Genomic DNA, 72,089 nt, shown 5'->3' with positions numbered 1-72,089 from the left:
CTCCAATTGAAGTCTGAACCTTATTATTTAGGAACTAGGAAGGGTGTCGCTAAGAGGACTGCAATGGTGCGACTAAAACCAAAAAATAGTCAAATTTTTGGGTTATCTCATGTTCTTATTATTTTGTCCATGTGGCAAAGAACTAAAGAATGGATACAACTCTCAAATCGATTTTAAAGCCTCCTATTGTCGGAGCATAGTTATAGGATAAAACATGCTGTGCCTTTTGCTCAGTTTTGGTTTAGTTTCCTGTGTTGATTTAAGCTATGGGCAATGGATTGGCTTGTGCTCAAGAGGTCTCGATTCAAGCTATATTCAGATCTCATCAAGTATAACATCCATCTCTTCTAGTTGAGATTTTTCAAATAGTTCAAGTGTGTTATTCTACTAGCTAGGAATGTGCCTGACATCCGAACTCTTATATTCAACCAATTGTTTAGGAACCAGGAAGGGTGTCACTCATGTGCAGAGTCATTTCTTCAGCTGTCTTTCCACACTTTGCACATCACTCTAGTCAGGTCCTTGCTCCCAAGTGTATAATATTAATTAGCTACAGGGGGATCTCCAATTTTAAATGTCTTTCACCTGTTGCATCAGTTAAGAATCCAGCAGATGTGCAAACCAGAAACAAAACACACCCATTGATTATTTTTTAAGATTCGATATTCTCCTCGGTTTTATTATACCTAGTGGATCATGGATCCAACAAAATTTCTGCAAGAAAAACTAACTCGTTTTATTTTATTTTATTTAAGAGATAAGAACTCTGACTTGGTTCTTAACCCACTAACCCGGGGCGCTCTTTCCTCCCTTCAGTATTGGAGGATTCTTAACCCCGATTAGTTATTGTCTTTTTTGAATGTTATAAAAAAACTAGGCATCTTTCATTTTGTATCTCTTTCTTCTTTTTTTCTTGATTATCCTTTTTTCTTTTTTTTTTTTTAAATTTCTCAAACAGGACTATGGAAAGAGTATCCTAATTTAATACGTGCTATAGACAGTAATAATTTTGATCATTACTACAATCAAAATGGTGTATTGCAATTTCTAATTTGTATGGCCAGAACCTATGTTTCAGGTGGCAAATATATTACCATAATCAAACCGTTGTAGTCCGTCAACAACTAGTTAGTAGATATTTAACAATCTTTGATACCCATTGATATAAACGATAATAAGAATGTTCTTACCTTTTGTTGATATCCAATAGTCTTCAGTACCCATTGATGTTTTTTAAGCATTCAATACCCATTGATAGACAGTAACAGAGTTGTTCTTCCCTTGGTTGATTTATAATCAACTAGGTCTTACGGCACGGGCATAATTCTTATTTAGTTATGCATTTTTCGACGTATGAATATTAAATATAATATGTATTAATATCAAGTTTATCTTTTGTATCGTTGTAAAAGTAAAGGGAAACCTGATGGGTATTTTTAATCTTTACTTCACAAAGCCTTTCTAACATTTTCCTCCTTGACATCCTCCTATACTATGTCTCTCCTTTTTTCGAGTTGTATCTTCAAGCCAACAATGAAATTATATAGAAATTAATTTTACATATTTTGTCCCAAAAATATATTATTTGATATGTTTTTTAGTTTAAAAAGATATCTTATCGATCTTTTGAAATTTTATTATCTTTCTGCATCTTCCTTATTTTAGTGAACGGTGTTAGGATCTTCATGGACAATAGGAACCTACTATGGGCCCAACAACATAGCACATATGATGTCCCTACTTGGCCACCTTGGGATAACAGGTGTGCGGTTTTAATCTAAAAGGCCTCGGTGCTACGTAAGGAGATGCTCAAGCTTATTAATCTCCACATGTACTCCCCTTTCTTCCATGTGGGACTATCCCTATCTGTATTTAAGTGGTTTATCACACCACATACTCCACCAATCTCCACCTTGGCGATATTAAACCACTTCACCAGTCCAACCACACTTCACCATATGATTACCATCTGTATATGCTACCCATCGATCATGATTATTGTCACTATGCGCCCTACAATCCTACTCCACCTTGAGTTAATGAGAAGGCAAGCACCAACTCCAGTTTGAGCATTTACTTTCCCATATAGAACCCTGCTACTTGAGAGTTAATGTGTGAGACACTAACTCCACCTTGAGTGCCAGTTCAACCTTGAGCATTGCCTTGTCGATCTAGAACCCTGCTACACCTGACTTAATGGGTGAGAAAATAACTCCACCTTGAAAGCCAGTTCAACTTTGGGCTTTGCCTTCTTCACCTTGAGTCTGATTCCACTTGCACCATAAACCGGGTGACATCCACAACCACTTATATGTTTGGACAGTAGCCCCAACCACGGGTTCTGTTACCAATTGTTAGGATCTTCATGTACCATCAGACACTACTCAGATCCCGACCACATAACACCAAACCTCGCTTGACCACCTTGGGATAAGAGTTGTGGGGATTTTAACTAAAAAACCTCGGTGCTATGTATGGAGATTCCCAAGCTTATTCTATGTTCTTACTATTTCAATGACATAGTTAAAAGCTAATTCATTCACTTAAGATATTATATTTTAAAATGTTAAGTCATTTCCAACGGTAACCATTTTACCCACATACGATGTAATTCTAGTTTTTCAAAATTCCCGTATATATTATGTACGTAATTCAATTCGGCGGGAAGAGTTCATCGAATGGAATATAGGTAATGAATTGTCCTTTCCTATCATTGTGGCATTTTCAACATATTTGGATCCAGAGTTGGTAAAATTCACAGAATTTATGCGTTCTCGGGAGTGAGTAATCTAGGGATGGGTTACCTCCCAGAAAAACGATGATGGATAACCACATCGGTTTTAGTTAAAAATCACACACTGTCGGATAACCACAGTGACAAGTGGGGACAATATTGGCGGAGGATCAGGTCCTTACAAACGGTATTAGAGTCGACCATGGGTTACATGTCAAGGAAGAAAGAGTATGCTTGACGGATTGTGTCAGGAAAGGGTCTCATGAGTGAGAAAAAATGCCAGAGTCTACGATTGAACATTTTCCGTACCCGAGGACGGATCCAAATTAAGTTGGAATATAGGTAATGGTTTGTCCTTTCCTAATAACAATAAGCTCTACTAACAATAAACTCTGCTATCCATCATCATTGAATATGATGGTCCCCGGCAGCGGCGCCAAGAACTTGGCAGTCCCCGGAAAAGGGTATAGAAATTATCCCCGGCCAAAAACTTGGTGGGCCCGGAGATATGTATAAAAAATGAGCGCAATAAAAACGGGGGCCTACAGTAATACCGCAAGTGCACGGTCGTCAGTTGTAGCTCGTGCAAGTACGGGTCGATCCACAGAGATCGGGTGTGTTTGGAGTGTTTCTAGCTATTTTGGTTTCTAAATTTGCTATTATTGGGCTTTGAATACCCTTTGGAACTGTTGGGCTTAATGGGTTTGTTTTTAACAATGAAATACTTTAGGCCTTGGGCCTTTGAATTGAACTGAGCCTTGGACTCAGTTGGTTTGGTCTTGGGCTTTTGAGTTTAGGCTTATGGATTAAGCCCACAGGTTGGTTGAATTGGGCTTTGATTTTTAATGAACTGGGCTTCAACTTTTGGTTCAAACCTGGACTTGGTAACTGTGAACTGGGCCTTTGCTTGGAAAATGAACAATTACAGTGGGCTTTAGTAATGATTCTGGGCTTCAGCAGTCTTTGAAATTTGCACTGTGGTCTTAGCTGAGCCAAGCTCAGTTGCAGCAGCAGCAGCAGGGAAGAAAATATGGCAGCACCAGGTAGCAGTAGCAGGGCAGCTGCAAGGGAAGTGGAGTGGCAGCAACAGCTGCAGAAAGGCAGCAGCAGCAGCTGCAGGGGAAGGAAAGAAGCAGCACTGCAAGTGTAAGGGAGGCAATGCAGCAGAAGGGCAGCAGCAGCAGCTGCAGGGGAAGAAAGCAAAAGTGGAGCTGCAGCAGTGGAGCAGCACCAGGTAGCAGTACTGCACAGCAGGGAATGCAATGCAGCAGCTGCACAAGCAGTGCACAACAGCACAAGGCCAAGAAGAAGGAAAGGCAGTTAACAGGAACAGGAGTAGCAGCAGGGGAAGGCAATGCAGCAGCAGCACAAGTACTGCACAGCAGCTGCAGGGCAGTGGAATAAGAGAAGCAACAGAGTTGCAGCAGGCCAAAGGAAGTAACAAGAAAACAGCAAGCAAAGATGACAATGAAGAAAAATTACAGGACAATGACTAAACAGGCAGAGAGCAATGCAAAATAGCAAAGGGAAAGAACACAGCAACTACAAGCATAAAAAGTGCAAGATGAACCAAGGCCTAAGCCACAGAAAACAGTGCAAGCAAAGGCCTAAGCAACAGGGCAGTGAACTAAAGATGAACAAAAGCAACAGAATGCAGCAAGAATAACAAGGCAGAGGCAGTGGGTAACTAAACAGGGCAGCAACAGCAATTAAGACTGCACAGGGCAAAAACAAGGAACAAAGCAAATGAACCAAGGCCTAAGGCCAAGGGCAGGGATGTGGAAAAACTGAAATGGAGCAAAACTAAGGCAAGAATACAGGCATTCCTATAGAATGGGAAGAGAACTAGCTTGCTATGAGCACTAGTTTCTCCCAATGCTCAATCAACAGTGCAACCTAAGCATACACAAGGAATGGCAAGATAATCAGCTTGCTATGAGCACTGATTTCTTCCATTGCACAATCAAATCAAAGCTTCAAATGTATCTAGCCTAGCATTCCATCAAACTAACAGCAAATTACACATAACAGTAAACATTACATGGCAGTGAGCAACAACAGTGAACTACACATGTAAACAACATACATTAACAGGAACATTACAACATTTAACATTAACAGGAAACAAACATTAACAATGAACACAAACATTTAACAGTAAATAACACACATTAACAGGATACATTTAACAAGATATGAAAGTCTAACTTTAACAAAATTGAACTGAACATGGAAATTAGCAGAACTTGAAGGTTATGGATGCAGGCTAATCCAAGCATGTCTTTAACACAACCCAACAATACATATTTATACACACAGACCCAAATTTCTCAAAACTACAAAATTAGGGTTCTTCCCCAAAAATCAGTTGAATTAGGTTTACCTAATTTCTTTGAAATTGATCCTTGAAATCGTCGACCCATGCTTTGTAATTGCTCCCTGACCTCTTCTCATGCGCCAATTGCAACTCTAGGTTACCTAATTCATCAGTTTTTCACGCCTAGGGTTTCAGGCAGAGAAGCGTGAAAAAGTGAGAAAATAGGGAACTAGAGGGCTAGGGGGAGATGGGTTTTGGTTGTTGGGTGATAGGGTGATGATGGTGGAGGTGTGGTGGTGGCAGTGAGTTGGTGGCAGAGGTGGAGAAGGTGGTGGCGACATGGTGTCTCTGCAGAGGGAGGGGATGGAAGAGGGGCTCGACTGTTTGGGAGAAGGGGGGTGTTTGGTTAGCTGGTATAGGTTCGGTTGCTAGGGTGTTAGGCGGATCCACCGAGTCTTGATGTTCTGTGACTCTGAGCTGCGAGATGCGAAGATGGTAGGTAGATCGGATGGTTCCTCCTGATGAGGTTGGTAGCGACCGTCAGATTTTTTTATACAACGAAGTTAACGGCTCTAGATGGGGTTAGGTGTTGTAGTGTAAGGCGGAGATATCAAACGTTGATGAACAGCAAGGGAGCGACCGTTGGATTCAACTACCATCTAATCTGAAGGCTTGGAATTTCAGCGCTGTGGTGCTTGGCAGAGACTTCAGATTTTGATGCTCTATGAAGGAGCGACCGTCGGATGCTTCTGAGAACTGATCTGATGGCTGAGAACGGAGGCGTTTTTGTGTGTAGAAAATGAGGTTGTGCGCACCATTCTTCGCGGCTTCCTTGCGTGATTTCTCCCGGCTTTTCACTACTTTTCTGCTCTTTTCGCTCCGCGACTCATCCGAACTTTATTTATTACCTAAAAATGCAAAATTAATTAATAAAAATATTTATTCTTGAAAACAATGAAAATACAGAATATGGGATAAAATGTAGAATTAATGCACAAAAGATGAGTTAAATTGCCAACAAAAAGGGATAAAATATATACAATATTTGGCACTCATCAGAATAAAAATAACGTTAAACATTTATCAAGAAATACGTGAGGCGATGCGAAATTACTCACTGAGCACCAATACTTCTCACTGTCACTATGGTCCACTTATATAATTGTTAGCCAATTTAACTAAGTTTGGTGCTGCTTTTTTTCATTAAAAAAAAGTACTTTGGAAACATATTTATAGCAATATTTATTCATCTTAGTGTTTGGTAAAGATTTCATAACGTGTACACTTCCAAAATCTATCAATTTTAAAAGTGGGGGAGAATGAGCTTTTAAAAGCTTCAAAAGCAAATGCTATAGTTCACCCTAGTTTCATATTTTATTTTCCAATTCTATCCCATCTTTTTTATAACTGACAACAATTATCCTTGAATCTATACATGATCACCAATTTTTATTCGTTATATTTTATTCTGAATCAACAATGGTAAAATAATCATACAAGGATAATTATTTTTTATTCTTCAAAGATTATTATTTTTTATTTTCAAAATACATTTTATGTTATAGCGTATCACTGAAATATACTTTTATTTCAACAATAAATATTAAGAAATTATTGATTTTTAAAAATTGGTTATGAAAAATAATACCTTTTAGTAATAATACTAATTAGTCAATTTAATATTACATGTGTATGTACTCTAATATTAGAAAATTTACTTATTTTATGCACAATAAAATAGAATAAACAATTTTCAGAGATATGTCTGTCTTTGTCATTTTGTCACTAACCATAGTTGAACCTGATATTTTCAGAGATATGTCTGCTTTTTAAAATAGTTTTAGCTTTAGTTTATAATTTGCAACCATTCAATTTTTTTTTTACAAAGCTCGGGATAGTAACGTACATCGACAACCATTCAACTGCTTTTTTTTACATGGCTCTGCATAATAAGGTACATCGGAAAAGTACTTTTGTAAAGCTCGCAACAATACCAAACTAATTCTAAGTATTATATAATAAAAATATATTTATTATCATCATTAGTAGAATAATTTATATATTATCATTTTAAATTTGACATTTAACAAAACATTACCATGGCAAATTAATAGACTACTTATTATGAAGAATTATGGAACTTTAATGACATGATAACTTTTATCTATTAGATGCATTTTTAATTTCAATCACAACCATCACTTATGACAAACGATCACATCCCTAAATTTATCTCTTGTGAGGACAAATCCCAGCTGCTACTTATACATGCAAAATTATCCAAACTGTGTTTTATATTCTTGATGAATGACTCGATCATACTGTCCATAAATTAGTACAGCCTATAATATACTTGACCATATATGAAATTTGTAATTAATCACTGTTCATCATTAATTATTAGATGCGGTTAAATTTCGGTCAACAACTAGTGGTCTTCATGAGGTTCAACTAAGACCAAAATTGAACGGAGAAGGAGAGGAAAGTTTAATCGCTGAGAAAGGTTAGACAGAGACTATGGGTTGTATGACTCATTTTTTGGTTTACCGATTCCCAGTGCAATTTATAACATTAAAAATAATAAACAAGATAAATGTACTAAATCATAGGTAATAACCATGGTTAAGGATCCTCCAATGATGAAAGGAGGAATGTGCGCCCCGGGTTAGTGGGGTGCACATAGACGGACTCCTTGCACCTCCACCCTATATCTCCACGATCCAGGGGATTGGTCCACAATTGTTCCATGTTTTTGGTTTGCCATAGAAGCGTCGGTCATTCCCTACCAAGTTTCCAACAATGATTTTATATGTCGGGCACTTATATCAATACTCTCTTACAATAATTGATGCTATGGCGGTACTAGTGATACTAATTGATGCTAACTGAAACTGATTAATACTGATCGAAATGTCCGTTTTCATCTAATCAAAGAATTGTTGTTGTCTTTTGTCAACTCGAATTTGTATACAAGTGATGTTTAACTAAAGTTTCGTATGTATTGCTGTAATAAATCAGTTAGTTAAAATTCATTGATCTATCGAACCTAAAAATTATTGTAATTTAAATAAATTATCACATTAATAACGAATGAGCATATCTCAGTGTCACCACTAGTCATAATGATGACATGAATAACTAGTAGATGATTGACTTTGCTCTTTTACTTGATATTCCTTTCATGGTGAATTTATGCGTGGGTTAGATAAGGATCCTTCTTGTTTATAACAACTCGCATGAATTAGATATTGAGGCTGAAAGATTTTATGAATGATAATCAAAAAAGCTTATTGATAATTTTGACAAGATTGATTATTACAAGAGATGAAAGTGGTTATAAGGGAAAGTAAACAGTAATGATTTAGACAAAACATAAATAGACACATTTTGTTATTCCAGTTGTCAATAACTGTACAAACTAAAAGAATAAAAAGCTCTTATACTCCAATAATGTTGACACACATGTGTTTCACACAGACACACAATTACTCAATCTTACATACCCACTCAAGCTGATAATGTTGGAAACATATAAGCTTGACAGCTAAAGAAAGAAAAACAAGATGGGAAAGACCTTTTGTGAATATTTAACTACCTGATACGCATAAGGGAATATAACTGATTTTAGGATGCAGAGTTCACAATTCCATTGTGAAGTGGTAGCCAATTTTCACATACTTAATTCTTGCATGAAACACATGGTTGCAGGATAAGCTATTTGTAAAAGTGTTATATCACAATACAACATACAAGGTTCATGAATAAAATCTATCAGCAATTTGAGATCCATACGAATTCTGCAGCAGCAACACCCATTAACTTGTACGTAGCTTCAGCTGATGACTTGGAAATTGTAGGTTGTTTCTTTGATAACCAAGAAATTATAGAAGATACCAAGAAGTATAAAATCCAGATGTAGACCTTCTAGTGTAAGGGCGCCCAATCCAATCTGAGCCCGAGAAAGTAATAATAGAAGAAGTATCACATGTAATAAGAGTAACTCATGATTCAATGGTTCATCTTAAAAAATAATAAGTGCTGAGAAGTATGGGAGTGTGTAAACTGGGAAACATAATAGATTGCGAAACAGATACCTATCTGGGCTTGTCATGGTCACATATTGTAATCCTCCAACTATAGTTCTGTAACTTGTGGCATCTGTTAAAGAATTAAATACCTTTAGAAACTGCTAGTCTTAGTCCTTGAGTTAATGGATTTTTTTGATGTCTTATAGTTGACCATATCAAATTTTTGAACTATATTTAGAGTGTATTTATTTTGAGATAGAAGCAGTTGCTAAAATTCCTCTAGAAAAATTGCTTCAATTCTTTAAAAGTAATGCAACAATCCAGGATCCTTCATTGGATATACTTGTTAGAGCATTGCTCGGTCGAACTCTCAAGCATTCCTATCTCAAGCTTGTTTGTCAAGTTTAGTTGTCAAAACTATAAGTCTTGATTTCTAGTCTGCTTATACCTATGTCTTGGATTAGGATAAAATGTGTAGTTGAGCTTTAGAATTCACGATGTTCATCGATTCAAGACGAAGAAGAACTACTAAGGGGAGCTTGTGGAACTTCTTCAACAAAAGGTATGTGGAGACTTGAACTCATCTATCACTCAAAAGTCTATTCTATTCTATCTCCTATTGAGACAAAGTCTTATAAATATATAGACTTTACATTATACACATTTGATATTTCGAGCTGAGTTTAACTCGCTTATATATTTCTCGAAATATGTGTTGGAAAGCTTTTTGCTTTAACTACGTTTATCATTATTCTTGACGAAAGTCAAAATATGATGATGTGAAAATCACCTGGTAACATCTTACATGATTTGTGCGAGACAATCATTTGATGTAGACTCGGAATTTTTCGTATTGATCATTCGATCACTTAAAAATTGCTTATAAGATAATAGTTTGTGTGAGACAGCTATTGTCGTCTTATAAGAATGTTTCAATGATTGAAATGAGAGTTAAGAGATAAAACCTATGTCTGGATACATTACGGTTTATGTACTAAGTGTACGAACTGTTTTGGTGGAATTCAGGACCGAAAGTTAAGTTTGCATACCCGTTTGCAAACTTATTCAACTGTTTAATTCAGGGTACTTAAGTTTGCATACCCGTTTGCAAACTGATTTAACAGTTGAAGTCCGGGAACCAAGTTTGCGTACCCGTTCCCAAACGATTTCAACTGAGTTCGGCCCGAAGTTAAAGTTTGCGTACCGGTTTGTAAACTGTCGGCTTGTGACTAATGTTCGGAACTTAAGTTTGCGTACCCGTTTGCAAACTTAAGTGGTTCAAGTTCTAAAATCAGTTAAGTATGATTTCATACTCATGAACAAATAAATTTATATTTTAAGGAATCCAATCTTTGCAAACCGTGGCTAAAATGTTAATGAACTGATTCTTTTGAATTAATCCAATTTTGCTTCCATTGTGTCTTGTATGCTTCTATGCAAATATATACAATTGAACAACCCTATGAGTAATAAAATTAGATTCATTTGAGTATCAATTGATCAAGAAGTGTTAAGATGAACATGGTTAACACAAAAGTGTTCATGTGGCTAACTTAGGTTACCTGTTATTGAGCCAACTCAATATATATGTTTAGGTACCGTTACCTATATCAAAATGAAGGTATATTTCATTTGTGTGTAACAAGCTAAGACCATCTGACGATGGAAAGATATTAGCTTGAATCTTAAATCAGGTTTCATCCAACGATGAATATTGATTGCTTTATTCCAAAGTTATCAAACCCTGATTTGAAGACTATATAAGGGAGAACTCTAGCAACTGGGAAACATAATCCCCACACCTCCTGTGATACTTGTTGCGATTAGAGTCGATTCTCCTTTAACATAGGTTTTTCCTGAAACCATTATAGGTTAACGACTTAAAGACTTCATTGGGATTTTGAAGCCAGATCCAGCAGTTTTTTTCTGTAGTTGCATGTTCTGATCTTACTTGTTCTATCGTATTGAGTACTATCTTCTCTAAGTTTTGCTCGAGATTTATCTCCAATAGGTAAAATATCACAAAGCTCTTCCTCTCATTCTTTGTGATTCCACAATAACTTGTTCTAATACCATATAATTATGTTATTGTGAGGTGATTGATATTTCTAGGTTTTTCTTCGGGAATATAAGACCGGATTATCAATTGGTTCCTGTTCACCTTGATTTATCAAAAGATGGAACAAACTTCGTATTTCTGTGGGAGACAAATTTATCTATCAAAATAGACTTTTCTATGGGAGACGGATTTGCTTATAAATTCTCCGACTTTGGGTCGTAGCAACTCTTAGTTTCGGGTGAGAACAACTAAGGGAATCAAGTGCGTAGAGTATTTCTGGGATTCAGAGGCGTAAGGAACGCGACTGTACCTTAATCAGTGTGAGTTGGTTAGGCCTCAACTAAATTCCAGTTTGAAGTGAACTTGTAGTAGGCTAGAGTCTGTAGCGGCTTAATACAATGTGGTGTTCAAATCTGGACTAGGTCCCGGGGTTTTTCTGCATTTGCGGTTTCCTCGTTAACAAAACTTCTGGTGTCTGTGTTATTTATTTTCCGTATTATATTTTCTATATAATTGAAATATCACAGGTTGTGCATAGTTCAATCAATTGGTAAATCCAACCTTTGGTTGTTGATTGAAATTGATTGACACTTGAACATTGGTCTTTGGTACCATCCAAGTTGTTTCTCATAATAATCAGGCTCGCGGATTTCTATCTGTTTGATTTAGAAACAGAGATATAACTCTTGGATATATTTTCCTTGATTGAGTCTGACTGTCTAGTTGATTCTCTTGGAATTATATTGGAATTAATCATATAGATTGCCGAAACGAAATATTGGGTATGGTTGTTGTACCCCTTCCTTTTCAAATAGAATATAAACCCAACGTTAATTAACTAAACTCGCTGGAAAAAAATATGAGCAAGTGAGTTACGAAAAAAGAAAATTTGATCCATAGAAACCCTCAAAACTAAACTCTTGAAGCCCTTATAATAGCCTTCTAGATGAAGGGTAGGTTTTGTTTACTCATATTTAGATTATTCATAAATATTTTATTTACTTTACTGAGGGTTGTATTTAATTTAAACAAGGGTTGTATTTAGTTACTGCCTTTCCAATGCTTGCAGTCAAGGACATCATGAAATTTGAAAGAGGTTAAAACGAAAGAAAACGAAAGTGGTTGAAAATTCTTATTAGATTATGGAGGGTTTGGATGCAGAATTCTAAAGGAAGGATTCATGGGTCCAGGGGATTTAGTGGAATTTCGATTCCCTTGGTACATTTGGTTTCCCAATTCCATTGGATTCACGTTTCTCTTGGGATTTATAATTCCACCAAATCCCCCATTTTGAATACCACTTCGTCCCCTAAGATTTGCTAGGAAACTTATGAGAGATTTATGGACCTACTTTTTTTTTAACCTTTAGAAGTCATCTTTTTTTCCCCCTCTAAACTATGTCCAAACCGTACATGAGATACAAAATAAGGAAATGCTAAGGATTCCAGGAATTTTTTCTTAGCTACCAAACACTCGAAAATTTTGCATCATTTCCGGTATTTGAAACCTAATTGAGAGAGACCTAATTGAGAGAGAGACAGAGATTGAAGATGGATGGGTGCAAGTGTTTTTATTGGAATAGAAACTATGATATATGTACTCCTGAGCTAAAACCTTTTACATTACCATCACCAATTCCAGAACGGCCTCAAGTTAACGTACTATCATTAAAAAAAAATCAATCTTTTTAAGTTCTGATTGATGTTATATATTAATGGTATTTCTTCTTTCTATAGATGGATTATATTTTTTGTTCATGCGGTTGCATTCTGATAATTAAGGTTCTTATTTTGTATTCCTTCTATGTTTTGGTATGTGGGTGTCTTTGGTTTCATTTGATTTAGGTTTGCATGTTTCAACTCGTTGGATTTTTATGTTTGTTTCTCAGTAATATTGATCTTAGGAATTAGTACCTTGTGCAATTATATAGATTTAGTTGTTATGGATACTTTAAACTTTTATTACTTTTTGATTAACTGTAGACTTCTTTTGATAATAAAGATATCTCATAACATTGTTGTCAGTGAGGAAGAACACCTTCAATCGATGAAAACTAAAACACGTTTTTTGATCAAAATACTATCTATTTTCCGAGCTACATGGTGACATTTCTCCTTTGCAAACATAAATATTGCACCCTAAACTTACAAAAATAAACTTCCGGGCGGCAATGGTGACAAACAAAAGACTTACTTTTAGACTCCAAGTCTGGTGACCAAGACATCCACCCCTCACCGACATACGATCCAAAAACCAATTTCTGAAAAAAAAAAAAAGTGGCACCTATGACCTTGATTTACTTTCACCAAGATGTCATGCCAAAATCTTATGAAAAATCTCCCTAATTGTACCCCCACCATAGCAAAATTGCGTTTATTAATATCAGCCATGTTACTTAAAAGAGGTTTCCTTCACAATAGGTGACGACTCAAGACTTAAATCAAGGAAATATATATCTGTGTAGAACATGTATTTCTGGTGTGACTCGTGAATAAATGTGGATCAAGTATGTGAAAGGAAATACTAGCTCATACGAGTGGAGAAATTAAGCAACATAAAAATGTATAAAACCAATGTGAATGTGTCTAAAAATAAGCTTAAGGCCACATGTAACTGGGATGGAGAACTTCAGAAGTGACGTCTGAACCCCCAAAACTTTGACCCGAAAGACCTTGTATATTGACGTATCCGTATAGTGTGGACCACATATCATTGTCTTGCACTACGGTTTGTTGCACGGGCATGTAAGGGCCTTATGGGACATGAAAGAAATCCTGATCTGGCAAAGGATAAAGCTGCTGCATGCCTGAGACATGAAAGAACTTATGATCTGGCAAAGGAAAGAGCTGCTAATCTGGCAAAGGATAAAGCTGATCTGGCAAAGGAAAGAGCTGCTGGCCTGGCAAAGGATAAAGCTGATCTGACAAACTTTTTTCCTTCAAAACTGAGGATGAACTCGAACTCAGGTAAGACATAGTAGATGACGATGTTTGTGATCAAATCTTTTCGTCCATCAGTGGACAATTCAAAATACTTCCTCGCGGGACAACCCATGTTTGTGCACCGAAAATCATATCTTTAAGAAAAAAGAAACTTTAGTATAACATTTCATGGGAATTATTGATCTATAAGTAAAAGTTTAACATACCTAAGATTAGGATTTTGGTTCACTGGTCTCTTGACACATGGTTTGCATATGAATCCATCCTCCGTTGAACCCAATTCACGTTTTGTAACCAAAAAGGCTTTTCCTTTCGAGAACGATCTAAATCACACAAAATAATGAAGTTAGATTAATATATTAACAAATTAACTTCTAATAAGGAATATAGAGAACATACATCTTAGTTTTCGTCTTCTTTTTTGTAACATGTTCGTCAACTCTTTGTGAAAAGTTAGTAAGAAGTTCATCTAAATCCAAACATTTTGTATGAGGTTTTTGACATAATTTTTGTGGTGGTGGTAATTTGTTCACCAAACCACACATACCATGAGATGAATGTTGTGATCGGTGAACGAAGGAAGAAACAAGAAGAAGTTCATCATATCCATGGTTTGGATTTTGAGAAGAGATGGTTGAGTTAAATTTTGGTGGAAATTATTCAAATATATAATACAAAACAGAAGGGGTTTTTGAGCATCGAAGGAAAAATAACATTTTTAGAGATAAATTGATGATCCAACCATCATGGTGTTTTTAACCTCTTTCATTATGAACCTTAATTTATTGACCTTTAATTAATGTATCACACAACTCAAGATATTAATAAATGGGTAAATAACTCAAGATATTAATTAAAGTATTAAATATTGAAGAAAACAAAAAATGTACATGCCATATATATATATTACGGTTACAAACACGATGATAAGATAATTTTGGATCGGATCAGACATAAACTAGCGATTAGGATCCTAACAGTGCATTTACTCATTTCATATAAGATATTTCAGTGAAAACATATATGCATTGAATAGATTTAGTGCTTCAAAAAAATTACAACTATATTTAGTGGTTGCAAGGTGAATTTGATGGAAAGTGATATACATGTAAACTATATATTGCTTAAATAATTTGGTTGTCATATTTTGATGATATATATGGCTAATTTTATTATATATGTACAAACATTATTTTAGATTAAAGGAAAATATTGGACTCTTAAACAATTAAAACACCGGAAGATACATTAGTATGATTAAGGAAGTGCCGTTATGGCACGGGTTATCTCTAGTAAATAACACAAAAATGTATCTAAGTATATACAAAAATTATTCAAATGAGGATATTTTTGGTGTCTCATATGTGATTCATGTGATACTTTTATATGTTTAAAGATATAAAATATATGTGATTAATGTGATACTTTGTTTTAACACCTGGTTATCTCTAGTAAAGAACTTATGATCTGGCAAAGGAAAGAGCTGCTAATCTGGCAAAGGATAAAGCTGATCTGGCAAAGGAAAGAGTTGCTGGCCTGGCAAAGGATAAAGCTGATCTGACAAACTGTTTTCCTTCAAAACTGAGGATGAACTCGAACTCAGGTAAGACATAGTAGATGACGATGTTTGTGATCAAATCTTTTCGTCCATCAGTGGACAATTCAAAATACTTCCTCGCGGGACAACCCATGTTTGTGCACCGAAAATCATATCTTTAAGAAAAAAGAAACTTTAGTATAACATTTCATGGGAATTATTGATCTATAAGTAAAAGTTTAACATACCTAAGATTAGGATTTTGGTTCACTGGTCTCTTGACACATGGTTTGCATAGGAATCCATCCTCCGTTGAACCCAATTCACGTTTTGTAACCAAAAAGGCTTTTCCTTTCGAGAACGATCTAAATCACACAAAATAATGAAGTTAGATTAATATATTAACAAATTAACTTCTAATAAGGAATATAGAGAACATACATCTTAGTTTTCGTCTTCTTTTTTGTAACATGTTCGTCAACTCTTTGTGAAAAGTTAGTAAGAAGTTCATCTAAATCCAAACATTTTGTATGAGGTTTTTGACATAATTTTTGTGGTGGTGGTAATTTGTTCACCAAACCACACATACCATGAGATGAATGTTGTGATCGGTGAACGAAGGAAGAAACAAGAAGAAGTTCATCATATCCATGGTTTGGATTTTGAGAAGAGATGGTTGAGTTAAATTTTGGTGGAAATTATTTAAATATATAATACAAAACAGAAGGGGTTTTTGAGCATCGAAGGAAAAATAACATTTTTAGAGATAAATTGATGATCCAACCATCATGGTGTTTTTAACCTCTTTCATTATGAACCTTAATTTATTGAGATTTAATTAATGTATCACACAACTCAAGATATTAATAAATGGGTAAATAACTCAAGATATTAATTAAAGTATTAAATATTGAAGAAAACAAAAAATGTACATGCCATATATATATATTACGGTTACAAACACGATGATAAGATAATTTTGGATCGGATCAGACATAAACTAGCGATTAGGATCCTAACAGTGCATTTACTCATTTCATATAAGATATTTCAGTGAAAACATATATGCATTGAATAGATTTAGTGCTTCAAAAAAATTACAACTATATTTAGTGGTTGCAAGGTGAATTTGATGGAAAGTGATATACATGTAAACTATATATTGCTTAAATAATTTGGTTGTCATATTTTGATGATATATATGGCTAATTTTATTATATATGTACAAACATTATTTTAGATTAAAGGAAAATATTGGACTCTTAAACAATTAAAACACCGGAAGAAAAAATACATTAGTAGGATTAAGGAAGTGCCGTTATGGCACGGGTTATCTCTAGTAAATAACACAAAAATGTATCTAAGTATATACAAAAATTATTCAAATGAGGATATTTTTGGTGTCTCATATGTGATTCATGTGATACTTTTATATGTTTAAAGATATAAAATATATGTGATTAATGTGATACTTTGTTTTAACACCTGGTTATCTCTAGTAAAGAACTTATGATCTGGCAAAGGAAAGAGCTGCTAATCTGGCAAAGGATAAAGCTGATCTGGCAAAGGAAAGAGTTGCTGGCCTGGCAAAGGATAAAGCTGATCTGACAAACTGTTTTCCTTCAAAACTGAGGATGAACTCGAACTCAGGTAAGACATAGTAGATGACGATGTTTGTGATCAAATCTTTTCGTCCATCAGTGGACAATTCAAAATACTTCCTCGCGGGACAACCCATGTTTGTGCACCGAAAATCATATCTTTAAGAAAAAAGAAACTTTAGTATAACATTTCATGGGAATTATTGATCTATAGGTAAAAGTTTAACATACCTAAGATTAGGATTTTGGTTCACTGGTCTCTTGACACATGGTTTGCATAAGAATCCATCCTCCGTTGAACCCAATTCACGTTTTGTAACCAAAAAGGCTTTTCCTTTCGAGAACGATCTAAATCACACAAAATAATGAAGTTAGATTAATATATTAACAAATTAACTTCTAATAAGGAATATAGAGAACATACATCTTAGTTTTCGTCTTCTTTTTTGTAACATGTTCGTCAACTCTTTGTGAAAAGTTAGTAAGAAGTTCATCTAAATCCAAACATTTTGTATGAGGTTTTTGACATAATTTTTGTGGTGGTGGTAATTTGTTCACCAAACCACACATACATGAGATGAATGTTGTGAACGGTGAACAAAGGAAGAAACAAGAAGAAGTTCATCGTATCCATGGTTTGGATTTTGGGGAGAGATGGTTGAGTTAAATTTTGGTGGAAATTATTCAAATATATAATACAAAACAGAAGGGGTTTTTGAGCATCGAAGGAAAAATAACATTTTTAGAGATAAATTGATGATCCAACCATCATGGTGTTTTTAACCTCTTTCATTATGAACCTTAATTTATTGACCTTTAATTAATGTATCACACAACTCAAGATATTAATAAATGGGTAAATAACTCAAGATATTAATTGAAGTATTAAATATTGAAGAAAACAAAAAATGTACATGACATATATATATATATATATATATTACGGTTACAAACACGATGATAAGATAATTTTGGATCGGATCAGACATAAACTAGCGATTAGGATCCTAACAGTGCATTTACTCATTTCGTATAAGATATTTCAGTGAAAACATATATGCATTGAATAGATTTAGTGCTTCAAAAAATTTACAACTATATTTAGTGGTTGCAAGGTGAATTTGATGGAAAGTGATATACATATGTAAACTATATATTGCTTAAATAATTTGGTTGTCATATTGATGATATATATGGCTAATTTTATTATATATGTACAAACATTATTTTAGATTAAAGGAAAATATTGGACTCTTAAACAATTAAAACACCGGAAGAAAAAATACATTAGTAGGATTAAGGTAGTGCCGTTATGGCACGGGTTATCTCTAGTAAATAACACAAAAATGTATCTAAGTATATACAAAAATTATTCAAATGAGGATATTTTTGGTGTCTCATATGTGATTCATGTGATACTTTTATATGTTTAAAGATATAAAATATATGTGATTAATGTGATACTTTGTTTTAACACCTGGTTATCTCTAGTAAAGAACTTATAATATGGCAAAGGAAAGAGCTGCTAATCTGGCAAAGGATAAAGCTGATCTGGCAAAGGAAAGAGCTGCTGGTCTGGCAAAGGAAAGAGCTGCTGGTCTGGCAAACTGTTTTCCTTCAAAACTGAGGATGAACTCGAACTCAGGTAAGACATAGTAGATGACGATGTTTGTGATCAAATCTTTTCGTCCATCAGTGGACAATTCAAAATACTTCCTCGCGGGACAACCCATGTTTGTGCACCGAAAATCATATCTTTAAGAAAAAAGAAACTTTAGTATAACATTTCATGGGAATTATTGATCTATAAGTAAAAGTTTAACATACCTAAGATTAGGATTTTGGTTCACTGGTCTCTTGACACATGGTTTGCATAAGAATCCATCCTCCGTTGAACCCAATTCACGTTTTGTAACCAAAAAGGCTTTTCCTTTCGAGAACGATCTAAATCACACAAAATAATGAAGTTAGATTAATATATTAACAAAATAACTTCTAATAAGGAATATAGAGAACATACATCTTAGTTGTCGTCTTCTTTGTTGTAACATGTTCGTCAACTCTTTGTGAAAAGTTAGTAAGAAGTTCATCTAAATCCAAACATTTTGTATGAGGTTTTTGACATAATTTTTGTGGTGGTGGTAATTTGTTCACCAAACCACACATACATGAGATGAATGTTGTGAACGGTGAACGAAGGAAGAAACAAGAAGAAGTTCATCATATCCATGGTTTGGATTTTGAGAAGAGATGGTTGAGTTAAATTTTGGTGGAAATTATTCAAATATATAATACAAAACAGAAGGGGTTTTTGAGCATCGAAGGAAAAATAACATTTTTAGAGATAAATTGATGATCCAACCATCATGGTGTTTTTAACCTCTTTCATTATGAACCTTAATTTATTGACCTTTAATTTATGTATCACACAACTCAAGATATTAATAAATGGGTAAATAACTCAAGATATTAATTAAAGTATTAAATATTGAAGAAAACAAAAAATGTACATGCCATATATATATATATATATATATATATATATATATATATATATATATATATTACGGTTACAAACACGATGATAAGATAATTTTGGATCGGATCAGACATAAACTAGCGATTAGGATCCTAACAGTGCATTTACTCATTTCGTATAAGATATTTCAGTGAAAACATATATGCATTGAATAGATTTAGTGCTTCAAAAAAATTACAACTATATTTAGTGGTTGCAAGGTGAATTTGATGGAAAGTGATATACATATGTAAACTATATATTGCTTAAATAATTTGGTTGTCATATTGATGATATATATGGCTAATTTTATTATATATGTACAAACATTATTTTAGATTAAAGGAAAATATTGGACTCTTAAACAATTAAAACACCGGAAGAAAAAATACATTAGTAGGATTAAGGTAGTGCCGTTATGGCACGGGTTATCTCTAGTAAGTAACACAAAAATGTATCTAAGTATATACAAAAATTATTCAAATGAGGATATTTTTGGTGTCTCATATGTGATTCATGTGATACTTTTATATGTTTAAAGATATAAAATATATGTGATTAATGTGATACTTTGTTTTAACACCTGGTTATCTCTAGTAAAGAACTTATAATCTGGCAAAGGAAAGAGCTGCTAATCTGGCAAAGGATAAAGCTGATCTGGCAAAGGAAAGAGCTGCTGGTCTGGCAAAGGAAAGAGCTGCTGGTCTGGCAAACTGTTTTCCTTCAAAACTGAGGATGAACTCGAGCTCAGGTAAGACATAGTAGATGACGATGTTTGTGATCAAATCTTTTCGTCCATCAGTGGACAATTCAAAATACTTCCTCGCGGGACAACCCATGTTTGTGCACCGAAAATCATATCTTTAAGAAAAAAGAAACTTTAGTATAACATTTCATGGGAATTATTGATCTATAAGTAAAAGTTTAACATACCTAAGATTAGGATTTTGGTTCACTGGTCTCTTGACACATGGTTTGCATAAGAATCCATCCTCCGTTGAACCCAATTCACGTTTTGTAACCAAAAAGGCTTTTCCTTTCGAGAACGATCTAAATCACACAAAATAATGAATTTAGATTAATATATTAACAAATTAACTTCTAATAAGGAATATAGAGAACATACATCTTAGTTGTCGTCTTCTTTGTTGTAACATGTTCGTCAACTCTTTGTGAAAAGTTAGTAAGAAGTTCATATAAATCCAAACATTTTGTATGAGGTTTTTGACATAATTTTTGTGGTGGTGGTAATTTGTTCACCAAACCACACATACATGAGATGAATGTTGTGAACGGTGAACGAAGGAAGAAACAAGAAGAAGTTCATCATATCCATGGTTTGGATTTTGAGAAGAGATGGTTGAGTTAAATTTTGGTGGAAATTATTCAAATATATAATACAAAACAGAAGGGGTTTTTGAGCATCGAAGGAAAAATAACATTTTTAGAGATAAATTGATGATCCAACCATCATGGTGTTTTTAACCTCTTTCATTATGAACCTTAATTTATTGACCTTTAATTAATGTATCACACAACTCAAGATATTAATAAATGGGTAATAACTCAAGATATTAATTAAAGTATTAAATATTGAAGAAAACAAAAAATGTACATGCCATATATATATTACGGTTACAAACACGATGATAAGATAATTTTGGATCGGATCAGACATAAACTAGCGATTAGGATCCTAACAGTGCATTTACTCATTTCGTATAAGATATTTCAGTGAAAACATATATGCATTGAATAGATTTAGTGCTTCAAAAAAATTACAACTATATTTAGTGGTTGCAAGGTGAATTTGATGGAAAGTGATATACATATGTAAACTATATATTGCTTAAATAATTTGGTTGTCATATTGATGATATATATGGCTAATTTTATTATATATGTACAAACATTATTTTAGATTAAAGGAAAATATTGGACTCTTAAACAATTAAAACACCGGAAGAAAAAATACATTAGTAGGATTAAGGCAGTGCCGTTATGGCACGGGTTATCTCTAGTAAATAACATAAAAATGTATCTAAGTATATACAAAAATTATTCAAATGAGGATATTTTTGGTGTCTCATATGTGATTCATGTGATACTTTTATATGTTTAAAGATATAAAATATATGTGATTAATGTGATACTTTGTTTTAACACCTGGTTATCTCTAGTAAAGAACTTATAATCTGGCAAAGGAAAGAGCTGCTAATCTGGCAAAGGATAAAGCTGATCTGGCAAAGGAAAGAGCTGCTGGTCTGGCAAAGGATAAAGCTGATCTGACAAACTGTTTTCCTTCAAAACTGAGGATGAACTCGAACTCAGGTAAGACATAGTAGATGACGATGTTTGTGATCAAATCTTTTCGTCCATCAGTGGACAATTCAAAATACTTCCTCGCGGGACAACCCATGTTTGTGCACCGAAAATCATATCTTTAAGAAAAAAGAAACTTTAGTATAACATTTCATGGGAATTATTGATCTATAAGTAAAAGTTTAACATACCTAAGATTAGGATTTTGGTTCACTGGTCTCTTGACACATGGTTTGCATAAGAATCCATCCTCCCTTGAACCCAATTCACGTTTTGTAACCAAAAAGGCTTTTCCTTTCGAGAACGATCTAAATCACACAAAATAATGAAGTTAGATTAATATATTAACAAATTAACTTCTAATAAGGAATATAGAGAACATACATCTTAGTTGTCGTCTTCTTTGTTGTAACATGTTCGTCAACTCTTTGTGAAAAGTTAGTAAGAAGTTCATCTAAATCCAAACATTTTGTATGAGGTTTTTGACATAATTTTTGTGGTGGTGGTAATTTGTTCACCAAACCACACATACCATGAGATGAATGTTGTGATCGGTGAACGAAGGAAGAAACAAGAAGAAGTTCATCATATCCATGGTTTGGATTTTGAGAAGAGATGGTTGAGTTAAATTTTGGTGGAAATTATTCAAATATATAATACAAAACAGAAGGGGTTTTTGAGCATCGAAGGAAAAATAACATTTTTAGAGATAAATTGATGATCCAACCATCATGGTGTTTTTAACCTCTTTCATTATGAACCTTAATTTATTGACCTTTAATTAATGGATCACACAACTCAAGATATTAATAAATGGGTAAATAACTCAAGATATTAATTAAAGTATTAAATATTGAAGAAAACAAAAAATGTACATGCCATATATATATATATATATATATTACGGTTACAAACACGATGATAAGATAATTTTGGATCGGATCAGACATAAACTAGCGATTAGGATCCTAACCGTGTATTTACTCATTTCGTATAAGATATTTCAGTGAAAACATATACGCATTGAATAGATTTAGTGCTTCAAAAAAATTACAACTATATTTAGTGGTTGCAAGGTGAATTTGATGGAAAGTGATATACATATGTAAACTATATATTGCTTAAATAATTTGGTTGTCATATTGATGATATATATGGCTAATTTTATTATATATGTACAAACATTATTTTAGATTAAAGGAAAATATTGGACTCTTAAACAATTAAAACACCGGAAGAAAAAATACATTAGTAGGATTAAGGCAGTGCCGTCATGGCACGGGTTATCTCTAGTAAATAACATAAAAATGTATCTAAGTATATACAAAAATTATTCAAATGAGGATATTTTTGGTGTCTCATATGTGATTCATGTGATACTTTTATATGTTTAAAGATATAAATATATGTGATTAATGTGATACTTTGTTTTAACACCTGGTTTTTAAAGTTGTAGATGGCGATATTGTACGGCTCAGAGAATACTCATTTTTGATGGTGGGTTTTGATAAATACCACATGGCCTAAATATTATATGAGGGCCTTGATAGTGAAACCTGAATGCAGGTAGAAACAATGAATGGTGGAGAATTTACCCATCATCAAACTGTTACTTCTACAATGGACGACGGTGGAAATCAATTAGAGCTTTAATCAATTTTCTTACATCAATTAATATGCTTCAACCTATAAAGTATCTTTCAATAAAAAAAGGCCCCCATCAATCAATATCAGATCTTATGATTGCCGTATTTTTCTATGCTCATCGTTTCAATGACGATACTCATTAATTTGGGGTTGTTATTTCAATGATGCAGAAAAACTAAAGAAACACGAAAGACATGGGAAACATTCTTTTTTAACGGATATGGGATGAATATTCATGTGGTACTGATCCTGGAAAATAGGGAAAGACCATAGAAGAATATAGTGTTATATTTCCCCCCCATATTGACCAAAAATCAACATATTATGACCAAAGTCAGCTTTCTCCCCAAAAAAATTGGCTTTCCCTGTAACAAAAATCTAAAAGTAACTGTCCAAAGACAGAGTTTAATGATGGTTAAATCAATGGCGGAACGAGGATTAAACATTGAATGCAGAAAGGCAAAACGAAAATGAATGTACTTTGTAAAGACAAACAACTAGTAAAATTCTTATTTTTTGATAATTAAAATAAGCATACATGAACTTTAGGATCCCATTTTCTAAGTATTCGTGAAACAAATTCAGAGTTGTAATATTCATATCTATTTAATCCGAAAGAAATTTTATTGCATCAATAATGGGTTACTTGTTTTCAGTATTAGATAATAAGTCTGATACCAACCAGTCTGGCATAGTATTTTGCCATGTCTGTAAATTATTAATGGAGAGAGCATGTTTGGCTAGTTTATCTGCCACATTATTAGCCTCTCGATGAAAGAAACTACACGTCTAAAGCAAAACATTGTTGAGCAAGTTCTGGCAATCTCTAATAATATTAGAAGTAGTCCACTTGACTGGATTATTCTTTTCATTCACTGCATTGATAACTCTCTGATTGTCCCCTTTAAGATGTAATTGGTCGATTCCTTTATATAAATCCCATTATATTCCCCGCAGCAACGCCATCGCTTTTGCTTGTCCCTATTCCAGTTGTTACTGAAGGTTCACTTCTAGATCCATTGCTTGAACCTATAGAGTTACAGATTATTAGTCCAATTATTATTGTATTGACAAAATGCATCATCAAAATTGAGTTTAAATTAAGGATTCAAAGGCTTTTTCCAAGTATGCTCAAGTCCAACGCTAGGGATACTTCCCACAACGATTTTAGTGTTTTGAACTTTATGTCAGTCTGACATATGGTACCTTATACTCCTTAGTACCCCATCTATATGCACATCATCAAAATTACATTGCATTACAGTTTTAGAAATAGCGGATCATCAAAAATTATATGCACCTGCACATCATCAAAAATTACATTGCATTACCAGCTAGGCGGCGGGTGTTCATGTATTACAAGTCAAGCCATGAGGCTTTCCGCAAGAAATAGCGCGTAACGCTTCTTAGGTCAAATAATTAAATTATTTGTGAAATCGATATTTATAAAACATTGTTTGTAATCGATGCATATAATGCATCGCTTTTAAGCAAGCGTCTTAAAATAATCGATGCTCATGAAACATCGTTGTGTAAGGCTTGTTTAAGTTGGTTGCGGAGCCTAATGTCTTAAAAGGAGCACGACCGGACATTTTTGAAAAGATGTTGGGAGCCATTTATGCGCGCCAAAGGTAGGCCAATCGATCCTTAAAGGAGAGTGACGGTTGGCGACCACGACGACATCTTATTCGTCGCCTAAGATTTGATCTAGGCCGGTCAATTCGGCTAGCGAAGTTGGACGGCCAAGATAATTTGCGGCATTTAATGTCTGCTGCTGAATTTATTAAAATACCATTGGCAGTGCGACTTGCCATTTTTGGGTGATCGTTTAGGAGCCATACGTGCAGGTCGCGGCTTGGTTGTTCCTTATGGAAGAGAGGTGGACAGTGATCACGAGGATGTCTCATTGGTCCCCTAAAATTATATCTAGGCCGGTTGATTCGGCTAGCGAAGTTGGACGTCCGGAATGTTTTGCCGCAGTTACATACTGCCGTTAGCCTTGTGCCCAACCTACTTAGGGATAACAGTTTTCGGTGTTAGCCGCATGCTGGAAGGTGTTCGATCGTCCAGCACAATAGTCGGGTCGCTGGTGAGTGTATCCGCACCTTGCCCATTGATTAAGAGTGAGTCTAGGATGTTCAATCCGGCTAGAAAAGTTGGGCGGCAAAGATCGTTTTGCGGCAGCAATATACTGCTTCTAACATGAATTAGGGTTTTGTAATTCACGCAGCCAACCCGCTTTGGGTAGTCGTTTAATGGATCCGCTTGCGAGTTGGAAGGATTCTGATTGGCCTAAGCATTAGTAGGCCCGCCAGTCTGCCTGGTGGTGCTTGTCCGACCATGTTAGGAGGTGGCTAGACTTGATAAATCGACTGGCCAAAACGTACAGCCTTGATCGTTTTAAGACTGACATGGGCATCCTATATTAGATTCCTTAAGAAATTAGATGCGGCGACCAACCAACTTCCAACTTTATTTAAAAGTGTGTGTGGCGCTTTTGGAGTAATCTGATTGGTCGGTAGGGAAAGAGGGCCCATCAAGCATTAACATGGGGAGCGGCCGCCCAGCCACGGGAAGTGCCTGCTAGGGCAAACCATCCAGCCAAGTGGTGTGGCCGCGCTTCCTTTTGTTGCTGCTTTTATTTACCGCATTTTCTCTTTTACTCTTGTTTTCTACTTTTGGTAGGATTTTTCTCCTACTAGTCCATGGCGGATCAATTTCCTAGCTTACCTAGGTTTAGTCTCGACCAATAGGGTTCGAGATATTGCGCAGGTCGCAAAAAAGACCTATTTTTTGTAAGTTAGTAAAATTAGGTTTAGAAATATTGAATTTTGTGGGCTGGCACAAAATCAATCAGTTTCTAGTGAATTTTTTGCGTTCATACAAAATCACTAATTATATTTAAGAGGGCAGCATAACTTTGCGTGCCTCTAATTGAATACCTCTATGCGTACCTCAATCCTGACATTTCGGGAAATTCATGCTACTCAGTTGCGAGCGAACACTAATTTTCATGTCATGTCAACATCAAGAGTTCGATTGGGAAACATAGAATAGAATAAATCTTCGGCAGGCTCCGGCATTAGTGAGTAATGGGGCTAGGAGCTTAAATACTCATTAGGCTCTATACTAGTGAACAATTCATTTAGGAGCTTGAGTTTCAATATAATATGAAGAGAGACGTAGACACTCATCAGATTTTGATATATTCTTCAAATTCCTTGCGGAATATAATCATATCAGGGTCTACTACTTTTGATGCCGAGTCAGGTAGATAGACTATTACAATTTTCACCCTATACTAAAAACCACCATCAACAAGTTGATCCATTTTATGGGTCTTTCAAACTCTGTTCTAGGGGATTTTTCCTTAAAATTGATGTAAGCAAACTTTATGATAAGGCTTGTAGGAATTCTATCAGTCTATGTCTGATAACTTAAGACATTCAGGGGAATACTTATGCTCTCATTATGAATTGTGTTACACGCCCTTAGTTTTTTCATAACATAGATAGCACTCCCAAGGACATCTTAATAGCGGGAGAGGTATGCGACAAGGATCTCTACTCTTCCCATATATGTTTATCCCCCGTGCTTATGAGTTATCGTGGATGATATGAAGAACTGAAATTTTATCCCTCTACAATAGCTATGGAGTTAACAAATGGGCACTCTCCGTGTCTCACCAGATGTTCGCCGATGATTTTTTTATTATTTGGTACTTTGGATGATGGAACTTTTCAAGATATACATGATATCCTCTTCTTATATGCTATGTGGTCTCATCAACAACCAATTTAGAGATATATGTTATGTATTTTATAAAGGGATGGATGTCGAAAGGAAGTTCACCCAATCGCTTAAAAACCTGCTTAAAAATTAATTCCTTTGGTTTTATAATTGAAAATTTTTGAATCTAAACTTGCTGGGTGGAAAAGAAGTTCACTCAATCATGCAGGGAAAATTTTCAATCAAACATGTTTTGGGTCTTATTCTTGCATATTACATGTCAACCACTCTGCTGCAAAAATAAGTTTTTAAGAAACTTGAAAAAAATTATCAGGAACTTTTGGTGGAGCTGCAATCACAACAATGAGTGTATATGTATATGGTATGTGGGTAATGGGGTTCAACATTAGGTGCATCAGCAGGACTTGGCGGTGAAGAAAGAGCTAGTGAGCGTGAAATGCCGAAGTTTAGTGTTAGGATTTATATTTCGAAAGACCCTTGGATTGTAAACCACCAGAATCATATCCTTGACTTTAAAGATTTTACCACTTTGGGCAGTTTAAATAAGCTTGGAGATTTAATTCTTCAGAGCCCTACAAGATGAAATATCAAGTTGATAAATGACATTTTCAAATACTCCCTCCGTTCTTTTTTAATAGGCCAGTTTTGTTTTTAGCGAAATTTAAGGAAATTAAGAGAACTAATCATTGAAAGTGGTCCTCATGACACTTGTCAATAAAAGAAGTGAAGTGAAATGGTCCCCGTGACACTTGTTAGCAAAAGAAGTAAAGTGAAGTGGTCCACATGACACTTATCATCAAAAGAAGTTAAGAGAAAAGTGGTCCCAAAAAATTAAAATAACATTTGACTTTCCCAATTCGAAAACTTGCCTATTTTTTTGAAACTTTTATTTATAGAAACTGGCCTATTAAAAAAGAACGGAGGGAAAATATCATTTTGTAGAGCACATTCTAAATACATATCTACCTAATGTTGGGATGGAGATGGGGGATAAATTGATTTGAATATCGAATCCCAATGTTATCTTCTCTTCCAAAACATTTATAAGAACTTTAAAAGCGAATCAACGTAGATCTTCAACTAGGAATGAGGATCTTTTCCTTTGGAAAATCAAGTTTTTAACCCCAAAATTCCATATATTTATATGGTGAGTATTGAATGAAGGATTATCGGTTTTTAAGAAGTTATTTATCTTTGTGCAAGGCATGGACCAAGAGTGCAACATATATAATATAACGGTCCAGAAGATCTGGAACATCCGTTCCTTCAAGAGTGCTAAATTGGGTTGTAGAACAGAAATGTATCAGGGAATATCATTGAAGCGGTGATAACAGAGTGGATGAAGGAGTAATGGAGCTTACAAGTCTTCATGAAGGGTAGTTGTGTCCTGTTAGATATTTGAAAATCTAGAAATGACAGAATGTTTAATGAGAATAACCCTTGTATATCTAGTATAATAAAGGACGCAATCTACTGGTTTAATGGCTACATGCCTCTTCCGCCAGAAGAAGAACATGTGAGGAAACAAACAAGAAAGTGACCCCTAGGGAATAAGCTCAATGTGGACGTGGCGTACAAAGATCATTATGCAGGTTGGGATGTTTGTATCTAAAGACTCTCAAGCTAATTACACGGTACTGATATTGTGATATTTTCTTTGGACGTGGCGTACAAAAATCTACTTTGATCTTCACAAATCTCGGTAGATCTGAGTAGTAGTAGTCTTAGGTTGTTGTTCTTTCAATCTTTAGTTACTTTTTCAGCAATTTTAGTTAGGGTTTAAGTAATTATAGGGTTTTTTTAGGATATTTCTTCCATGTAGTTTTGGACATGTTATATGCGCCTTAATGACGTTTCTATCTGCATCATTTTGATGTTTCTCTGTCGCTTTTTAAGCATCTTTTCTCTATGTTACAAGGGATTTAAGTACATCGAAGAAATTTTCCGGCGAATGGATTCTTCACGGACATCAAGATTTGGGGCAAAATTATCCTCTTTCAGTGGAGATCATATCTTCCTAGAAGACAAATTATCTAAATGGTCGGACCGTGATCCTAAAAAAATTAACAAAAACCGTACTCAACTCGCTAACTAGGTCTGATTCTAAATATTTTTACTATCCAGACAAAAATATCCTTACTAAATGCATATGCCTTAAAATTCTCGTGAACTTATCTTTTTCTATTGCCGCTGCTTATCCTGACTTTGATACGCGTAGAATACACCGTATTTACTATCTAGAGTTTATGTTTTCTTTGCTATTTTTTTTGGAAATCATATATTTTACGCATGTTTTGATTTTTATAGGTATTTTGGAGTCATGCGGAAGAAAAGAAGAAGAGACCATCCAAAGTTGTGCTAAAGGGCGTAATTGTCATTTCACAAGCAAGTAGTATATGGAGCCCAGCCACAGTTAAGGGATAGCCTGTGTTGTAAAGGAAGTGTTAAAAGCACCAGCTTAGGCGCTTGTGGCACCTATTAGCTAACTGGGAATGTCATTGTGAGGCCCATAATATTACCCGGATCCATATCCAGCTTTTATATCCTAACCCTAAAGAAATCAATTCTCAATCATGTGTTCCTAAAACTGAGAAGAGAAAACAAGACAGCGACTGCTGCTGTTGGTCCGAGAGCTGGAATTGAGAAAAGAAGAGAAGCAGCAACCGCTGCTGTTGATGAGAAACGATCGAGAAATTGAGAGAATTGCAGCTGAAATACAGAGAGGAGGTAAAACTGTGAGGCTGAGATAGGTTGAATAGATTGCTGCTACTTCCAGTTGAGAGATGGGTTTGATGCTGTTTCGATTTGATGAAGATTAAATAGGTTTTCGATTTGAATCTGAGATTTCAAAGATGGGTTCTGGTTGTTGGTGTTTGGTTCTGTCAAAGCTATAAGAAGAATGGGTTACAGTCAGGAGTGGTTTTGGCATTTTGAATGAGAAGATTCGAAGACTGTGTCGCTGCAATAGAAGAGATCGAGAATCTGTTGTTGAGAAGAATAAATAGAAAATGGGGTTTTGTCCTGTGAATATGATGAATCCAAATGGAGCAGAGAAGGAAGTGAATTTGTTGGATTCTTGGAAGACTTGGAAGAATAAAAGGGGATCTGAAACTAGATTGCAGAAATGTATGATGTTGCTGTCGATCTAAGAAATCAGATGAAGGTATTAATGATTTGTGGTCTTGCTGTTGCCGCTGTGAAGATAGAGTTGCAATTTGAGATGGGTCAGAAGATGATAATGTTCTACAGTCGAAGGGGATTTGAAATGGCCAAGTCTGATTCAATTGAAGAATTGATGGTTATGGTGGCTGCTGGATGACCCTGTTAATGGATTAAGGATGGATAGCTGGTGGTTGTGTAATTTATGGGTCTGAGATGGAATTTCAAGACCAAAACTCAGCTGAGAAGAAATTCTGGCGGTGAATTGAAGCAGAGATATAGCAGGAATTGGTGGTGCTGTAACTGCTTGAAGAAGAATTGCAGTTGTGAGTGAAAAAGAATTGAAGTGTGCTGCAATTGCTGAGATGAAATGCTGTAATGAAGCTACAATAGATGTATGTTAGGATTGACACAGGAGAAGACCAAATATAAGCCTGAAAAATGGCCGGAAATCAGCCAGAAACAGAGGAAACTCTGTCCATTTTTATGCTCCGGCGAATCAACTCAGTGATGCCAGCGATCCAACTCATCTGAGTAAGACCAGTTAGCCGAGTAAGATGCTGACTAGAAAGCTGAATCTCTCCTCCTTTGACTTCATTGACCGCTAGAGACTGTTAGTCTGGCCGTTAACTTTAACAGAACAGTGACAAAATAATCCGTCACGGCAACATAACTCAGGTGGCCGGCGGCGATATTTCATGCGGAATTCCGGTGATCCTGAGAACTTTTCAGGCAACCAAAAATACAGAAATTTGTGAAGAATTCTCTAGACTCATGGATTTGAGGAATTGGACTTGAATTTGGAAAGTGAAGATGGAAGATTTGAGAAAGATAAGGATTTGGAAAGAAGACTTACAAAGGGAAAGGGATTCTATTCCTAAGAGCAAGGGCTATGGAATGAGTGTTTTTAACACTCATTCACTACCTAAACGAATGAGAGACTGAGTGAAAGAGTGTGTTTCTAACCATGGGAGAGGCTAAAATACACATTAAGAGGCACATGATCAGTCTTGGAGGGAAAATTTCTTGAAGAGGTTGATTATCAGCCGCTTGAGAGAGAGAAAATCACCCAAGAGGCAGAAGATCAGCCTCCCCAACATGATTTTAGATATTTTAATTTTTTTTTTGTTTTTATCTCCAGGAGGCAGAAGATCAGCCTCCTAGGACAATTTTTTCTCCAGGAGGCAGAAGATTAGCCTCCTAACTCAAGTTTTTCTCAGGAGGCAGAAGATCAGCCTCCTAGTGAAGACTGTCGACTACTCATTCGCTTGAATGAGTATGTGAGTGATTTTTGATGAATGAGTGAGCGTTCTCACTCCATAGCAGCACCTAATTTGATCAAATCTAGTGAAACTCATTCATTTTGAATGAGAACCCTCACTCCATAGCCCTTGCTCTAAGAGGATTGCTAGGAAATTGAAGCCTATAAATAGAGAAGTTCTCTAGACATTTTTTCTACATCTTTTACACTCACAACTTTTGCTTGCTTTTCAAAATTCTTCTTTTAATTATTTGTGTGAACTTAAAAAAATTCTCCTTTTAATTATTTGTGTGAATTTCAAAAACATGAGTAGCTAATTTTCTTATTGATTGAGGATGAATTCCTAGTTCTTAAAACATGATTTGAGTTTTTGTTTTAAACCTACTTAGACGTTTTTCACATGATTATCGATTGTTTTTACTAATTGGAATGTTTATACATTCATGGTTGATTTATAGATTGTTTAGTTGGGCAACTAAATTGATTTGTTAATTGATCTAAAGCTACTGAAAGTTAGGTGATAAGTAATCGTTTCTTGACTCTTTACACAAGTAGCAAACACGAGACCTTGCAGAGGGATTCCGTGGAGTAATTGTGTGTGAAAACAACGTTAGGAAGTAGACCTTGATCTAAGAGTCTAACTACTAATATCAACCTGATAAGTTCATAAATCTTAATGCGTTTAACTAAATTACATCTTGAGTGATCTACTACTAGGTGGTTTGGTAAATAGAATCCGGTAGTCGAGGACTTCCGTATCCGGTGAAACAAGGGATTTAGGGGTTTAACACTGATCTAGCTGCTTTACCTACGGTTGGTGATAATCTGTGACTAATAAAAAAATAGAAAAGAACATAACTTGAATCATTGTTTTGCAACGAAGAAGGATTCCTTGATCTAATCTCTCTTATTGATTTCAACTTAAACTTTTAATTGCTTTATTTACTTTCTTTTGTTTTTAAAATCTAAAACCAAACCCCCTCCTTTTTGTGACAATTAAACAACTAAAACCTCTTGCTCCTCGTGGGAACGGACTTGACTTGACTATACTATATTACTTGTTAATTAGGTGGAAAAATATTAAATAATTTGTTGTGGTTACGACACGCATCACACTTGCAAGGAGGAGGTTGGATTATTGGATACGAAGTTGGATCTCTAAAGATATAAAGAGATTAACAAATCAGTGATCTTTTACAAAATTTCTGTTCAACTTACAACACTTTGATTTATTATATATCTATCTAACTATACCTAATTATTATTCAAATATCCACCGATTTGTTCATGACGAGCTTGAGAAAGTGTATGTTAATGGTGGAGATTCAGGAGGCTATTGATTTTCATTTTCCACCAAAGACCAAATGTTAGGAAGAAATTGTAAAACTAAACTTTTTAGTGATGCGAAGAATTAAAAGTTATAAAATTGATTAGGTTAGTGAGATTTATTTTGTGGGTTCGATGATTTTATTCATTTTAAGTTAAAGCATGTTCGCATGTTCTGTTTATTTTTTATTAAGAACCCTAATCTTCCAAGGTAGAAGAAGAAAGTTCGAAACAAAATCTGGTTGAATTATACGATAAATCTGATATTGGTGGGGCTAATAAAGGTATAGTAGTCCGAGTAACAATAATATATAGAGTCGGTCTTAGTTTGCGAATTGAGCGCGGCTTTTGCTTTCATCTAATCACACCCTTTAACAAAACTCATCCTAAAAACTATTCCTCTTTGATTTATCGTTTCTTTACTCACTTGTATTTAGTTTTGTTTCCGTTGTACCGACTTTTCTCTTGTCAGAATACTATGGATTGTACTAGTCTAGTGTATTCTTTCTACTCCTTTGATGATGTACTAATTCTCTATGTATTTGATTTCTTATAATAAAAGGGAGTTTATCGAAAAAACAAAAAAGTGTAAGGTCTTAGCTTTCTTTTCGTTCTATTTAACAAAAGTAAATAATAAATATATGAAAAATATTTTTTAAAACGTCATATTAAACTCCTTAAAACAGGATAGGGGGACCCTTTTTTCCCAGGGTTTGGGCCCATCCAAATTTGTTTGTATACGGTTTTAGGTGGTTCAAAAGGACGGTCTATCCAGAACTATTGATAAGTATATACATTTGTTCATGAAATTGTCTTAGAAAATTGCAATAAAGATACTTTAATTGTGTGTGAAATACGACATTTTTTGGGCTTCTTTGTAAACTTGACGTGACGTGTTCTAAACTTGATTGTGACCTCGTCTCACGATCTTAGTTGATCTTTCGATGACTGCTCTTGACAGGTGGCTAAGAATCTAAGATGCTCTCTGGGAGTCGTAAGTTCCGGATTTGTGAGGTTTACTAGCTTGTCTATTACAAAAAGATTTCCACACCTTGATTTTTGATCTAAACGGAAATCAAATTGGCTTATCTGTTTGTTAGAGGCGGATTGGTATTAAAAGTCTTCACTTCGGCTGAAGTAACTCTTGGGCTGTAAATGACGTCAGCTGAGGGAATCAAGTGCGTAGAATTTTACGAGGTTCAAGAGATGTAAGGAACAAGACTATAATTGAATAGCTTGAAGGGTGGATTCGGTCTCAGTTACGTTCCAGTATGTCATTTGGAAGCTGAATTAGAGCGGTTTCTTTGGCAATATAATTTGCTATCTTAGTAAGATAATTAGACTAGATTGGATAATCATTGAGCGTGATGCTGAAAGGGTTGTGCATCTGTTGAAGGGTGAGACTGATGTAATTTCGAGGAGGCTTAAGCACTTGTTTATCCAAATCAGAAAGACATATAGGAAGTTGGCTAAAATTAAGTTTGAATTTAACGAAAAAAAAATGGGTATGATGTCGCAATGCTCTGGATAAGAATGTGTACCGCTGAAATTGTGAGCTTAGCATTATTTTTGTTCTGTTTAGCAAAAACTAAATAAATATATACTCCATACTATATTTTTCCATGAAATTGTCCTTAAAAATTACAATAAAATCTTTATAAATTTTACGTGAAATGCAGATTACTTAAGGGGCTGCTACCATTTCATATAAAACAAAAAAAACTTATAGAAATCCCTCTCTATTGTGCTTCCTTGGAGCTTCCCAAAGCTCTTAGCTCCGTGCAATTTCCTGTAAAGTCATGCAGGATTAGTCCTATTCCAAAGTAATGACTTGAGATGTCATAGAATATGGATGTGTTTATTTTTCAGGTGAACACTCCTAGAGGCCTCCAGTTTGGTCTGAATTCTATAATTTGAGTTTCAGCCTCCTTTTTGGTGTAACCTGTGTGCATGAAATTTTTCATGTCTTTTTGCCTCAGCTGCTTCTTTTGTGTTCATGAATACCTTTCTTTCTCTTACAAGTTGTAGGATTATGGTTGTTGGTTTGTTGAAATGTATATTACATCTCTCTTTCCAGACATGCCATAGAAATGTAACACAAAGCTCAGCCCAATCTTTCTCGGTGTGATTGTGGCTCCTTCCATTCAATAGGTGAGATAGCCAACCATGGAAATCATCGTGTTGACCATAAACCTCTTCATGACTAATCCTTAGTTCCTTCCAAACTTGTATGACAATTGGACAGTGCATAAACATGTGTGTTAGGGTTTCCCTTTGGCAGTGACAGATTTTACATATGCTGTCAATGTAAGTGAGATGTCTGCCTATCCTGTCATTAGTAGGTAAGATGTTATGGGCAGCTTTCCATATGAATAGCATTTTGAGAGGCTTGTCTTTAGATTCCAGACTGCCTTCCAATTTTTAGTTCCTCCTTGATGGTTGGATTTATTTCTTGTCAATTCCTTGTATAAAGTTTTGACAGGGAAATTTCCATTTTGTGTCAGAGACCAGATTACTCTATCCTCCTGATTTGTGTTTATCCTGGTTTTTCTTATCTTCTCAGCAATGTCATTACTGAATAGATCAGAAAGAAGAGTTTCATTTTAGTGAGTGTTGTTTACAATCAGATCACTTACTTTTGTGATATTTTCTGGGCAATTGTCAGGTTTTTCAATAGTTCCTTTGTGGTTGGATATCCATTTATCAGACCATATTAGAAATTTGTCACCTTTACCAATTTCCCATTTTACAGATTTTTTATATGTGTTCAGTGCCTGATAGGACCCCTTTCCAGACCCATGAGTCAGTAGGCTTTGGTTTTGTGGACATATGCATTATGTCCCCCTCTGGGAAATATTTGGCTTGCATTATTTGAGCACCTATGGCCTAAGGTTGCTTTATCATCCTCCATCCTATGTTTGATATTATTGCACTGTTGAATTTTTCCAGGTTTACCAAACCTAGACCACCTTCTTCTTTTGTTGTGCTAACTTCCTGCCAAGCTTTAGGATATATTCCCTTACTCTTACCTTATTCCTTTTCCCATAAAAAATCTCTTTGGATATCATTCATCTCCTTTATGACAGTTTTAGGTAGCTTGAAAGTGCTCATTTGGTAGTTTGCCATAGTTGAGGTGACATGTTTTATCATAACCATTTTTCCAGCTGGATTTATTGTTTTTCCTTTTCAGCCAGCAAACCTTCCTTTCATTATCCCAATGATAGGATGGAAAGCTTTTATTTTGGATTTATTTGTGAATAGGGGAGATCCCAGATATTTATCATCTAAAGGAATAGGTGCTATTTGCATTATTCCTGGAACGACCTGCAACACATCTTTTGGGGTATTTTTACTGAAAAATATTCCAGATTTGCTGAGATTTATCATTTGCCCAGAGCCAGAGTTAAATTTTTGGAATAGATGTAGAATGGTCATAGCTTCCACTCTGTTGGCTTTGCATAAGATGATGCAATCATCTGCAAATAGCAGGTGGCTGACAGATGAAGCTTTTTTGACTATTTTTATTCCATGGATTTTCTTATGTATTTCAGCATCCATTAAAGTTCTAGATAGAACTTCCATGCAGAGAATAAAGAGGTAAGGAGATAGTGGGTCTCCTTGCGTTAGTCCTCTGGATGGTTTAAAGAAATCACATGGTACTCCATTGAGCAAAATGGCCAGATTTGTGGTAGAGATGCATTGCATTTTTAGGTTGCACCATTTTGTGGAGAATCCCATCTTCTCTAGCATAGCTAGTAGGAAGTTCCACTCCACTATGTCAAAAGCTTTTGACATGTCAATTTTCAGCCCCATCCAACCTTGGTTATCTCTTCTAGTTCTCATATTATGTATTATTTCATGGGCAACCATGGTGTTATCATTAATTTGCCTTCCTGGTATGAAAGCAGATTGATAAGGAGAGGTGATCTTGTGCAATAAAGGTTTCAGCCTTTTTGCCAAGATTTTTGAAATAATATTACAGGTCGTGTTGCAAAGAGCTATTGGTCTGAAATCAACTGGATCACATGGGAATTGCACTTTTGGAATTAAGAAGATGAAAGTAGAGTTCATCTCTTTTGGAAAGAAACCAGTGGTGAAAAAATTTTGCACCATTTTTATAAGGTCAGGCCTTATGGTTTCCTAGTTATGTTGGAAAAAATTTGGTGGGAAACCATTTGGGCCAGGAGCTTTGTTTCCTTCCATATCAAAAAGTGCATTCTTAATCTCCTGTGGTGAAGGAATATCTAGGAATTTTGTATTTTCTTCCTCAGTGACCACTTTTGGGATTAGTTTTATCAGATCATTATCCAAAGTTGGATTGGAAGTGGTTGCAATTTCCTTGAAATGATCAGTGAGACAGTTTGCTATGGAAGTTCTGTCTTTCAACCATATTCCATTTTTTCCTTTTAAGTTATCAACTATATTTCTTTTGTATCTTGTTCTAGCAGAGTTTTGGAAGTAAGAGGTGTTTCTATCCCCCAAATTTATTCTATTATTTCTGCTTTTGGTTTGCCAGTAATCCTCCTTTATGTTCTTCCATTGTTGTAGAGATTCTTCAAGTTTCTTTATAGCAATAGGACATCTATTAGTGTTTTGTGAGAGTTTCTCTATGTTCTTTTTTAATTCAGAAATTCTGTGCTTTATGTTGCCAAAGACAGTTTTATTCCACCTTTTGAGGACATTCTTAACAGTACTCAGATTTTTGGCTAAGGAGTAGCTAGAAGAACCAGATTGGTTAGAGCTACATGCTTCCATTATAATTCTTTTGCAGTCTGGATGTTCCATCCATCCTCCAAAACATTTGAATGGGTAAGCACCGTCTTTCCAATTAGGACTAGTTTTTAGGATTATAGGATTGTGATCAGATCCTCTTGCAACCAGGTGGTATAGATTTGATTGAGGGAACAAATCTATCCACTCATCATTGCAGAAAGCTCTGTCCAATCTTTCCTCAACTCTAGTATTATCACTTCTTTGGTTTCACCAGGTATAGGGGTATCCTGTGAACCCATATCTTGCACTCCCATATCTGATAAGATATCCTTGAAAATTTCAGCCTCATTTCTATCAAAATACCTTAGACCTTTCTTTTCCTCATTAGAGAGAACTATATTAAAGTCTCCCCTTATGAGCCAAGGTAAAGTGGTGTTGTTAGCCATCCTTCTTAGATGAGTTTAGGAATCAAGTTTTTTAGAGTAAGGACCACCATAGAAAGCTGTTATTAGGTAGCTTTTATCAGTAGTGTGATCTAGAAGTTCAGCATTAATGGTGTTGTGGCTGTGATCTTTAATAGTGACTTTCATATTATTTTTCCAGATTAAGGCCATCCCTCATGCTCTTCCTCTTGGAAGGACAAGCCAATAATGTTGAACATTCATTTTCTTTAGTTAGCTATGCATATTCTTATTTTGTTGTTTTGTTTCCAAGAGGCACAAGACATCAGGGTTTTCATAATCCAGGAGATCCATTAGATAATCCTGAGTATGTTTTTGTCCTAGTCCCTGGCAATTCCAGGTTAGGACAATAACAAATTCCCAGAAATAAGATATTATAGGATATTCTAGCACCTCCTTATAGTGAATGGTATTGCTTAGAGTTGAAAGGTTTTCAATGTTTCTGTGAAAAGCATCAAAAGGGACTTTAAAGCTTGAATTGGAAATTTTAGTAGGGTTTAGTGTTACCTCTCCTGTGGCAGTGTTGTACCAGATGTTGGGACTCTCAATCTTTGGATCAACATATTCTGGCTTCTTTCTGAGCTCATGTGTGTACTCAGCAACATTGTCTATCTCCATGTTGGTTCTTTTCTTCTTTAGGCTGTTAGAATTGGTTTCCCTGAGATCCTTGTCTTCAAAAGTATTGAGGAGGTTCCTTGGTTTTTGATACTTACGGTTAATGGCAGGAATATTATTATCAATATGACAGGGTACCATTTTCTCAAAACCAGGTGGGATTGATGGTGGGATGCTCTTTGGTATGGCATTGATTCCTCTAGCACTTTTTTGATTGAGTGAGCTTTGATGAATCTCCTTCCAGTTTTGGTTGTGCTTGCTGGTGCTGAAGAGCTTCCTATGTTGAACATAACTTCTTTTTCGCTTTCCTCATAATGTCTTTTGTTTGGAAAATTTAGAAAGGGGTCTGATAGATCAGCAGGTTGAAGATGTGCTAGCATTTCTCCCACTGAGCTTTCAGTGTCTGAAGCTACCTTGTCTGTGTTGTTGGGTTCTTCAGTTTCCTTAGTATTAGCCTGATTTTTTCCTGTGAATCCCACCACCTTTAGAGCTCTTGGTGTTTCATTTCTAGTTACTTGAACAGAGATCTGGTGAGAGTCAGATGATGATGAATTTGTGTCTTCCTCCTCTGGATCTTTTGCAGTTTCAGCTATCTTTTCTTTTCCTTTCAGATCTTGTTGGGCTTTTGCCTTTGCCTCATTTTCCTCACAAGTTATCAAGCTGTGTTCTGGAATTCTGCATTTTTGGCAAAGTTTTGGGGTTATGGCATATGAGTATTCAATCCTAGTTTTTGTAGCTCCTACTTTAGCCCACATTCGTGTTGCATCTTTTCTTTCAGGTTTATTAACACTATTACATCCACATTCTTCACTTCATCCTCTCTTCCATAAGGCTTCTTTGACTCTTGTAAGATCCCAGCAGGTCTGCATATTTCATACAGAGCTTCCCAAGTAGTCATTCCTGTTGGGACTCTTTTGAGGTGGATCCTCATGAAAATATGGTTGAAGTAATCCAGATTAATCTCATTTGGACCATTGTTTGGAATAGTATGTAGAAGCATGAAGCTATTCAGAGCTAGCCAAGGGCCCCTGGTTTTAAGATGTTGGTTATCATCTTCAAAATTGACCTTGATGATGTAGAAGTTAAAACCCTTGTGAAATCTTGAAAGGTTGAAGCCATATGCTAGATCCCAAGTCCTTTTGATACAGTTTGTTAAATACATTTTCAGAGGTTTTTTCGGTTAGAAAATCTACCCAAGAAAGATAGTTTCCAGTCCTTCTTCTCAGGCTTCTTGATGAAGGATGGATCAATCTCAATGCATGGTTCTTCATCATCATCAATCTTAGCTGCTTTCTCCATTTGAATTGATAGATCAGTTATGTTAATCTATTCTCCTTGTTTAGTCATCATAATGAAGATATTGACTTTGAGAAGTCTGTTTTTGTTGAGGGTGTTTTTCAGTGGAAAGAGTTTTTTTGGGATTATGGGTGTAGGTAGATTGTTTGTAGAGGTATTAGTGGTATTGAGAGTTGGATTAGGATGACCAGAGAAAATTTTTGGTTTTTCCTCTTGAGTACTCTCAGAGTTTTTGTTTGCATACAACTTTCTCAGAGGCTGTAGAGTTTGTATTTTAGTAGTATGATGAGTTACTTTTTCTAGACTCTCCTTAGTCAAGATTTTAGAGTGTGGATGTTGAACTATGTCAGAGCTATTACATATGATGTTCAACTCTCTTTGACTGAGAATGTGAGTATTGTCTCTTTTAGAGAGATGGTGTAGATTAGCAGTTTCAATTTTTGCTATTTGCCAAGAAAAAATGTTGCTTTTCCAGTGGGTTTTGTTCCTCTAGTTTCTGATTTTGGAAATGCTAGGGTGGAAACCACTCTTCAGATTTTTTATTGGGATAATATAGTAAGCATATATAGGAGGGATTCTTCCCAGAATATGATTATGGATAGCTTGTGAATCTACTGTCTTATTGTTGTTGAGAAATATGATGCCTACTGTATATCTCAATTGATTTTTTGTGTAGTAGTAGTTTTTCTAATTGCAGTAGTCTTTAATGACTTCCTTGTCATTTGAGCACTGTGTTTTTGTCAAGTACAACCAATTTGGAACCTTTTGTGTTATGTCTTTTTTTGTTTCCAGTAAGTGAAGCCAAGAGTTGTACTTCAGAGTACAATACTGGTGAGCATTGCCTGCTTTTTTTGTTTGGCTCAGACATGTTGTGGTCCCTTGCTGTTGTGTCTTTGGACACTTCACATTTTTGATATTGCCTATTAAAGGCCAATGCTCAATTTGTGTAATAAGATTTACTATGAGGCTAGTAATCCTGGTTAACTGTCTTTGAAAAGGATACATCTTCCTTCTCAGGGAGATATAAATGTGTCATTCTAGCAAATATAGAGGGCTGATGAGATAAAAGTTGTCATTCCTTCTAACTTTGGATTCCATTGTTTTGTATTTTGCATCCAATTATTGCTTAAGGAAGATAATGGTATAGTGAGCCTTGATGTCGCAACATAGTAACGTTGGTTAATGACCGTTTGGTTTCCCATACCTGTCCACTTTTTGGAAAGAGTCGTTGTGAGTTACAGAGAGTCACCAGGGCCTAGTTTTGCCGATTCAGGCAACCAAGAGTTTTGTCGATTCATGTACTGAGTTTGCCAGTCCTCCATTAATGAGGGTTGTTGATACATAAGCGTGTACCACTCAACCATTTTAATACCATTCATCATTAAAGATGGCAGGAAATGTATCTTGAGATAGGTATTGAAGCGATTGTTCTTCAATCCATTAATTGTAGTGATAATAAAAATGAGAATTAGGTTTGCCTGTTCTCTATAAAAGAAGTTCCTTAGGTTTCCATCTTTTTCATTCTCAAATTTGTAGAGATAGTGATAGTTGCAGTTATGTCTAATAACATAAGTGCTAGTAATGGTGATGTTGAAGGAAGTAATGGGAGTGTGCAGATTCTTCCTCCGCCGTCTCCACCGCCCCCAATTGAAATTAGTGATGGTGAGGAAAATGAAGAGAGAGCAGAAAGCAGTACTTACCTCATAGGAGAACCATCTACTAACCGTAATTTCTCTGGTGAGTGGATTAAACTTGTTGGTACTGTCTCTAGGGGATATCAGGTGGTTGGTGTTGGTAATGCTTTGGGGGTTTATTCTGATTTTTGGATTGGTGGATCTTCTTATCTCTATTTGACCCCTATCATCCCTAATTGTACTCCTTTTGTTGAGTCCTCTGTTGGTGTTCCTGGTAGGGTTCTTGGAGTGCTTGATCGAGTCGAGCATGGCTACTTTCAAGGTGTTCTCCCAGAAGAAAATCCCTCTTCTCCTCTTCCTCCTGCGCCTGAAGCAGTTATCAATAATAGTGTGCGGATTTTCACTGCCGAGAAGGTTGCGGAGAGTCGTGATGAAGCCGTTCTTCCAGGACTCGGAGTAAGACTGAGTCGAAGACGGTTAACCATGGCAGGAAGAGAAGGGGAAGATCAGAAAGAAAAGGCAAAGAGAAGAGAAGGGCTTAGAGAAGAAGATTGGGGGGTTCCAGTAAGAGGTTGAAGAACAATTGGTAGTCTAAGATGTTTGAATCTGTTTTCTATTTTAATTCAGTGTTGCAGTTTAAGTTTTAATGGTGTAAGAATGGTAATATTAGTGATGGTTGATTTGAATGAAATCTGTAATTTATATGAATTCTCTTTTTGTTGTTTGGTAATGTAAATGAAAGTGGATGAAAAATGATATTTGTTCAAAGAATTTTAAGATCATGAAACAGAATCAGAGAACAAAAATTAGGATCTTGAGAGCAAAAGTTCGCAACAATACATGACATTTTGCTTCAAAAATAAATAAATAAAAAAAATACATCACATTACCTATTATGTTCGATCTTTTATTTTTTTGTTCGGTGTCTCACACAAGTCACAACATTTGGTGAAGCTAGAGCGGAATCTCATAGATGGATTGAATTTAGTATCCCAGTAACGCCAAGAAGACCAACAATACTCAACAAACGAGTCAGTCCGTTCTAACCGCTTTTCCCACTGTAATCAAAGATGGTTAGAGTCTGAAAGTACTTTCCACGTGGGACAATGCAGTTTCAAATTCCAGCAAATCCAGCTAATTTCGAAAAAAATTCAAATTTCAAAATTTAAGGTAACATCTGACTGTTCGTGTTGCGAGTCCTTTCATCATCAAAGGTCATTCAAAAAAATAAAGCCGTTAAGAGATTTTTTCAAAGATAATTTAAATTTCAATTTAATTCCTCTATAATTACACTTTACCTTCTCAACTCCCGTATTCTTAACTCAATCTCTCTCTCTCTAAAAAAATCAATCAGAAAATTTCTCAAGAAATCAATCAAAATGAGAGAAATCCTTCATATCCAAGGAGGTCAGTGCGGAAATCAAATCGGTGCAAAGTTCTGGGAAGTAGTATGTGCAGAACATGGGATTGATAGTATTGGAAAGTATGAAGGAGATTCAGAACTTCAATTAGAGAGAATTAATGTTTATTACAATGAAGCAAGTGGTGGAAGATATGTACCGAGAGCTGTACTTATGGATCTTGAGCCTGGTACTATGGATTCAATCAGATCTGGTCCTTTTGGTCAGATCTTCAGACCCGATAACTTCGTTTTTGGTCAATCTGGTGCTGGTAATAACTGGGCGAAAGGTCATTATACTGAAGGTGCTGAGTTGATTGATTCCGTTCTTGATGTTGTCAGAAAAGAAGTCGAGAATTGTGATTGCTTACAAGGTACTTGGATTATTGTTTGTCTGGGTTGGATTTCTCTTTTATTTTGTTGATTTTGATTAAGTTTTGTTTCAATTTATTACTCTAGGGTTTCAAGTATTTTTCTTACTTATTTTTTTTGATTTTGATTAAGTTTTGTTTGAATTTATGTACTGTAGGGTTTCAAGTATGTCATTCTTTGGGAGGAGGAACTGGATCTGGGATGGGAACTCTATTGATTTCAAAGATCAGAGAAGAATACCCTGATAGGATGATGCTTACTTTCTCGGTTTTCCCATCACCTAAAGTGTCTGATACTGTGGTTGAGCCTTACAATGCTACTTTGTCTGTTCATCAACTTGTTGAGAACGCTGATGAGTGTATGGTTCTTGATAACGAAGCTTTGTATGATATTTGTTTCAGAACTCTCAAGCTCAGTACTCCTAGCTGTAAGTATTATATGTATATATTTGGTTTGATTCTCGCCTTTTGGCTTCGAGTTTTGATTAATACATTATTTGTTACTGATTTGTGGGAACAATTGTTGAAACAGTTGGAGATTTGAACCATTTAATATCTGCAACAATGTCTGGAGTTACTTGTTGTTTGAGGTTTCCTGGACAATTGAACTCTGATCTGCGAAAGCTTGCTGTGAATTTGATTCCGTTCCCTCGTCTACATTTTTTCATGGTGGGATTTGCTCCACTTACATCTCGTGGATCACAGCAATACAGAAACCTTACAGTTCCAGAGCTTACACAACAGATGTGGGATTCAAAGAACATGATGTGTGCCGCTGATCCGAGGCATGGACGATACCTGACTGCTTCAGCTATGTTCCGTGGGAAAATGAGTACTAAAGAAGTTGATGAACAGATGATTAATGTTCAGAACAAGAATTCGTCCTACTTCGTCGAATGGATTCCAAACAATGTTAAATCAACTGTTTGTGATATCCCACCCACTGGTCTTAAGATGGCTTCTACTTTCATTGGTAACTCAACTTCGATTCAAGAAATGTTCCGTCGTGTTAGTGAACAATTTACTGCTATGTTTAGGAGAAAGGCTTTCTTGCATTGGTACACTGGTGAAGGTATGGATGAGATGGAATTCACTGAGGCTGAGAGCAACATGAACGATTTGGTCTCCGAGTACCAGCAATACCAAGATGCAACTGCTGATGAAGAAGGTGAATATGAAGACGAGGAAGCAGAATATGAGGAATAAGTGAGCCTACTTTTGTGTAGGTTTTACACACCACAATTTCCAGTTGCCGGTGTCCTGTGATGTCTTCTTTTAGTGTTGTTTTTTAATTGCTGAACTAATAGAAATGAGAAAAAACGGTCTTGTTACTGGAAGATATTGAGTAACATATGGTTCTGAATATATTCCTTCAAGTTGTTTGCTCGGTTCAATTTGGTTTATCACTCTGATATTGAGTAATGCTCAGACTTTTCTGCAATCTTGCATGCAAATGGTGTTGTATGGATATTAATATTTGCATTTTGAATGCTGAAGGCTTGAAGCCAGAAATGCTTGTATATAATTGACAAAGAAGTTAGCATCTCCACCTGCCTTCCCAATTGCAGTGGATACAGTCACTTTCTTTGGTGGAACAGTTGGTAAATTTCCAAATAAGAAATGCTCTAAGAAGTACGGGGCCCTGTATATGTATGTTATATGTATAATCTTCTGCTTTTCATTTCTTCTTACAGTGTAATCTTCCTTCAAATTAGTATTGTAGATTAGTCTTAATTATATAATCTCTTAGTTCTTATATAAGTTCCCACATAAAAATGTCTGATTATCTGTGATGCAAGATCTTAACATTGAAGGTGTTCATGAATGAGTTCGGCGCAGTTGCTTTGGCACGAAAAGAAGGAGGTGATGAACTTTCACAAAAAATGGTTGCCAGATTGTTGGACTTGATGGATATAGTTAACAGAACTGAAGGTGTACTCTCATTGCAGCCAGTGACAGGCCTGAAATTATTGATACTTCAGTTAGACGCTCTGGAAGACTTGACCAAGAAATTGAAACAGGTAATATACAGTTAATCAATTTGAGTTTGTAGGATACATGGTGTATTATCACGCAGTATACACATTGGGATGAAGTCCTATGCATAATATGAAGTGGTCGTTTCGCAGGTGTGCTTCTTCTATACTGCTAGTGTTTTCTTCTGTTTTGGTTGTTCCTAGGAAAAATTCTTTTAATAGTAGCCTGTTATGCACATGATTACAGGTGAAAAGGTGCTGCAAAGAACCCTGGATGTGTGCTTTAACTTCAGTTTTTGTTTTAGATTCCGTCAGCCACCAAGTTAATGTTGATGTTAGGAATGTGACTGCAAATTATATTGGAGTTTCAAATAGGTCAACCAAAGCTCTATTTCATTTGTAGTTTCCTAATGCTAACTGCAACCAGATTTCCAACACCCAATTATAATTAGAAATACATCACTAAAATACAGTGTTTACAGCGAATGTTCAGATTGAATTCTTTTGGTGTCTTCGATGAGACACATTGTCTATATGCATGCAGAACATTAATTTCCCTTCACACAAATGGGTATCCATGTGATTTAATATCTGTTGGATAGAGAACTCTTATAAGCTGAATCCTGCTCACACAAGAAAACTTCAATTTCAGGATATATACTATTTGTCTTCTTAATAGGATGGACCATCCGTTGCAGAGATACAACAGAAAACCTTGCTTGGTTCAAATCTATATGAACTCTGCAATGAAGCTGCATCAGCTTGCTTAAACATTATGTTGCATTTAAGGAAGCCAGTGAGCGATCAGGAAAATACACTCCAAGGTTCCATGTTTCGGTTATGGTAGTTGCTGTGATGTTATAATCAAAGCATCACGAGACATTAGTGATACAGGGAATGTTGTGACTTCCCCAGATTAAGTGGATTCTGCATCTCAAGTCAGGTGTTCCCAGCTTTAATCCACTCGAGCTCGACTCAAAATATATGATCATTTGATTCAAGCACATCAAACAATTAAAGAAGGAACTTTGCTTGAAGTGACATTTGATAACTTTGAAAAGGGAAGGAGACCCAGTGCCAAGCGAAAGGTACACTTGGTTTCTATAGTTGGAATTCCTTTGTAGAAGTAATATTTGATATCTGAATAATAGAATGTTCCCTGACCTAAGTATGCCATGTATCAATTCATAGATGTCATGTATTGAATTTAGACCTTGTACAATCTGGAGCTGGAAGTTTAAGAATCAAAGGCTTTTTAACCCTGTTGGATTTATGCACACATTGACCTTGCAAAGCAAAAGATGATAGAAAGCTGCCGCGTAAATACAACATCACCAAATGGTTCAAGACATTACCCAGTTTGATTTGTGGCAAAGAGAATTATGGCTTATTGTGTTGTACCAGAGTCATCTTTATGGAGTTTGCAAAGGGTTTTGATCAAGCAAGGAACCAACAATATAAAGAAAATTAGTAATTTGATTGCAATTAAGAACAAAGATTACAAGACCAAAGACACCAACAACCGATTTGGTGCCCAATGGTAACAAAAACAGCAAGACGGCTTATTTTGAACAAGAACGCTAATGACAGACTGATAACACAAGATCAAAGACACAACCAATCCAGGCAACACTGATGCTAATACCATAATAAAACCACTCCACACTGAAACCATAACCAAAGGGCAGGATCACATTTTGCTGTCAGTACTGAAACTCTAACCATAAATCTGAATAGATTTCACTTCAGGGTTCTTCTCTTCAACTTTGGGAACAGTCACAGTAAGGACTCCATTCTCCATAGCAGCTTGAACATCATCCACTTTCGTGTTCTCAGGCAACCTAAATCTCCTCAAGAATTTGCCACTGCTACGTTCAACTCGATGCCATTTATCATTTTTCTCTTCACTTTCTCTGCTTCTCTCTCCACTTATCTGTAGAACTCTCCCTTCTTCAACTTCAACTTTCACTTCTTCCTTCTTAACACCAGGCAGATCAGCTCTAAAGATATGTGCTTCTGGGGTTTCCTTCCAATCAATTCTAGTGTTTGCTAATTGTGATGTTTCTTTGGATAATTCAGAACGAGGCATAGAGAGTGCAGCAGATGAGGTTGGGGATGAGAATGGGAAGTCTTGGAATGGATCCCATACGTCTAGGGAAAATGGGTCGAAGACGTTGGTTCTTCTGTTGCCAAACAAGTTTGGAATGATCGACATTTTTAATTAAAGAAAAGGTTTTGGGTGAATTGGAGAATTGGGATTCTAAATTGATGATTGCTGTTCGAGGTTGATTGGCTTGCAGGTATTTGATTAGATGTTTCTCCAAGCTAATTGCATCACATATTTATAGGGGGGAGAATCAATATCCGTTAAGATATTTTTTCCATTCTGATTTATTTCTACACCATTCTTGATGATTCGAGAACATCCAAGGAAGTCTAGAGCCTTCTTTTCCATTTTTGGGTTTGAAACGATCACGTTTAAAAAGAGATTGTAAATTGCCCTCCCTCCCCCTCTCGTGTTTTTGTACTTGGTCCATAACTTGTCATGTTTCTGAGGCCCTAATTTCCCGTATGTTACCTTTATATCCTGCTCCGGTTGTGAAATCCAGGGTACTCGTTGTTTTGGATTTTCTAACGTCTTTCAACAATGGGAGATCACTCCCTTGATCTTCCCAGGATTACTAGATATGGTGATGTTGTTATGGGGAAGATTATTCGAAGTAGGGAACCAACATCCATAGATATTGAATCCCTACCTAAACCGGTTCTTATCATCGGGAAAGGCAAAGGTATTATGCTTACACCGGGGTTAGAAGCTGAATCTATGGAGGACATGCAATTCAGTTTAATTGGCACAAAGTTTGAAGACGCGACACAAGTTCTATTATCATAGTGGAAGAAGATTAATGGTGGTTGTCCTTTTATTCCGCTTCCTAAGGGTTATTTTACCATGACGTTTGATAATGCTGCAGCTGTTAATAAGGTTTTAGAAGATGGTCCTTATATCATAGAAACTACGATCAAAGGAATCAAAGTGATTCATGCAGTTCGTGTTCAAGAATGGACTGTTGGCTTTAATCCTGATAAACAAAAAGTTACGTCGACATTAGTTGGGTTCAATATCCAGGCTTAAAACAGGAATATTGGTCGGAAAAAATTTTACTGGGTATGTCAGGAACCCTAGGAAAACCTGTTAAAGTGGATGAACCAACTTTGAAAAAAACTTTTGGTTATTATGCTTCATTTTTGGTCGAGATTGATTTTTCAAAATCAGTTGATAAAACTGTTTACGTTCAATCAAGTTGGGATCCCGAGGGTTATGAACAGGTGGTGGAAATTCCAAAACATCCTGGGTTTTGCGAGCACTGCAAGGTTTTAGGTCATTCTATTGATCAATGTAAAGCTAAATCATGGCATGTAGCTGAAAACATTGATTCTACTACGTCAAGTAATGTAGCAGATAATAAAGTAGATCCTAATAATAATTTTAGATAGAGATCGTAGAAGAGGTAACAAGAACAAAGAATATGTTCCCCCAACAACTGAAGAAGTCAACAACAACAAGAAATTGTTACAGGCTCGAAGACAATCTGTATTCGAATTAGCTAAGGGTACAAAAACTAAATTCAGTGACGATGGTGCTGCAAGTTCAGGTAACGTAACCACTGGTAAGTTTGATGTTCTTAAAAATATGGACGGAACTGAGGAAGATGAAAAGATGGGAGAGGGTGAAGCAGTGGAAAATGTTTATGATGAGTCAACTACAGATGTAGGGGATAAATCTATAACTTCTGAAGTTGATATCAGTAGTTAACTGATGTGTTTTGTAGATAATGGTAAAAAGTGATTCGATTCTCGAACTTGTGAAGGATAACTTTAGACTTAAATTCAAAACTAAACAGAAAACTCACTAATAATTATAACAAACACTGACAAAGTTGGTATCAATATTAAAAGAACATTGAGGCTAAGATTCCACTATTTTCCAAGTTTAAAGTGATTTAACCCAATCTTTGATTTCATGCAATTTTCTCGTTCAATTTGATTCTTACTATTGCAACAAGTAGATTTTCAAAAGCAATAATTGTAAATACCAAGTATGAAGCATCAAAAGTCTTAAACTAAGCATACTCCATCAAAATAGATCACAATTACTCAAATAAAAATCATATTCGATATTAGTTCAAGGCAAATAATCATAATAAAATTGCAAATAAAAAGATAAAATAGAATATACCACTTTTTTTTTTGGAAAAATAGCTTCCTCTATCGCCTCAGCAATGGGGTTTAGCTCCTCATATTAATCACTTGCTTAAAATATTGGTTTATGGTTCAAAAGTTGATTAAAAGAAAGGAAGATAATAAAACAGACAGTTTGCAATGCTGTATTGGCGCTACAAAGAAGCTGTTACAAACGCCGAACTGTTACAGAGACCTGCTGGTTACTGTAGCAGTGTTACAAATTGAGACGCCTAAGTGTTGAGATATTAAGACTGACAGAACGACTGTTTTGAATGGTGTTTGTTCGTCAGCTTCTTCTTCTTCTCCTGCTGGTGTGATTCGCTCTGCAACTCGACTGATTCTTCTCTGTTGGGTTCTAAACTTCTCCTAAGGTTGCGTACCTCTTTTTGTGACTCGTCCCAGCACTTTATACTTCACAGGACGATTAAATCCTGAGAAATCTTCCACTTCCCTCCACCAAAAGTCTCGGACTTTTGTTTCTATTTTCTACACGTCTCTGTTTACGCATCTCAGTTGTTTCTACTCTTCCAAACGCTCTCTAAGATATAGTCGAATCTCTGGGGAGATATTCTTTCCATTTACCAATCAATCCCACGAGCAAACTCGGCTAAAACTCCTCCAAACCAATGTAACAGAGACCCGAGAAACTCATCTCCATGTTTTCAGTCATCTCGATGATTCAACCAAATTCGATCAAAACAAAATCCATTACCAACCCTGTTTGGTTAAGTTGAGTCCAGCCCAACACAAATCCGAGATTGAATCTCGTGTAAACCCCTCCAAAATATGAACCCTAATTTTGTTCTCAACTGCCAAATATTTCCCGCCAATTTTCTGTTCAAATATGGAAGAATAGGGATGCCCCCTAACCAGACTAGGGGTGCCTTTAGCATCTTCCTTAAGGGGCGTCCTGAGGGTGCCCCTTATCCAACTCGGGGGTCCGAATAGCAAGTGTCCTCCGGGTGCTTTCCGACAACTTTTCAAGCCAATTTTTTCCAAAAATGTTTATTGGCCAAAAATACCTACAAATAAATAAAACACCATAATAAGTAAAAAAATGAGCCCTAACAGTATATAGAATCGAGACAAATCAGACACAAAAATGTGTCTATCATTATCAATCGAGAATAACCCCGGAAGTTTTTGCAGTTGTTGTGAATGAAATCATACCTGAAACTATTGTATCGGAGAGCAGTCATCATCCCTACTCAAAAATCAGTAATACTAGTTGATGATCCAACTATTAATGAAATTATACAGGGGGTTGTTGTTGGTAACAATAAGAGACGTAAACGTACGAATAAATCTAAAGAGAATCTCTCGGATGAGGAAATACGTATGAATAAGAAGATATTGGAGGAAGAGGGGCAAAAAAGGTCAAAGTTCGCTCAAGAAATTATAGATACTACAGCAAATAATCTTATTGATGAATTAGCGGAGAAGGTGGCCAATGAGGATGTGGAACAAGTTGAAACAGATTATAATGAGGGGATGGATGCTGATATTAATCGATCAGCGATTGTACCTTATATTCCAGGGGGTCTATAATAAACTCTCCTAACAAAGATAAAGGGTTTGACCCTATTGCGGAGGAAGAAGCTCAGAGAGTCTTGAATTTTATAAATATGAAGTTGGCTATTGCATCAGTTAATGGTAATACATCGAGGAATAGTAAAGTGTGTGGACCTTTACAATCACATAAACGCAATTTTAAACGAAGTTATGTTTCTAGAATGATGATTGCTACGGACATGAGTAATCTGTAGGGTGCTTGGAGTTCGTGTGATATTAATGCTTAAAGTTTAACGAGTGTTATAGATTTTTACGGTTTCCTGTAAGGACCTGTTTTGCCCATTTCTATTCATTTTTAGATTTTTAGAGGTTTTGTCTGCCCTTTAGCTCTCTAAAGGGTCTGAGACCCTCGGGTCCCCTGGTAATTACTGTTTTTGGCTTTAATATCATGACTTAGCTAAAAAATACCTTTATATCCTGCTATGACCAGTCAGACTGGTGAAGTGCCAAGATGGCGCGACACAGTATAGCCGGCCTAGCCAGTCTTCAACCAAGATAGTGCTGCAGTGCACAGACCGTTAAGCGCCAAGATGGCTGGATCCTGCAGGTAAATGAAGCGCGAAGGCGGGGCTACACTGTAAGAACATTGGCCAAGTAGTGAAGCTTATTGGCCGACACAATGAAGCTTCATTGAGGGAAAGGCAAGGCAATGCCAAGTTGACAAATGCAGCATGCGATGTTGGCATTGATGCATATCCACGAAATGGAGTTGACCCAAACTCAAGGATAATGCAAGAGAGTAGAATAGGCTAAGAGTTGGCCTATGCATTAGTTCAAGGCTGGCTAAAGCTTGGACAGTGCAAACAAGTTAGTAATGCAAAAGTGGCATTTCTATTGTCGAACAAGTTGGCTAAGTGAAGCATATGATACATGAATAACCAGAATGAGATAAAGGAATGACCGAGATGATTGTAGCACAAAGATTGTTGTACATTGGCTTAGGCCAAGAAAACTGCAGGTCCAAGATGTCCGTGCATTGGATCAAGGCCAAGTTCAGTAAACCAGTTGTTGGCGGTTATGGAACTGCTTTACGGGACAGATGGTTGTCCCATGCGTGTGTAGCTGGTGTGCACGGTTTTTGGCCAGTAAATTTGTTGTATAAATAGTGTTAAGGCATGAGAAAATCAGCAGGCCTACATATGAGATTATGAGACTCAAATTGAAAGAGTTTTTTTTAAGGTAAAGGCTTGGTACAAGAGGAACAAATTTGTATAAGTCCCTAAGTGGGAAAGTTTTGTATATCTTCCCTTTGATGCAATAAAATGAGTTGATTATGTCAGGTTCTAAGTGTTCTTGGTTGGTTGATTGTATTAGTGAATGTATGGCATTGTTTGAATGTTTTATGGTAAACATTTGAGGAGTAAAGAAAAGAAGAAAGTAGATTAAAGACTTCGGTTGTAGAACTGTAGAGTTGGTTGTTTGCGTTGGTGCAATCTTATAAGGCTGAAGTACGAGTGGGTGAAGCTTGATTCACTGAACCACTGTACTGCCAGGTTACATTTGCGCAAAAAATCTGCTAGGTGCATTTGCAGGTGTGACACCTGCTATGGTCGCAGGTTCCAATTGCGACGAGAGATGTCGGTGGAAGTAGTAGAATGGTCGCTAAAGCATCCAGTTATGAATTGGCATCTGCCCATGGATAGGTGGTCTGATGTTTGGTCCTCCAGGTTGCATTAAGAAATTACTAGCACATGAAGTAGCATCAGTGGGGCTGAACTTTTCTTGATGTTATGGAACTGGAACTGGGTAATTTATGGGTTGGTGAGTCTGAGAAGGATGTAAATTATCTGTTCGCCAAGGCAAGAGCCAAGAAATGATATAACAATGTCTAAGAACTTGATTTGAGGCTAGCTTTGTCTTTCTGAATTGATGAATGTATCCAACAGACTAACCTAAGAACCTAATTTGAGGCACTCATAGAAAAACCAGAACAAACCATTCACAGTCGGAAGCACTTATTTAGTCTGTTTGCACCAAGCAAGGAGTTAAGCCAAGGAAACCTGTTGCAACCCAGCACATAAAAGACCTGCTAGAAGATTATTTTTTTACCACCCTCTGGTGCAAAAAACAATTGAGAGACTGGCACATTGAAGTAGAAATGAGACAAGGAGTTGTAATGCTGTGTAAGGATTACGAAAAAGTCATTAAGAAACAGTGGATCAAACTATTAGTACTCTCCATTAAAGAGAAATATGATACACCGTTTCTTCAAATAAACTTCACAGAACACGCTTAAACAAGGACTTACATAAAGTTGACAACACAATTTACAGAGCATCCACCTCGTCGTCTCCCCATCATCACCACAACCTTCATTTCTTGTCGTCAGTGGTGGCTTTCTCAGCAACTACTTTGATCTTCTCATACCCATATTCCACGGGGTGATCAGGATATTCAGCTGGAACAACCGCTGCACGTCTATTAGCAAAGACAGTCCATAAGAACAACATTATTGAAGCAGCCAAAGCTCCACATCCAACTCCGAAAAGTAGTATAGTGACAATCTTGAAAGCACAAACTGTTCTGGAATGGATAATCGGAGGCTTGTTCTCGTGTGAATACACTTTTGAGTACTCTTGAGGATCCAGAGGTTCAGAATGCATCCATGTCGGAACACGCCTTAACCTAAAGCTCCATGAATAAACACCACTTGTCTGAGTAGAATTCCCACTTGAAGAACCTATTCCGACAAACACTTCCTCTTCCTTCCACATTCTTGACAAATCAATTTGATAGGAAACTAACGGATCATTCGGCCTGCTCTCGCTAAAATTACACAATCGAACTTCTAAACGCTTCGAACTAGCATCGTAATCGACCCAGGAGTGTAATTTCTTCCCACTGTTGAGAATCACATTGACAGATGAAGCATTGCTAACCTTAACAGAAACTAAACTACCCAAATCGATCCCAACATGATTCCCATTCTGGTCACCATGTTCGACATTCTTCAATGTATCAAATTCAACAGCAACAACTTTACCCCCACCATTTTCCAACTTATCTCCAAGCCCAAATGATCCTCCTCCATTCACCAAAGGAAACCCCTTTGGTATCAACATAAAAGCAAGTCCATCTCCATTCTCAGATGAAATCGAGAACGAGAAATACGAAGAGAACGAAACCGGGCTCTTGCGGTTCCCTAATCGAATGGTTTTTCTATGAACAAGTTTCCCAGAATTCCAAACCATATTACCATTCATTTCAACAGAACCACTATCATTAACAACCTTAGCATCTCCATATAACCCAATTTCAGTATCAAAACTAAGGGTCTTTTCATCAAATCTTTTGTATGCAAATGAAGCTAAAGGTTTTGCAACAGATAAAGTAACAAAACAACAAGAAACAACTACTAAAAAGAAGCAATAATAATACCTCCTCCTGGTACCTGAAACTGCAAGAATCTCCATTTTTGACTCGATCCTGTTGTTCCTCTTCTAAAATAGAACAAGGGTTTGTTGATTCCTAGCTAGGGTTTTCTTTCTTTCTTTCTTCTTCTTTTCTTCTGGGACTCATAAATAACATTTACAATAAATTGGGTGCTCTGAAAAATCTTTACTCCTTTTTTCTTCCTTTTCTTAGTACACTGTGTAGAGTGAGTTGTGTTTGGCTTGACTCTGACAGAAATATGAATAAAGCATTTCACTTTTTTACATTTAGATAAAATAAATGGCTATTATGCGCTTATGGTTTTGTATGGTGCTTTGTGCCCGATTAAGCTGAGCTGACCCGTTTAAAACACATACTACAAAGCAAAAACAAACAAAAGTGAAAAAGATCCATCCATATTAATTAATTATTAGGGAGGAGGAGGACGATAATGGACTAGTTACAGTGGAATAAATGTCTTTTTGGATTGTTAATTGAAGAAGGAGGTCGCGTGGGGAAATAATTGTGAAATTATAATGCTGCTGCTAATGCTGGGTGGTCTTTGCTTTTGCTTTACTCAGTGTTGATGACATTTAGTACAACTTTTTTTTTTTTTTACTTTGACAATACAGATGATTATTAAGTTGTTTGGTGAAAATATCCGTAGTTTTTGGGGACATAATTTGTGCACATTCGGGATCCTACATCCAGAGGCGGAGCCAGTTAAGAACATAAGTGCATAACCGGCTTCCAAGCGTGATATTCGTAATATATTAGGTTTCTAAGCAGACTCTGTTTTACCCGTGGCCCTCAAAATGTTTTTTTTTTTTTTTTGCTTCCTCTCATATCTGGCTATGTCCCCGTCTAGATTTGATATGAAAAATTACCATGTCGACATAGACCAGTAGATTTCACGAGTTATAAAGGGGATACCAGTCCTACTAGGAGCTGATACCATTTTATCGATCCAACGATCAGGATCGGATCTTTTTGTCTTATATAAAACAGTAGCAGTCCTTAGTATGACTGGTATCCCCGTATAAATCATTGTAGATTTTGGGATAAAACTTGTCTTCTCGTTGCTAGTTATAAACCTCCTGCGATTTTACCAAATGAAAATGAAGCAGTTTTTCTTAATGGGAGATGATTTTTTTTTATTCCAAACTCATCATAGGTAAAAAGTAGACAAGAATGGAGTGGGGGATTATCCTATGATTCTATGAATGAATTTTCCAATAAACAAATGACCTTTTTGGTGTGTTATGCACACCATGATACCACCACCCATGTTATGAGCCATAGAAAAAGCGAGACACGAAATATATAAAATCTTAAAAGAAGCACCGAGGCTCGAATTAAGAAATCAAACTTGGGGGCCATACTGTTTTACTCATCCCCACCATTCCTATTCCTCTCATATTATCACCAAAATAGGTATGCGGGCAAGCATGGTCCCCGGCCATGAACCAAAAATGCAAACCTATACGTGTTTGAGAAACGGAAAATGGGTCATTTGTCCAAATATTTTTAAATACGAGTAAAAAATAGTTTAGGTGAAATGTCAAAAAGAAAAATATCAAGGATGAAACTGGATTCATCCTACCTTAAATTTAAAAAATAGCAAGGATGAAACTGGATACATCCTGTGTAAATTAAAAATAAGAAAAAATATTTGAAAATGGGCACGATGAAACTGGTTACATCCTGCCTATTTTTATATTTTTATCCATTTAAACAGTATCAAAATCTAACTGTCTATTTCACCAAGAAATTGTTGATTTTTACATTTTTAACCAATTTTGCGTTCGAGAAAGCTATATTGTGTGAATTCAAACATTTAGGGTTCCGGAAAAATGCAGCTATCGTCACCTATCACTTGTCATCACATGTGGAGGATCTAGTAATTAGTGGTCCTTAGCGATGCCCTCCTAGTAGAGATAACTACTGGTTTGGCTTTTGAAAGTTTATTTCATTGTTTCCAAGGTTGCTAATAGGGGGACTTGTTTTGATTGGGGGTGTACCTGAACACTGATAAGACAAAACAATATTTGCCTTGGGTTGGTACACCCTCAAACAAGTTGGTACTCCATCAGCAGCCTTGATTGTTTCCACATAAAATTTAAACAAGAGACATTCATGTAGTATTCGGCATTTTCCAGGCTCATTAAATTACACCACCTACCGACTAGTGTGTCCACAAGGTATATGTGAAACAACAAGGTACTGTAACATGTGTGTCAACATCGGCAAAGGACTATTCGACGACGCTATTAAAGACCAGAGATTAAATATATCACGCTAGATCGCGGATAGCCATATTGAAGAGGACCGAACATAGAAGAGTTTTTTTTTTTTGTCGCCTCTAAGCAACAAGGGAACGAGGCCCACATTGCAAGTTCTCAAATCTGGTTAAATGTGGGCATATGAACATTAATTTGGGCCTATAACTACGGGATGAAAAGGATCACTAAAAGGTAAAAAGCATAATCTTTTATCCAAAAATGATGGTTAATTTATTTCTGATTAATTAGTGTTAATAGGGTGATTAATTGATGTTTGGTGAATTTAAATTAGAAATCAACTGATCTTGATTCATCATCAAAACATGATTTTTTATTTTTTTTACTTTTTTTTTGAAAAAAATCAAATCAGAATCGGTATATGTTCATGCACTCATAAACCGATTTTGGGTTGATTTTTTCAATTCACAAAAAAAATCGGTTTTTACACATGTACACAAAAAACCGATTATTGGAAAACAAAAATCAAACATAATTTAAATCATACTCGATCTGCAAATGAGTATGATTTCATACTCGATTTCAGTTGGCGTATAAATTTCATACTCATTTTGCGATCGAGTATGAAATCATACTCATTTAGAAATCGTGTAAAATCATAATAATAGTTATTTTTAATTCGGGTATAACCAGAATCGGTTTACACAATGCACACATAAAAACCGGTTATTGACATTGCACAAAAGGCATCGGTTTATAAAAGTGCTCATGTAATCCGATTCTAAAAAGAAAAGATACAAAAAAAATGGGAATTTTTTCTTACAACAATCGGTTTACTCGACACACATATAAAATCCGATGCTAGCATTATACATCAACAATCGGTTTTTATAATTGCTAATGTCATCCGATTATGGACTAAGCAGTTATGAATTCAAATGGTACACAATCAGTTTTTGTGGACGCACATATAATCCGATTCCAACAAAAAATAGTTACAGAAAAATGGTTATCGCTACCGTAACTTAATCGGGCTATGTGGACATTAACATAGACCGATTCTGGTTCAAATTTATCGAACCAGAAAACATATCCAGGACAAGCGGTCTTTGTGGGCATGAACATAAACCGTTTCTATTTGCAATCAGATCACATGTACATTAACGTTAACCGATTCTGGTAAACCCGGAAAAATTTGATTGCAAAATTTTCAATTTTTGAGGGACTGCATGTTACTAAAACCTAGTTTAGAGGATTGGGTTGAGAAGAAAAGAAGAAGATCAGTTGAAGTAGAGATTGAAATGAATTTGAATTTGATTTTGATATTGGTTTTTAATTCTATGATTTTAGTTTTATGATTTTGATTTTAATTTTAATTTTTAATTTTATGATTTTAGTTTTATGATTAGGATTTGATGGGAAAAATTAGTAGTATTAATATTTGATAGAGGGTAAATTGGTAGTTTCATTTCTTAATAACCTTTTTTGTCCTGTAATCATAGGCCCAAATTAATGTTCATAGGCCCCCGTTTAGCCAGGTTCTGAAAATGGTAGATTATTCCAGGCTTTTTCCAGTTCTTTCTTTTCTTTCTTAAATAAACACTTAAGTTCCGCGCCTAATAACAAGTCCGACGAAACTACCGTATCAGCAGATTTGTCAGTTTTGTACCTACAGTGGGATGGGAAAATTATTAAAGCGGATGGACAAACACCCAATTGCAAGTTCTCATAGTGGAAGGACATTTGAGTGTTTATTTTTTTTAAAGCAGCGAGAAATTTACAATTTAATGATATCATATTTCTTTTTTAATTGTTTTTGTTCATAAAGAATTGTGGTATTGGCGAGTTTCGAACCTAGGTCCCTTATATCATCACCCCATAATTTTTTTGTTATACTGTTAGATATAAATATTTAGGGAGGTAGGATTCATGGACACTCTTGGATGGACAAGGTCAGATAAGATTTGCGTCATTTTCTCCGCAAGATCCAAACGACAATGAATTTAAGTGTAATATTTTGATGATATGTTCCTTTTATAAGACTACACTCCTATAAAAACTGAACGCAATATGAGATAACAAACCTCACCATCTACCAATATTAATTTCAACCGTTAAATTTGAACGGTTGATATTCAAAGGGGTAGATGGTCGTTTTATACATCTCCAATTGTGTTCATTTTTTGTAGGAATGTAGAGTATTATAAGAGGAATATATCATCAAAATACGATAATTCATTGTCGTTTGAGTTTTGCGGAGAAAATGACGCAAATCTTATCTGACCTTGTCCATCTAAAAGTTCCATGGATCCTCCCTCATATTTAGGATGTCTAATATCAAATCAGTGGCTTGATCCGAGCAAGATTAAGCTATTTTATTGCTTTCCTAGCTAGTAGTTGGTTTAGGTTAGGTTTATTTATGTTTTTTTTTTACTTATTTACGGGTAAGGTTTCTACACCTTTAAGGTGGCTTCGTCTAACGACCGTTTGGGCTTGGGATTTTTAGATCGGTAGTGGTGTTCTCTAACGAAGAACTTTTCATCGTTGTTATCTTTGGCGGTGGAATCTTCACCGGAATCTTCGTCTTCTAATTATCCGGTGACGAAATCTTCAACAAGAATGGTTTTGACGAAATCTTCATCACTAGCTTTAAGAGATTTGAGCAAATCACACATATCTTTGGAGCATATCTTTTTGAAGAAGAATAACAAACAAAATGGTTGGAATATGATTCCGAGAAAAACCAATACTCCTCTGATCTATTCGGTTCTTAATTATACTTGTACTTATTGCACTCCAATAATTTTTTTCTTGTCGTATTTCTCAGTATTGTACTTATATGGTATGTTTCTATTTATTTTCTTCTTTTCAATCAAAAACTCAATGTAACCTTGAATTTCCTTAATGAAGAGGTACTTTGATTTTCTAAAAAAAAATAAAAACATTGGCTTTATCCATAACTTCTTGTACATTTCGAGAATGTTCCATGTAATTTAGTACAATGCTCTGTAGCTACGTTTCATTGAATCGTAAAAGATTTGCCTTCATGATCCATGTAAAAAAAAAAAAAACTTAGCCTCCAAGTTAAAGGACAAGAAAAATATAATTGGTTTCACTCTAATGAGAAACCTTTTCACCTCATTAAGTTCTCTTGTGCCTAATTACTTTGGGTGTGGTGTATAGATTATATCAACTACATTTTAGCCCTAATACAAGGGGTTCGTTTCAAGTTTTCCATCAAAAAACCAAGTGGAAAACTCATGGTAATAACAAGGAAGAACTTATTCTCAATGTTAGAGCACTGCTCGGTCGAACTCGCAAGCGTTGCTATCCCAAGCTTGTTTGTCTACTTTAGTTGATCAAAACTATATACTTGATTTCTAGTATACTTATAACTATGTCTAAGATTAGGATAAAATGTGTAGTTGAGATTTAGACTTCACGGCGTTCACCAATTGAAGACGAAGATCTACCGAGGAGCTTAGAGGAACTTCATCAACAAAAGGTATGTTGAGACTAAAACTTATCTATCACTCAGAAGTCTATTCTATTGTATCTTCTAATGAGACTAAGTCGTATAGCTATATAGACTTTTACATTATACACATTTGATATTTCGAGTTGAGTATATCTCGCTTATCTGTTTCTCTAAATATGTGTTGGAAGCTTTTAGCTTTAGCTATGTTCATCATATTCTTGACGAGTTTAGTTGGAAACAATTTATTTGTTGGAAACTAAATATTAAGTCAAAAGATAATCATGTGAAAATTACCTTGAACATCTTATATGATTTGTGTGAGACTGTCATTTGATGTTAGCTTGGGAAGTTTCGTATTGATCATTCGATCACTTGAAAATCACTTGAAGCTAATGGTATGTGTGAGATTACCATTGTTGTCTTCCAAGGATGTTTCAATGATTGAAATGAGAGTTTAGAAAAATTAACCATGTCTGGATACAACACGGTATGCATATCTAGTATGTGAACTGTATTGTGATGATTCAGGTCTGAAACTCTTTTTTGCGTACCTAGTATGCAAACAGATTTACCTGAGAAGGTACGAAACTCTTTTCTGCGTACCTAGTATGCGAACGGGTTTACTGAGTTGGGTCCGGAACGGTTGTTCGTGAACCGAGTTTGCGAACAGCTTGACTAGGCCAAGGTCCGGAGCTGCTATTCGCGTACCCAGTTTGCGAACACGATGGTTAAGTTCAAAAATCGGTTATAATGTTCATGAATTGATTTGAGAAATGCAAATTAATTTTGCAAACTGTGGCTTAATGTTCATGATTTGATTCATGTATAAGTACTTTGTACGATTGCGAATCAATCTGATTTTGTTTCAATTTGATCATATATATTTCTATGAGATGGTGAACAATTGAGCAACTCTAATTGAAACACAATTAGATTAATTTGATTATATTTCATGATTAATTGATCATCATATTTAATCTAGAAGTGTTAGATTAAATATAGTTAAGATAAAAATTTTCATATAGCTAACCTCGGTTAACACGTTATTGAGCCAACTCAATATACACGTTTAGCTACGGTTACACATATATAAATATATGTATATTTCATTTGTGTGTAACAAGCTAAGACCATTTAATGGTGGAGATTGATTGCTCAATTTCTAAGCAGACTTAGCTTGAATCTTAAATCAGGAGTTCATCTAACGGTGAACATTGAATGCTTTGTTACTAAGCTGTCTTAGCTTTGATTGTATGCAACCCTGATTTGAAAGGCTATATAAGGGAGAACTCTAGCAACTGGAAAAACTGATCCCGACACTTTCATGTGTCCTAGTTGCAAACTAGAATCGATTCTCCTTTAACCTAGGTTTTTCCACAACCATTATTAGGTTAACGACTTGAAGACTTCATTTGGGATTCGTGAAGCCAGATTCAAACATTTTCTCTGTAGTTGCGTATTATGATCTTACTTGTTCTATCATATTGAGTTTTATCTTCTCTAGGATTCACTCGAGATTTATCTCCGATAAGTAAGATATAAAAAGTAATCACAACAGTTCTTCGTCTCAGACTCTTATGATTCCGCAATAACTTCTTCTGTTAATCAGTTAGGTTATTGTGAGGTGATTGATATTTCTAGACTGCTCTTCGGGAGTATAAAACCGGATTATCAATTGGTTCCTATTCACCTTGATTTATCAAAAAACGAAACAAAAATCGAATAAATAATAGACATATATGAGGGAGACATATTTGTTTATAAGTCTTCGACTTTGGGTTGTAGCATTCTTAGTTGTGAGTGAGATCAGCTAAGGGAATCAAGTGTGCAAAATTCGGAAGGGTTCTACAGGCGTAAGGAACGCGACTGTACCTTAATCGGTGTGAGACTTGGTTAGATCTCAACTACATTCCAGTCTAAAGTTAACTTGTAGTAGGCTAGTGTCTATAGCGGCTTAATACAGTGTGGTGTTCAAAGCTGGTCTAAGTCCCGAGGTTTTTCTTCATTTGCGGTTTCCTCGTTAACAAAATTTCTGGTGTAAGGAACGCGACCGTACTTTAATCGGTATGAGACTTGGTTAGGGCTCAACTACATTCCAGTTTGAAGTTAACTTGTAGTAGGCTAGTGTCTGTAGCGGCTTAATACAGTGTGATGTTCAAAGCTGGTCTAAGTCCCGGGGTTTTTCTGCATTTGCAGTTTCCTCGTTAACAAAATTTCTGGTGTCTGTGTTATTTCTTTTTCGCATTATATTTGTTATACAATTGAAATATCACTGGTTATGCATAGTTCAATTAGTTGATAAATCCGACCTTGATTGTTGGATAGAACTTGATTGACACTGGGTATTGGTACCGTCCAAGTTATTTCTCATATCAATCAGGCTCGCGGAATTTTATCTGTTCGATTTGATGATTGTGTTGAGAAATAGAGATAAATATTTTTGATATATTTATTGATTAAGTCTCACTTTTAAGTTGGTTCTCTCAGAATTATATTGGAGTTTAGTCCATTCATATTTTCGAACGAATTATTGGGTGTGGTTGTTGCACCCCCGCTTTTTTCACCCAAGATCTTTGTTTGAGCCGCAAAGCATGGTTTGTGATTTCTAGTCTGTGACGTAAATAAAAAGGAGAAAGTATCAAGTACACCACCAATTTTTTCGTGCGGCAACCTGTATGGACAAAACCTAATAGAATTGCAAGTAGACCAACTTAATGATCCTTGACAATATGTATTTTATATCTCTTTCTCTTCACAATAAGAAAGTCATGACAAAAAATCTTGTGAACCTGATTATATTGAAGAGTACTTGGACGATCTCAAAATCAATATCCAAGATCAATCTAGTCGTATCGAAATTATCAAATCTGAATTCTGCCAAGTATGAAACTTGTTATCTATCTTTCAAGATACGAATTCTACAAAAAAGAGTCTCATAATTGATCATATTAATATGGAACTATATACTAGAATTGATTACGTACTACTTGTGTAATTCCTATTATAAAGGCAAAATAATATAATACGAAAGAAAAAAGAAAACACAAGACACCAGAAGTTTTGTTAATGAAGAAAATTGTACTGCAGAAAACCATCGGGACCTTGTCCATATTTGAACACCGAACGATATTAAGTCGTCCTCTCCCTAAAGATCTAACAATAGTTTTAAAGATCTCGTCGACACTTTGATCTAGTCTGAGTGAATCTTATATCAGAAGATGTTAGACTACTTAAGAACTAACGGCTCTTCATATTTGTTTCAATATTTAATATCCAGAGACTTGTGCATAATAAATATGAAGTGACGAGTGAATCAGGTTATCACCCTGCTATAAAAGAGATTAATTTGTAAAGCCAGTACATCTTATAAGGTTCATAAGAAATAATGAAGAGCATATTAGTAAAATCAAGGTCCTCTTTTTTCTGATTTCTTATGTAGCTTCTAGATCCTTTCATGACTATATTTTTTCTGATTTCTTGTGTAGCCTCTACCTCCTTCATGACTGTAATTTTGTACTTCTTTTGTCTCTCTTTTTAGGTAGTCTTTCGGGGGACTGTAGGAGGTTAGTTCAGATTTTTTAATGATATGTTCCCCTATCTCTTGCCTCAAGCATACCGTGCATTTAAGATGTACTACCGTTCTATGACTATATCATTCCCTATAGACATTCATACCGGAAGTGTCAAGGAGTACATCATATGAGTTTACTCAGTACAAGGTATAGGTGATTTAATTGGGGTTTTTTGTTTTGAAGGATTCAGAGCATATGGTGATTAAGTTGGATTATGAGCTTGTGTAAAAATGACTTTAGTTTACTTATCTACTTTGTTTCTTGAGGTCTTAGTTTAGTAATTCAGTATGTTTGGTTTCATTTACATTTTGGAAAATTCTTTAACATTAATTATAACGATAGCTAACATCACACCATGGGTTCCTGAGTCATTTTTTTGTAGGATGTAGAAATCACCTGTTATAAAATTGACCTTTTTGTCTTGAATATTTATGTGAGATAATGTTGTGTTTTTTCACATTGTACCAAATATATATTTTTATTATTATCCTATGTATATCAAAATAAGATATTTTTATTGCAAAAATTATTATCCATTTTATAAAAAAAAAACTAGGAAAATGATGGGGTTATAGAATAATGTTATTACAGGAAAGTTAATAAATATTCTCCTAATTAGTTATATAACTAACCATGCACATTTATGAAAGGGTAAATATGGTATAAAAAAATAATAAATAACACATTATTAACAAGAAAGAGAAAAGTGTTGAGTGGTAAATTATTAGGAGAAGGGTTTCAAGAAACAAATAAAACACAAATTTCTTGGAAATATTTACCATTAGAGGGTGGGTCTTCACTCCCATCTCCACTTCTGCAAGTTAGAGGTAAGTTTATTTTTATTATTTAGTTAAGAAACTTCAAACAAAAACTTTATTTCGTATTGGATTATGATAGAATGTACAAATAAGAAAATATATCTACTAATAATCAAACATAAACTTTTTTTGTTCTTCAAAATATCATTGAATACGTTTTCGTACTTTATATTCTATCAAAATCCAATACAAAATAATTTTATGTCTTAAGTTTCTTAACTAAACAAAAAAAAACATTAAACTCACTTTTAACTTGCGGAGAGGAGTTGGGAGTGGAGATCCACCTTCTAATGGTAAATTTTTTCAAGAAAATATTTGTTCATTGAAACCCTTCTCCTAATATTACAGGTACTCAAAGGTATTATATACATTGATGTACGAGGTTTGGGCCTCCTAATGATGACGTTTGATGAGAGACTTAAGGAATGCATAGTGACAATTCTTGCAGAAATGATAATTTCATATGAGTATGACCGCACTAGACAATCAGTTGCAACTACCAGTGGAAAGCTAGGTATATATACAATCCGAACATATTTTTTATTCACTTTCGTATTATTACTACAGAACGTTATAATATGTTTCTCCTTACTAATCAATGTTTTATTCTTTTTGTTTAGATATATACTTTTCAGCACATATATACTTTCTCATTGATTATAACTCACTGTATACTTCATATATTTCTCACCCTTTTTTCACAAAAATGATAAGTAAACAAAAAAATACAAAAAAAATGTAAGACCCTCGGCTATAGGAACCACTAAAGATTATCGTCACCTTTAGGGTAATATAAAAAATGGAGAATATGGATACCATATTCCATATGTTATCGTATCCCTATTTCCATCATCGATATGACCAAACAAGAAAAACTCAGAAGGGAAGTCAAATCAAGAGACAGATTCATCGGGTCAGGGGCTTAGCTCCCTTCACGATGTTTTACAAAACAAATGTTGATTGGTGCTTTCTTGGCGGTCGATAGCTGCGCCTAAGCTAAGTCAAAGGCTAGTATTGTTGTATGGAGTTAATCCCAAGCCCAAGTCTAGGAATACTCTAGAATGTGTGTAATCTAGCTAATGTACCCCCATAGGAGCACCGGGTTATCAAGAAGATGCTCCATCAAGCCTATAATATGCAACCTTATCCTCAAATATAAGGATCTCATCCTTGACTCTCTCAATGGACCCAACTTGAATATCATATCAGTGAAATGCAAGTTCTTTCTCTAGTATGATTTAGCTTAATAGTGAGTTTATCTCTAACTGGGTGTAGTAATTAGCTTTAAATCAACTACACTGGTGTCTTGTTCTATTTTATTTCATAGTGTATATCATATTATTAAAATATCACAAGAACTATATTATTCAACTTGACATATTTGCTCCTAACTAAAGATCTTACATGACTTGTTCTTGTACATTTCGATCTTGAAATATAAATTATACAATACTTTGTCTTGCAAAATTCAGATTTTTAAATTTGACGAGATCATTCTAGGTTGACCTGATGGATTCGTATATTGACCAATTAGATCATACAAAGATTTTCTTGTATTCACAATAAAAAATAAGGATCTTGGCAAGATCAGATCTTGTGATGTTAAGATCTAAACTATTGATGTAGAAGGATTGTCCATACAGATTCACGAATGAAAAAGCGAATGATGTATTTGGTACCCTCCGATTTTCAGATTATTCTTGGTAACTTAGGAGCATAAAACCTTTAGTGATATAAAACTTGTACGACATCTCATAGTCATAAAGGGAAATGAGTTTAGTTGTTTTTATTCATTTGTAAGATTTGTATGAAACTAAGTGCATTATGATCAAAAGAATAAGTGGTCGCATGTAAGAAAAGTCCAAAAACATTTAAGATTCTTTATTAATCAAAATGGAATTTACAAGTTTTAAATTTTCTTCATATTTGATTGCAGTTATTTGATTGTAGTTATGATAGATGCTCTCTCCCTTACATGAACAGTGAGTCTTTTCCTTTTTAGTTTTATTCTACAATGAATAATACTTACCATTTTTATATGATATACTTCCAATATAATCATTTGTGTTTATAAATTTTATTCTGGTGAGTGTGTAAAATTGCCAGTTGTGTTTATACTCGTTGCGTAAATCTTTTAAATCACTTTCTAACGACATGAAATCTATAAATTTTCGATTACTAGTTTGAGAAATGTGTCCACCCTATTTTTATTGTTAATAAGGGCTTAGATTAGAAAAAAATCCTAAAAGTTACAATTTTTATTTATTTCTGCAAATAGAAAAAACTGGGAAGGAGGTTCACAGTTATGGTCTTTGTACACGACGTCGTCCTCTATTATTTTTTCATCTTTTAAACGAGCTTTCTTTAAGGGGAAAGGGATTTAGGTTTCCTAGTATAAGGGCAATCGCTATGGGAATGACCTAATAAAATTATTTGGTAAGCCACGTGGATATACAAAGTGGATTTTCCACTATGATAAAATGAATTTGACGGCCAAAGAAGAAATGCGCAACCAAAGTTGGACCTCGTGGACCAAATAAAACCGTTAGTAGAACAAGCTCAGCTGCTGGCGGTTAGCCAAGTCCGTCAACGACTAGTTTACCAACGGTCACCGAAACAACTATTTTTCACCCCAATACATACTACTCAATGTCATCCTTCAAACTCACAACACTCTTTCATCCAATCGATTTCATCACAATTTCTCTCAAATCCAATCACTTTTAATTTTCAACCATGATCCCGATTTTGGTTCTTCTGAGGAAGATATGAAAATAGATGAAACCATGTATGAAGAAGAGCAAGAAATGTATGTATAGATTTTGCATCAAATGGATGAAGATGCAATTGAGGATAAACGGAGGTGAAATTTTATGTTGCAATCACATTCAGGGATGATATCAAAGCCTTTAGATCAACAAGAAGTTATGACCAGAAGATGGACGCGGCGATATCGACATGTTTACTATGACAAGATGATGCATGATTATTTTAATCTTGTGTATGTGTATTCCTATGCAGATTATTAGCATCGATTCTGCATGGTCCGCAACTTAACTCAAAGGATTATTGTTGAGCTCTGTCAGGTATAACCTTTATTTAATTATTAGTACGACATATACGAGGCTTTAGTCCTGAATAAAAGGTCATTGTAACCCTCCAAATATTATGTTATGGGGTGCCAACGGATTCCACATATGAGTACATATGTATGGGAAAATCAATTGCATTTAGATGTCTCAAAATGTTTTGCGAGACAATAATTGAGGATTTGGGTACAACTTTCTTACAAAAACCTACTCAGATAGATGTTAATGTAATCTCTACCCAAAACACAATTAGAAGTTTTCTAGGAATGCTAGTTAGTCTAGATTGCATGCACTAGAAGTGGGATGCATATATTGTTAAATGGGCGAATCAATATAAGGGTCATTATACAAAACTGAAAACGCGGGGGGTACCAAAATACACCACCACTTTTTTCTTAGGCAATCTGTATGGACAAACTCAATACAACTCAGAGAGTTAAACTCAATCAAGGAATAATATCTTAGAGTTATTTGTCTTTCTCTCGATTAGAACATTTACAGATTCCAATCTGTGAACCTAACCACAAAGAGATAACTATTGGATGGTATCAAAGACCAATGTCCAAGAGTCAATCAAGTCGTATCCAATAAACTAGGTCGGATGTCTCTACTATGATTGATCAACGTACAACCTGTGATATTTCAATTATAAAGATAAACAATATAATGCGGAAAAATAAATAACACATACACCAGAAGTTTTGTTAACGAGAAAACCGCAAATGCAGAAAAACCCCGGGACCTAGTCCAGATTGAACACCAAACTGTATTAAGCCGCTACAGACACTAGTCTACTACCAATTAACTTCGGACTGGAATGTAGTTGATCCCTAAAAGGTATCCCATCGATTAAGGTACGGTCGTGCTCCTTACACCTCTTGAATCCCAATAGGACTCCGCGTAATTGATTCCCTTAGATGACGTCACACCAACTAAGAGTTGCTTCAACTCAATTGAAGACTTTTAAGTTAGCTCGATCGAATACGCTTAAATTCCTTAGGGAAAATCTAGACTGTTAATAGCAGTCTTAAGAAACGATCAAGGCCACACAATTTGGCAATGCAATTCAATAAGCCTAGCCTACTCCTGGAAGAATTAGGCGATCATCACAATGACCACGGGCGGTCCCACTAGCATCCCGTCCGAGCGAATCCCATCAAGAACATCCACAGCGCTTTTAACGATTGACCCTAATGTGGGTGATCTCGTTGTTGGAAAAATATACTCAAACGAACTAAGACCGGCAAAACCGGTCTCAAAACCCATCACGTCCGTCCAACTTAGCCAGCCTAGTTGGACGGCGTAGATCGCATCTCGAACGATCAAAGAAGTATTGGCGTGTTCATTGGCGGCTTAATTTCTCCCTTAGTCGATCGACCTGCCCACGGAAAGTCCCGGGAGTGTTAAAACGTTTGCCCAAACTAAAGCGAAAGCGCTATTCCAAAAAGCTAGTAGGGGTTGCAACATCATACAACTGTCGTAAGTTGATCGTGTCCGTTCATCTTCGCCATCCTGGTCAGACGACCTAGATGGCCAATGAGGTGTCGTCGCGTTCATCGTCAACCCATCTCCACCCTTGGTCGATCGACTTGCTCATGGAAAGCCAAGAGCGTATAGAATCGTTCACCATAAGTGGGGTGAACGAGGTGCTTTGAAACCCTAATTGGTGTTTGCGGCAGTATGTTACTGCCGCAAATCGATCACGACCAACCATCTTCGCCAGCCGAATCGAGTGGCTTGGATCTAATTTTAGATGGCCCAGGAGATGTTAGCATATTCACCAATGACTCGTCTTTGCACATGGCCAATCGGCCTGTTCGAATCAGTGCCCAACACTTTGATTCGACTAGCCAAAACAGGGTTGGCCGCGCATCCCCTAAACCCTAAAATTAAATCAACGCCAATATGCAACTGCCGTAAATCATCTCCACCGTCAAACTTCGCCAGACGAGTTGACCGGCCTAGATTTGATTTCAGGTGACCAACAAGATGTCGTTGTGATCACCATCCACTCTTCTTTCATGAGAGACAATCTTCCAAGCAACAACTAGCTCATAGGGATCCCAAGCGATCGCCCAAAGGTAACTAGTTGTGCTGCTTGCATGTAATTCAACAACAACCATTAACTGCCACAAATCGCCTCAGCCACTTAACTTGGATAGCCGATTTAAGCGTTACAGATCTAACTTGGATCGACCGATAGGATTTTAGAATGGCTACCGGTCGTCATTCTCATATAGGAACTAATCGACCACTCCTTGGGATGCGTACGTAGCACACACCAACTCCCTGAAAAAGGGCGGTCGTGCTCCTTTTGAGACGCTCAATCCGTGACTGGTTCGATCGAGCTCCAAAACAATGATGCTTCATGCACATTGATTATTTGGAGATGCTTGTTTAAAAGCGATGCTTGTTTAAAAGCGATGCTTTACGTGCATCGAATACATACGATATTTCATGAATATCGACTTCACAAATAACTTAGTTATTTAACCTAAAGCACTACGTGTTTCTTTCAGCGGCAAGTCCCACGACTTGACCCATTTACTCGAGACATCAAACATGTCACAAACTGGGAGATACTCACTGGGGTATTGGTCTGGCGGTTTACAGTGTGCGGCGTGTAACGCGCCCATTATGAGAAAGTGTCAGGAAAGCGGACGGTTAACATCAATGGGAGTAGTGGGTGAAAGTGTGATCATTTCTCCCTTATAATGGAAACGTGATGATCACCACTCTTTACACAACCCCACTTCTCCACTGCTTAATCACCTCCACTTCCTACGAGATCAAGGCGTGCACTCAACGACTTGTATAAATAGGATTTCAGCCTATTTCAACACAACACAAGTGTTATCAACACAAGTATCCAGAAAACACCAAGAACTGATAGCTTACGTTTTGCAAGCCAGTTCCACATTCTGATACAAGTCATAAAATAGCCACACCTTCATAATTCAACATTCTGATCTCAAACACCTTCTTCGATTCCCTCTCTAATATCAACCCTTCTCTTTCACTTTGTGACCGAATTGAATCTGGAACGACCATTTCTTGGTTTAGGCTAGAGTCTTACAGATTGATCTCTCGAACTCAAAATTACTCATGTGTAGTACATTTGTTTCTCATCAACACACCCAAATTTACCAATAACAACAAAATCAGTTTTTGCCCTCAAACACCAGTATATTTAATCAAAACGATATTCGTCTTCATCTTCTTCCGAGACATTGGCATTGTCATCCCCGTTTTCATATCGGGCAGTTATTGGTTTTGTTGTTGCCTTATCCACCTTCTGCTTCCATTACATAAGTCGTCGTGAATTCATTATTGAAGAGTTCATGGAGAGTAGTTGGTTCCTATTAAAATCTTTGTAATGTTGTTCTCGCGAAAGACGAATTTTTCGAAATTATGCCCTGATCTATTATGTTAGCGCACTTCTCGGTCGAACTCACATGTTTTCTATCTCAAGCTTGTGGTCAATGTTGGATGAACAAAACTTTATCTTGATTTCTAGTCTACAAAGTCAAGTCTCAGACTAGGTATAAAAGTTGGTTGTTGAGTATCAGACAGCACCCTCGAAGACTGAAGATAGACGAACATATTTGTAGAAATTCATCAACAAAGTATGTGAAGACCTAACCATTCTATTTACTCACGAGCTTTACCATTTTCTATTTGAGACTATATCGTCTGACTTATAATAGATTTATTGCAAAGAAGAAATTTTGAGTAAAGCTTGTCTTGTTAAAGATCTCGAAATATGATTCAAGCAATGGATGTTCATTAGTCCTAAGAAATTTATGTTCAAAATAATTTATTGTTCAAAAAATTATTTTTGTGTCATATGGATCATCTGAAAAAAAAACTCCAAGCAATGATATTCATATCTCTGGCAATTGGGAAGGTTTCAAACATCAAAAAAGAGATATTCAGAACTACTATAATTTGGAAGTATGGTAGGTTGGCGAACCATCTCGCAAACCATGGATATCTGAGTTTCTGGAATACAGAAAGGTTGATGAACCAGTTCGTAAACC

General features: G+C 35.8%; 3 protein-coding genes and 1 pseudogene across 3 annotated transcripts; 1 reads left to right on the top strand and 3 right to left on the bottom strand.

Annotated features, from left to right (window-relative positions):
• Positions 1-37,341: 37,341 nt before the first annotated feature.
• LOC113324890 lies at positions 37,342-37,956 on the bottom strand. Its single transcript, XM_026573171.1, has one exon. It carries the CDS (start codon positions 37,954-37,956, stop codon positions 37,342-37,344), a length of 615 nt encoding a protein of 204 aa, XP_026428956.1.
• Positions 37,957-43,130: 5,174 nt separating this feature from the next.
• On the top strand, positions 43,131-45,446 carry LOC113321723 (tubulin beta-7 chain-like). Its single transcript, XM_026569629.1, has 3 exons — positions 43,131-43,693; positions 43,849-44,118; positions 44,223-45,446. The coding sequence occupies exons 1-3, from the start codon at positions 43,300-43,302 to the stop codon at positions 44,894-44,896; spliced, it is 1,338 nt and encodes a 445-aa protein (XP_026425414.1). The 5' UTR covers positions 43,131-43,299; the 3' UTR covers positions 44,897-45,446.
• A 1,678-nt stretch (positions 45,447-47,124) lies between these two features.
• On the bottom strand, positions 47,125-48,069 carry LOC113321724 (annotated as a pseudogene).
• A 5,522-nt stretch (positions 48,070-53,591) lies between these two features.
• LOC113322976 (L-type lectin-domain containing receptor kinase VIII.2-like) lies at positions 53,592-55,123 on the bottom strand. Its single transcript, XM_026571187.1, has one exon. It carries the CDS (start codon positions 54,891-54,893, stop codon positions 53,793-53,795), a length of 1,101 nt encoding a protein of 366 aa, XP_026426972.1. The 5' UTR covers positions 54,894-55,123; the 3' UTR covers positions 53,592-53,792.
• Positions 55,124-72,089: the final 16,966 nt, after the last annotated feature.

Source organism: Papaver somniferum, chromosome 11, assembly GCF_003573695.1.
Source record: "Papaver somniferum cultivar HN1 chromosome 11, ASM357369v1, whole genome shotgun sequence".
NCBI classification, from domain to species: Eukaryota; Viridiplantae; Streptophyta; class Magnoliopsida; order Ranunculales; family Papaveraceae; genus Papaver; species Papaver somniferum.
The sequence above is the reverse complement of the archived record's forward strand: the minus strand, read 5'-3'. Positions and strand labels throughout refer to the sequence as shown.

Coding starts and splice junctions, on each gene's coding strand:
- LOC113321723 (XM_026569629.1), top strand. CDS start 43,300: ATGAGAGAAATCCTTCATATCCAAGGAGGTCAGTGCGGAAATCAAATC. Junction 43,694..43,848: donor GAATTGTGATTGCTTACAAG/GTACTTGGATTA, acceptor TATGTACTGTAG/GGTTTCAAGTATGTCATTCT. Junction 44,119..44,222: donor CAAGCTCAGTACTCCTAGCT/GTAAGTATTATA, acceptor TTGTTGAAACAG/TTGGAGATTTGAACCATTTA.
- LOC113324890 (XM_026573171.1), bottom strand. CDS start 37,956: ATGGAAGCATGTAGCTCTAACCAATCTGGTTCTTCTAGCTACTCCTTA.
- LOC113322976 (XM_026571187.1), bottom strand. CDS start 54,893: ATGGAGATTCTTGCAGTTTCAGGTACCAGGAGGAGGTATTATTATTGC.